Source organism: Myodes glareolus, chromosome 4 (genome assembly GCF_982192425.1).
Source record: "Myodes glareolus chromosome 4, mMyoGla1.1, whole genome shotgun sequence".
Classification (NCBI taxonomy): domain Eukaryota; kingdom Metazoa; phylum Chordata; class Mammalia; order Rodentia; family Cricetidae; genus Myodes; species Myodes glareolus.
In genome coordinates, this window is record NC_142029.1 from 77,319,274 (window position 1) to 77,390,437 (window position 71,164).

At 43.1% G+C, this 71,164-nt stretch overlaps 3 protein-coding genes, 1 long non-coding RNA gene and 1 other non-coding gene across 8 annotated transcripts; 3 read left to right on the forward strand and 2 right to left on the reverse strand.

Annotated features, from left to right (window-relative positions):
- Nucleotides 1-10,651: 10,651 nt before the first annotated feature.
- On the forward strand, nucleotides 10,652-10,758 carry LOC125389171 (U6 spliceosomal RNA). Its single transcript, XR_007228408.2, has one exon. It is a non-coding gene; the product is annotated as a U6 spliceosomal RNA (small nuclear RNA).
- Nucleotides 10,759-10,826: 68 nt separating this feature from the next.
- On the reverse strand, nucleotides 10,827-22,993 carry Rexo2 (RNA exonuclease 2). Its single transcript, XM_048416831.3, has 7 exons — nucleotides 22,794-22,993; nucleotides 21,792-21,875; nucleotides 18,067-18,144; nucleotides 17,211-17,322; nucleotides 15,785-15,893; nucleotides 14,087-14,140; nucleotides 10,827-11,272 (listed from the first exon to the last, which is right to left on the reverse strand). The coding sequence occupies exons 1-7, from the start codon at nucleotides 22,938-22,940 to the stop codon at nucleotides 11,143-11,145; spliced, it is 714 nt and encodes a 237-aa protein (XP_048272788.1). The 5' UTR covers nucleotides 22,941-22,993; the 3' UTR covers nucleotides 10,827-11,142.
- Nucleotides 22,994-23,191: 198 nt separating this feature from the next.
- On the forward strand, nucleotides 23,192-31,206 carry LOC125388627 (uncharacterized). Its single transcript, XR_007228296.3, has 3 exons — nucleotides 23,192-24,098; nucleotides 26,020-26,085; nucleotides 31,061-31,206. It is a non-coding gene; the product is annotated as an uncharacterized LOC125388627 (long non-coding RNA).
- A 3,061-nt stretch (nucleotides 31,207-34,267) lies between these two features.
- Nucleotides 34,268-41,163, reverse strand: Rbm7 (RNA binding motif protein 7). 4 transcript variants are annotated; one of them, XM_087905617.1, is made up of 6 exons: nucleotides 41,023-41,163; nucleotides 39,734-39,838; nucleotides 39,473-39,635; nucleotides 38,605-38,692; nucleotides 36,428-36,518; nucleotides 34,268-35,554 (listed from the first exon to the last, which is right to left on the reverse strand). In XM_087905617.1, exons 3-6 carry the CDS (start codon nucleotides 39,531-39,533, stop codon nucleotides 35,195-35,197), a joined length of 600 nt encoding a protein of 199 aa, XP_087761743.1. In that variant the 5' UTR covers nucleotides 39,534-39,635; nucleotides 39,734-39,838; nucleotides 41,023-41,163; the 3' UTR covers nucleotides 34,268-35,194. The 4 variants fall into 4 exon arrangements, with proteins under 4 accessions (XP_087761743.1, XP_087761742.1, XP_087761744.1 ...); XM_087905616.1 differs by lacking the exon at nucleotides 39,734-39,838 and having other exon boundaries at nucleotides 41,023-41,156; XM_087905618.1 differs by lacking the exons at nucleotides 39,734-39,838; nucleotides 41,023-41,163 and adding an exon at nucleotides 40,815-40,932.
- Nucleotides 41,164-41,354: 191 nt separating this feature from the next.
- Nucleotides 41,355-42,898, forward strand: C4H11orf71 (chromosome 4 C11orf71 homolog). The gene has a single exon (XM_085688704.2). The coding sequence runs from the start codon at nucleotides 41,436-41,438 to the stop codon at nucleotides 41,781-41,783; it is 348 nt and encodes a 115-aa protein (XP_085544830.1). The 5' UTR covers nucleotides 41,355-41,435; the 3' UTR covers nucleotides 41,784-42,898.
- Nucleotides 42,899-71,164: the final 28,266 nt, after the last annotated feature.

Genomic DNA, 71,164 nt, shown 5'->3' on the forward strand with positions numbered 1-71,164 from the left:
GATATTCAGAATTGAGACTTCATTCTGATGGATTTTTGCTGTGATGAATATGAAATGTCCTTCTCCATCTCTTTTTGATTGATTTTAGTCTATTTTGTTAGATATTAGGATAGCTACACTATCTTATTTTTTAGGTCCATTTGATTGGAAAATCTTTTCCCTGCCCTTTATTCTGTCTGAGGCAATGTCTGTCTTTGAGGTCGAGGTGTGTTTCTTGTATGCAGCAGAAGGATGGATTCTGTTTTCATACCAATTCTGTTAGCCTGTGTCTTTTTAGAGGTGAATTGAGTCCATTGATATTAAGAGATATTAATGTTTGGATGGAAGTTACACTCTAGTTCCTGGCATCCATATACCCAAAAAGTCTGGAATGTTTGGGTTAAGGCTTCACCCAAGCCCCTGGCATCCATATATCCAAAGAGTCTGGAATGTTCTGGTGGAAGTTCTATCCCAAGCCCCCTCCCCTGGGTATTGCCTTAGTTCAGACTCCACCCCAGAGAAAACCCGCCAAATGATGACCCATTTCCAGAGATACTTAAGACCACTCCCAAACGGTTTTTAAATTGTACCCTAGAGAACAAACATGTGGTTTTCCAGTCTTCCTTCCCCATCTTCTCTCGGGGGTGGAGGGTGGGGGCTGGAAAACCATTCAGGAACATGGTATCCATTAAACCTGGACTTTTTCTAGTTCAGTTTGATTTGGTCTGATTTGAATTACTACGTCGGTGGAGGGGCTTATGGGGTGCAGAAATGCTTCACCAGTGATTGTTAATTCCTGTTATTTCTGGGTTTGGTGGTGGTGGTAGTGTTTGTGTGTTTTCCTTCTTTGGAGTTTGCTGCTGTGAGATTATCTATTGCCTGTGTTTTTGTGGGTGTAACTGACATCCTTGGATTGGAGTTTTCCTTCTAGTACTTTCTGTAGGGCTGGATTTGTGACTAGGTATTGTTTAAATCTGGTTCTGTCATGGGATATCTTGTTTTCTCCATCTATGATGATTGAAAGCTTTGCTGGGTATAGTAATCTGGGCTGGCATCTGTGGTCTCTTAGTACATCTGTCCAGGATCTTCTGGCTTTCATGTTTCCATTGAGAAGTTGGGCGTAATTCTGACAGTTATGCCTTTATATGTTACTTGGCCTTTTTCCTTTGCAGCTCTGAATAGTCTTTCTTTATTCTGTATGTTTAGTGTTTTGATTATTATATAGTGAAGGGCTTTTTTGGTCCAGTCTATTTGGTGTTCTGTAAGTTTTTTGTACCTTAATAGGCATATCCTCCGTTAGGTTGGGAAAGTTTTTTCTATGATTTTGTTGAATATATTTTCTATACCTTTGAGCTGGAAATCTTCTTCTATGCCTATTATTCTTAAGTTTTGTCTTTTCATGGGGTCCCAGATTTCCTGAATGTTTTAGGTTGAGAATTTGTTGGATTTAACATTTTGTTTGACCAATGAATCTATTTTCTCGATCATATCTTCAACACCTGAGATTCTCTCTTCCATCACTTGCATTCTGTTGGTTATGCTTGTATCTATAGTTCCTCTTCATTTATCCAAACTTTTCATTTCCAGAATTCCCTCAGTTCGTGTTTTCTTTATTGCCTCTATTTCAATTTTCAAATCTTGAACTTTTTCTTTCACTTGTTTGATTATTTTTTTTCTTGGTTTTCTTAAGGAGATTTATTGCTTTCTTCTGATTTTTTTTCCTTGTCTTTTTTTTAAGGAAATTTTTCATTTCCTCTTTAAGGACCTCTATCATCTTCATAAATTTATTTTTAAGGTTGTTTTCTTCTTCTTTTTTAATTTATTTATTTATTACGTATACAATATTCTGTCTGTGTGTATGCCTGCAGGCCAGAAGAGGGCACCAGACCTCATTACAGATGGTTGTGACCCACCATGTGGTTGCTGGGAATTGAACTCAGGACCTTTGGGAGAGCAGGCAATGCTCTTAACCTCTGAGCCATCTCTCCGGCCCCAGGTTGTTTTCCTCTGCTTTATCTGAGTTGGGATGTTCAGAACTTGCTGTTGTAGAATCAGTAGTTCCTGGTGCTGCCATATTGCTTTTTATGTTCTTGAAGGCATTCTCACACTGCCCTCTATCCATCTCCTCCTTCAATCGGTGCAGGTGGGGCCTGTGGTCCTGGTGGTAGCTGATGCAGTGGCGGAGGCTGTTTGGAGGGGCAGGGAGGATGCTGCTGCCTGGTCACTGGGGCTGTGGTAGGTGGGGGAAGCCCCCCCTCCAAGGGCTAGGGCCTAGAGAACAGGGCTCTCCAGCAGGGAGCTCAGACACTCAGCTTTTCCTCCAGGTACAGGTGGCATATTTTAAATTTTTAAATAATCTCTCCTCTATAACGAAGACCAAGTCTAAAAAATAACAATAGTAAAGCCCACGAATAGACGCTACATGCCTGATGATGTCAGAACCACACAATGGAAAGAAACTGCTGTAAATTGTCCTCAGATCTCCACACTCACACCATGACATGCGCACACACACGCACACGCGCACACACACACACACACGAATAAATGAGTATCCTCAGAATGGTAGCCTTCTGGGGTGTCCTTTTGCATGAATACTTTTAATTTTTAAAAATCAAGCCTTTTTTTTGCACTACAGAAAACCCAATCTCCCTGACATTTTCACTGTTAGCTGTGGCAGAGTTTCCTGCTGACTTGGTGCAAGTTAGCAGGCAACCCCCATTAGCCATAACTCCCCAAGGGCCATACCTGGCCTAGCACCCAGCTCTAATCCATCCTTTGTGTTACAAATACCTTTTGTTGCCCTGTGTGAATCTTGTCTAAGAGTTTCCCATGGATACAAAGCCTATGCAAAACTTGGTTAGGGAGCAACCCAGAGAACCATGGTGCCTCCTGAATCAAGTATTTGCACTTGGCCCTGTATTTTTGGAAGCTTCATTCACGCTGTTTTGAGATATGGAAATCTACTGGCTGAAGTGTAAATACAATGAAAATAAAAACGCAATGAGCTAAGGGAAGGTGCTTCAGTCCACCGAGGTTGGGACCCCTGCAGCTGCCAAGGCTGAGTTCATTCTTAAGGTGTCTCTGAGCGTTCATGTCACAGACCCGCGTGAACCCGCACACCCACACCGTGACATAAGCAAGAGTTAGAATCTTCCACCAATGACTGCTGGACTACAGCTGCTGAGAACCACTGTCCACCCTGTCACGACAGCTGTCCAGGCCCCACTTCAGCTTTTCTGCTAGCTAATGTAAGGCTAGGTAGCAAGCGTTTCATATTCGAAGTAAAGGCCATAAACGACAATGTACAAAAGAGCCAACTTAAACATTTCACTGCTCAGCCTCACCCTGGAACTCATTGGCCACTGTCCCCTGCCCCCACCCCGGCCCCGCCCTCTTTTCCTTTATGTTCTCCTGAAAACCCACTCAGATCTGAGTCTTCTCCATCTTCACTCTGTATTAGATCTGAGGAGATTGTTCCGTCAGGAAAGTGCCTGGTGTGCAAACGGAAGGATGTGAGAGAGAGTCCTGGAGAGCACAGGAGAGATGGCTCGATGCTGTGCACCTGTAATCCAGTACTGCGAAGACAGAGACAAATGGGTCTTTGTGGCTCCCTGGGCAGCCAGCCTAGACAAATCAGGAAGCTCCAGGTTCAAGGAGAGACCTTGTCAGCATATTAAATGGAGAGTAATTGAGGAAGACGGCTGATGTCAACCGCTGAAGTCTACGTTCCTGTGTACATATACACCCACCCACACTCTCACACACCCACCCACACCCACCCACACCTACCCACACCCACCCACACTCACACACCACACACACACACACACACGGAAATTTCCAATGTAAACTAGTAAGCATCCTAAATCACACATCAGGCTCCTGTGTGTTTGGCTAGAATAAGATCCCCCCTAAAGGAGAATTCTGGGCCTCTAACAGGGAACCTAAGGCCTGAACACCCACTGAGATATTTTAGGGCTTCAGTTGACCAGACAGCCCCTCATCCCCTTACTCATCATCATTTACCTCAACAGAACTGAAGTAGAACTCATTTGCTTCAACAGAATAGAAGGCAACGGAATTCTTCAGTAGAAGCTGAAGTCTCCTTTCCCTCATTTATTATGCTCTGCCAATTGACTTCCTGAGAGTCTCCAGAATACAACACATCCCTTGCTACCTTCAGACCACTTCACAGTTTTCTGAATCAGACTAACATGCCTCCTAGGGGAAACCCGCTGTCCCGAAGAGGCCGCTGATCGTCCTCAGCCCACTACCAGGCACATCACCTCTGCTCCTCTGTGTGCACACACTGCCCACTAGAATACAAAGTCGACGGATGCTCTGATTTGCCACACTCCTAGAAAGACCGATGTAAGGAAGACATGGACAAAGCATTTTAAGACACTTGCTTCCCAGGTCATTACCACACTCATCGTGCCTCAACTAGACTACCAAGCCTCCTTTCACTCTGTAGTGTGCAAAAATCATGTTACGCAATTAGCTGGTAAGATGACAGCAATGTGTGGACATGACGTAGCCATTGCACGAACTCACAGCAGCTGTAATGACCTGCAGAAGACCTACACACAATATACATTCAATATTCCAGCATAAACAGGGGAGGAGGAGCCATTTCTATTTAATTCTGTAGCCACTGGTATCTTGTTCATGCTACAGTAAATCCTCCACATACGCTCATGAGAGCAGTCAAATTAAATTTGGTGGGTCACAAAATAACAAACAAAAGAGATACGGAAGTAGAAGGGGGACTTATTGGGAAGAGGGGGTTCAGTGAGTATGGGAGAGTGATGAGCGAGAGTAATAGGGGGTAAAATTGACCAAAATGTATTATATACACACATGAAAATGTCAAAGAAGAAAATAATTTTTTAAATAGCTGGGTGTGGTGGTGTACACTTTTAATTCTAGCATTCAGGAGGTAAAGGTGTAGGAGCCAGCCATGATAAGCTAAACAGAAACAGACCACCCAAAGGAAGTGTTTTACTTCCAACCACTTTCACCTGCCAGAGTAGGACTCAGCCACTGATAAGTTTAATGGAGGCCCTAGTCTCAGTACTTTACCCTGAAGCAATACCTGGTCGCAGAAAGAACCACAAACTGAGATTACCCAAGCACCACCCAAGAACAGACCATCCAAAGGAAGTGCCTAATATTCCAACCATTGTAGATAGGATCACCTGCCAGCACACTCACCAGGACACCCCTAGACAATGTCAGCCAGTCAGGGGGTCTTGAGCCTCAGAAATCCCTCACCCCCACCTTTACTATAAAAACCCAACTCTGAGCTCAGATCTCTCCCTTTATCCCAACACGTTGGACATGCGGAGAAACTGAGTTTGCAAACTTGCATAAAATAAAGGTTCTTTGCTTTTTACATATGGGACTCAGTCTCCTTGTTGGTTTTTGGGAGACTCTGTGGATCTAGGCATAACAAAAAAGCAGTCTCTCTAAGTTCCAGGTCAGCCTGGTCTACATAGCAAGTTCCAGACCAGCCAGGGCTACACAGTTGAAATTCTGTCAATTATAATAATAAGTAATGATAATAGTAAAAATAAAATGGCGATGATACAGCATACTGCTACTTTTCTATGACAGGGTTTTAGACAGACATAAACACACTCTTAAGTCCCAAACTCCAACCTGGGGACTGACATTACATTCGCACTTTTTTAGTTAGTTTAAAGTATAATGAACAAAAGGGGCAAAATGGGAATTTTCACAAAATTACGTTCATCCCATTTAAAGTACCTGTTCTTCCTTTCCGAACTTCCATCCTCAGTCCGGGTTTTAAAATTCATCTATGAAATGGTGATGACAGCAGACGGTATTTGTAACATCCTTTTTTGGCAAAGTAGAGGCTGCAGAGATTATTCAAATGCACAGTTTTTACCTCCGAGAACATCCAAAGCTGCATACAAAGCAAATGCTGAAGAGGAAACGAGTTTTCTAGGAAGCAGTAACCCTGCAGCAATAACAGAAGGGCACCTACATCTCCGGAAACTTGCAGCTTCTTGGTCTACTCAGGTGCCCCTCAATGCCACTGCCTGTGCTTCCCAGCTCTTTCAGTGTCTGCTGGTTCTGAATTATGCACACCAAAAATGATTGACCATCACGTGACCTCATTTCACAGAGCTTAAAAACAGAAAAATATAGATGTAGACAATCAAGTATCTTTGAACCTCTAAGATAATAAAGAATGCATAGGAAAAAATGATTGAACGGAATACTACTAAAAGAGGGGAAAGTAAAAGACACAGAGATGGAAAAGGGCTGAGTGGGTCAGAGTGCGTACTGTGCATGCAAGAGTGTGGCAACTGCCCTCATCACTGGGAGAGGTACAAACAGGAAAAGCTCTGGGGCATGGCTAACTACCAGGTTTGGTGAGAGATCCTGTATCGGGAAGAAGCAGAGGGTGATTGATAAAGCAGGGCGGTGGCTGACTTCCACGGGCCTCTGCACACATTCATGGGGCACCATGAATGCCCCATGAATTCATGCAGTACATACACACAAACACATACACACACACACACACACATACACATTTTAAAAGATATCCCACATTATACATGTCTGTAACTAGATTATTCCACATAATTTGGTTTTTGTGGATTCTTTTTCTTTTGTTTTATTTTTGAGACAGGGTGTTTCTCTATGCACCAGTCCTAGCTGCCCTGGAACTTGCTCTGTAGATCAGGTTGGCCTCAAACTCACAGAGATTCAACTGCCTCTGCCTCCCAAGTGCTGGAGTTAAAGGCATGCGTCACCACTGTCCGGCCATTCCATATAATTTGTAAATTACGTAAATGGAATTCACCTAGACTCTCCAATACACACAACTCAGAGGCATCTCCTTTTTCACCTCACTGGGTGAAGAGGCTGGACCCTCTTGAAAAATGGGGTTTTGCTAACCATCCTTCATCTTGTTAACAAAACATCAATTCCTTAGACCACTTTGACAATGACAGAAAAGCGAGCACCTCCATCCCAACTTGCCTACTTCCTGCTTCTGATGAAGAACCAAGAGGATGCACTTTTCCTAAGCACACAGACCAGGCTACCCATGGTGAGTGCCCCCAAGCTGCTTCCGCTATATACTGATCCTAAGATAGGATCAGTCTGAAAACGACTCATAATTAATTATGCATGTTGGATGTGAACAAGTGTGATAAAATTGACCATTTCTGTCACTTTTAAGTGCGCTGATCCACAATGATAAAAACATACTCGGAGGGTTATACAACCCAAGTCATGTAATGTGTCCTGGATCCCTAAGAATTCTGGTGGGCTGCTCACGGGGAGTTTGTTCATTTGCACAAGGACACTGTTTCTGCTCCATGCTCAAGCAGAAACACGTGTTCCCCTAGAGACACCCTTGTTAATGTACCCTAAATTACCAACGCATATGCAAAACTAAGCTCACTAAATTACCCTGACAACTAACCATGTCTCATGTCCTCCATGTTCAACTTGCCATGCTGATCAACCTGTTTTCTAGTGGGATGCAGATAACCCTTACCTCTGCAGGGCTTTGGAAGCTGATCACCCTTTACTTGACAGCAGATGCTCAACCAGAGAGGATGTCTTCGCTTACATTTTTAGACTCTCTTTGTTTTTAAATGGACCACACACACACATACACACACACACACACACACACAGAGAGAGAGAGAGAGAGAGAGAGAGAGAGAGAGAGAGAGAGAAACACAAACAACAACAAATTTTTTTTAAAAAAGGGGATAGGTTTTGCTTAAATATCTGCAATTCAGTCTTCATAACAGATGCTCAGCACAGGGCAATAAATACATAGCCTAATTGCCTTTGCCCTCATCATCAGATACGAAACATAATGGCTTTTGCCATCATCAATCTGCTGCATATGGCTTATCGTAGCAGCAACCAATTTTCTACTGTCTCTATTGCTTTTTAATTTTCCAAAACGCAAAACTATGTGGGTGAGCCTGGGACACTCGTGCACCACCACAAGGCGATCGATCCGTGCATTTGGTTTGACTAGTTATTACTTTTGTCCTTTACAGCTCGCATGCATAAGTCCAGTTTTGTTGGGCCTGATGACTGACCTACACCTTTAATCCCAGCACTTGGCAGGTAGACAAAGGCAGATCTCTGTGAGTTCAAGTCCAGCCTGGTCTACATGGTAAGTTTCAAGACAGCCAAGGCCATACAGCAAGACCCTGTCTTAAAAAAGAAAAAAAAAAAAGCCAAAGATTAGTTTCTGTCTGCATTTGTCAGATTTTTGTCTGGTTGGTTTTATTTTCTGAACAGATGTACTATTTCGTAAATGAGAGCGCTCGGGCATCTTCTCTCTATGAAGACACTGTTGAAGGAAAAGGAGTCTTTCTTGCCACACAGTACAGTGGCTGGAATGCTAAAGAAGATTATCACTTGATGCTGTCACCTCCCGATTCTTCTGCAGGGGAAGTACACCTAGTCACCCTAGGAATATAGCTTGCAGGATAATCACCATTCAGAGAGAACTACTGGGGAAAGGCCCCAAGAGGAGCAGCCTTTGCGAGGCACACATGCTGATGGGTTTTTGAGCTGAAGCTATGTTTAAACCAATTTGTGCTGCAGTTCATGTTAGAGAAATCACTTCACAGCTTCAGGAATCCCCTAAGAGACCCAAAGTGCCAGCGCTATCCATAGAACTCCTTATTTTCTAAGCAGAGTGAAAGATAACGAAGTAGTCATGGGGCCGTCACGCCCCTACGCGGACTCGCCCCTACGCGGACTCGCCCCTCCGCGGACTCGCGCCAGGCCAGGATGTCAGCCATTCATTCCACTGGATGTCATACGGGCAGGCCTCATTTCAGGATGACAGTGAAGATACGGAACAGGGGACTAGGTCAGGAAGGCACCTATTTGTGTGACAAAGAACTAATGCTGGGAGGGTTTTATCTTTGCTTTTAACTTAATGTTATAGCTCAAACAGTTAAAACTGATGGGGATACCAGTCGGTCACTGCGGGTGGAGAAACCCCGCTTGCATCAGCAGTGTCTGGTTCCTGGCATCCTGGCACCTACTCTTGCATTAGAATCTGTGGCGTTTCTGAGGAATAACATGTGGCAACTTGAGGTGGAAACACGAAGCCTCCCTCAACAGTACCAGGGAGCTGTTGTTATGGGGACTTACAGTGTCATGGGCACAGAGTGTAGCTCTCCGGCCACAGCATTCAGCTTCAGGCTAACAACTCGTGAGTCACATGTCATTATCACGTGACACCATCCTCCCTCTACAGACACAGAAACTGAGGTTCGAGTCCCTGAACTTGCCTGTACAGCAGGCGCTTGAAGAGACAGAAGCCCTATTCCTAACCACACTACCTGTTCTGGCCTTCCAAAGAATGGATGTTGGCATATGCCACGTCAGAGAACAGAAATAACACAGGTCACATACAGCTGTGGACTTAAAAGTTTTCATCTAGTCCAGTGGTTCTCAACCTTCCTATCGCTGTGACCCTTTAATACAGTCCCTCATGCTGTGGTGACACCCCAACCATAAAATTATTTCCACTGCTATTTCGTAACTGTAATTTTGCTACTGTTATGAATCATAATGTACATATCTGATATGCAGGATATCTGATATGCCATCCTGTGAAAGGGTCCTTCAACCCCCAAAAGGGGTCACAACCCACAGGTTGAGAACTATTGATCTAGTCAAATTTTCACGTGTGTCTATGTACAGTGACCTCAGAATCCAGAAAAGAGCATTGGATCCCATGGAGCTGGATTTACTGGTGGTTGTGAGCTACCCAACAAGAGTGCTGGAAGCCAAACTCAGGTCCTCTACAAAGAAAGAGTGCATCGTTCATTGCTGAGCCACCTCTCAAGCCCCTTTACCTACTCAAACTTTTTTTTTAATTTATGTGTTTGCCTGAATGCGTATCTGTGCCTCATATGCATCCTGTACCCACAGGGGCCAAAAAAGGGTGTCAGATCCCTTGAGTCACCATTCGCATGCTGGGAATCAAGCCAGGTCCTCTAGAAGAGCAGCCAATGCTCTTAACCACTGATCCATCTCTCCAGCCCCTCAAACTTGTATTAGACGTGAGACCATCATAAAAGTCTCTCTTTCAAGTGGTTCTCAGTGAGAGGCAGGGCACTTGTAGGCCTTTCCGGCATCTAACAGCCTTGAGGAACTGTTTGTCAGACTGAAGTGCCCAAAGAAACTAGGCCACTTCTACAGGTGACCCTACTGTCCCCACTAGCAAGTCGTTTCAGTCCTGTGGCCCTGACAAGCTAAATTGGGAAGTTAACATATTTACACTGAAATCCCTCCTTGGCTGCTAACCTACGGCCACAGGCTAGCGTTGGTCTATAAACGTGACATGGTGACTACCTTATTCATATTTTCTAGCCCATAAAGTATCAGGACTGCTACAGAACCCTGTGTGCTTACCTGGATTTCTTAACTTAGTGGAGAGCAGTCCGTCCCACAGCTGTTAATTGAATAATGATGAGCCCAAATCGTCTCACAACCCAGCCCCTCATCCAACTCTTGATGTGTAAAGCATCAGAGAGTACGTTCACTTCCTGTCTGAAACACACAACTTAATCCAACCGCGTTTTGAGATTTACGCCTTAGCCATACTACTTAAAAAAAAAAAAAAAAAAAACCTTTCCCTGTGCTCGCTTCGGCAGCACATATACTAAAATTGGAACGATACAGAGAAGATTAGCATGGCCCCTGCGCAAGGATGACACGCAAATTTGTGAAGCGTTCCATATTTTTTATAAAAATAAAAAAAAAAATCTTTCCCCAACGACCAAATTACTAAAGAATACATGGTAGAGAAAGGGTTGCATTTCAATAGAACTAGCTTTATTTATTATTCATTTTTCAAACAAAAAGAATGGCCTATAAGCAAAGGCAGATGCGGACTGAGGGGGTGGGCGTGGCCTGAAGCTTACAAAGGAGTTGCTGTGTCGTAATGGAAACAGCAGGTTAGAAGAAACAAATCGTGCCGTCTTGTCTGGTTGAGGCTTCTGGAGATTCGAAGTTAACTGGAAAAGTGTGTTTTTCTTTAGAAAAGGTGCTCTGCCGAGTCATCAGCAGGAGAGAGACACGAAGGGGACTTCGGGAGAACTAGTGGGCCGTGCAGCTGGGGAGCTGGCATCAACTCACGGTCTTCTCATTTTCCCCATTTTCTATAATTTTCCTCTTCTTTTCGTCTGTCTTTTTCTTGAAGATGTTATTCCGGTAAAACTGAAGCTCTTTGATGCTTTCGCTAATGTCATCGAGTGCCCTACAAGCAAACACACCACACTGAAAAAAAAGAATGTCCCAAGCCATAGAGACGAAAACAGCGGCTTCTTGCGAGCAACCTCAGAACTGCTTAGTGTGAGTGCCACAGTGGGAACAGAAAGGAGCAGAAAGAAGCACCACCTCGGCGGTACTAAGCCCCCGGAGCTGGGGTTGGTTTTATTTTATGTTTTACATGTAGGAGATTAAATATCCCCACTATTTCAGAGGTCTAGGATGTGTCTGAGGTGGAGGGGATCTCAGCTTCAAATGACTTTAGGAAGAAGTTAACCATTTCCTTTCTGAGGTTCTCTCCAAAACATTTACTAATGTAATATGTACATGGATTCCTAGGAAGAACCTGTACTACACATATCCTATCTCTGCGACGTAACCAAGCGCATTCACAAAATACTTACCAGAAGCCACGAACCAGAGTCTGGGAAACACTATGGAAAACTTCGGGGTGTCCCTGAACAGAATATACCCTCATACTCTCGGCAGCTCATGACTCAGGCCGATTATCAGACTATCAGAGGGTACCTAGTCAGAAAGGTGGTTCTGCCTGCTTTCTATGCTAATATGTGCCATGACCCGTGGCAGCCTGCCTCCACCTAACAGCCTTGCTTCCCTGACGTGCTGTTTCTCCGCTGTTGAAGCCTGAGAAGTCAGGTGACCAAGATTATGAAAATGGTGCGCAAGTAAATCTATACACTGTGGTAGGCTCAGGGCCTCTTCCAGAGAATTCAGTGTGTGCCCATCAGTGCTGGGGTGGGTTTTAACGTATCCATTTCCATGACAAAGGCAATAATCCGCTTTCTTCCTAAGTCATATAGGTATGATAGAGGATTGAAACTCAAAAATATAGTCTTTCACCCCTAGCTGAGGAGCCATTGGCAAGTGATGGCTGCAGGGGTGGGGGTCATTTTTCCTCATGGCAGGGCCACTCATATTCTGGTGGATGACCCCACATCCATGCATGAGCAGGCAGCACTAACTGAACTCAGTGGGTTATTAAAAAAAAAAAAAAAGGGAAAATGGGTGTGGTGGTGTACACTCAGGAGGTTGAGGCTAGTAGCCTGGTCTAAATAGCAAATTCCTGGATATCAAGGGTTATACTGAGAGACCTTGTCTCAACCCCAAATGTGTACATGTACATACACACCACACACACACACACACACACAAAACCAAACTATAAGACTAGGAGGGGGACCTTTCAAAGGAGAAGGGAAGTGGGGAATGAAGTGACACTTGGAAGGGTGGGAATATGGGGTAGTTTGACGGAGATTGTAAATATGTATGGTACCGTCAAAAATAATTTTGAAATATCATTTCGAGATATACATACATACCTATATCCCCTCTAGTTAACAACACATTTTTCACACATTATGTGTATATGCATTTGTGGGTCAGAGGTCAACCAGGATGACGTCCTTAAGGATGCCAACCCACTCTTGAGACATGGTCCCCCATTGGCCTGCAGCTTACCAACTAGGCTAGAGTGGCCGGCCATGGGATGCTGGGGGTCCCTTCTTTGCCTCCTCAGTGCTGAGAGCAGTGTGCACCACCCAGCACGTCACTGTGGGTTCTGGGGATGGAATCTAGGTGTGCTATTTTTCTGGTGAACTATGTGCTTTACCACCTGAAGCATCTCCTCAGCCCCAACAATGCATAATCTCTTATCACAATACTGAACCCAGAAAAAGATCAGAATTCTCAAAGCATTTTCAGGACCTGCAGTGTGGCAAAGCTGGGCCCAGTCTTGGCGTAAGTTTACATATACTTATGAGCTATGCCATCTTGCATGAATAGCCACATTTCTTTGTAGGAAAGTCCAGTGTATCACGGAGGCAAGTCTTCATCAGATCTACTTAGGGGCATGATGATGAACAATGTAGGTGACCTCAGCTTCCTAAACTGAAGAGCTGGAGAGATGGGTCAGGAGGTAAGGACACTTTTGCCAAGCCTGATGACCCGAGTTCCACTCCCATGACCAACCATTAAAACTCGGCTCCATATCTTCACCCATGCACCATATCCACACACACACACACGTGTGCGCAAGTGTACACACACAAGTAATGGAAAAAGAAAATCAATAAGATCTGAAAAAAATTCCAAACCTCCATTGTTTCTGATAAAGTATCGGAGACCTGACGTAGTACACTATCATTTGGGGATGCCCCCTGTGAACACAATAGAAGGCCATTCTAGCTCAGGGACTGGTCTTTCTGGGATGCCTCAAACCGTACACTACAGAGGACCAGTTAAGTAGACCAGTATTCAATGTTATCGACTAAGTAAATCAGTAAACCAAATGCTTCCTTTGTCCTCACCAGTCAGCTTTTCTTTCTAAATGGCTCCAAAATGTAAAAGAAACAGTGTGGGCCTGAGGTTGCAAGCATAGACACACCCAAAAAGCAATGTGTCTAGGTAGGACAATGGCCTGATACAAAAGTTTACAGTGTCTTGACTTCAGATGGCCAGGCACCTGCATCCTCTGGAAGAAGGGAGCTAACAGTGCTAGCTTCTACAAAGGTCACAAATTGCTTGTCTTACTTCCAAACCAAGCTTTAATATTATAACAGATTATATGGCTCAAAACAACCCCCTCCCCTGGCAAAACAAAACCCTGCCAAAGAACAACCATGCTGAGAACACAATCTAGAAGCCTAGCCAGATCCTTGGGACCCTTACTGTCGGAAAGCTATCTTTCCACGACTTTATTTTGCCCAATAAAGAATAGAAGAGAGGTTATTATTTAAGTCAGGACTTGGGTTAAGTGTGTGCCAGCCCTCAGTCCCAATCTTACCTGTGCGAAGCTGCCTTCTTCGGTGCAAACTCATAATCCTCTGGATACCAGCGTCTATACACAGTAAAAATCATAAACTCTCAAAGGAAGCTGTCTCCAGCACACTGAGCAATCACCTTCAAGTCATCTGGCTACTGGCTTTTGTTTGTCTGATACAGGGTCTCAGGTACGCCAGGCTGCCTTCCTGGTCCTCCTGCCTCCACCTCCAGAGGACCACAATCACAGGCACCTCGCTTGGCTTGAGGTGCTGGGGATTCGAACCCAGGGCTTCCCACGGACTAAGGAGGACTTCACCAACTGAGCTATATCCCAAACCTCTTCAATGATTTCTCCTCTCTTCACATTAGAAACTCTTTTGAAACAAGTCTGTCAATGTAGGGGATTCCTAAGTCTCTAACATCAACCCAGGCCTCGCCACAACTTCTGTCCTACATATCTAACTGTCTGCTGAGCATCTCCACCTGACCCACCCGACACTTCTAATTAAATATACAGAAGACCACACATCCTTCCTTCCCACCCTCAAATGCAGCCCTTACTCTCAATTGCTCCTCCTAGGAGCAGGTCCACCATCCACCTGCTTCAGCCAGAAATGTCAACCCCTTTCTCTGGCTTCTCTTTCCTCGCTCCCTCATCCACTCACGAAGCATCACATCTGCTGCCCTTGGCAAATGTTTAATCCCTTCCCAGGACCCAACGGCCATTTCCCTCACTTGTTTTTCAGTCCCTGAGATGATATCCGGCCCCTTTCTTCCCACCACTTTCCTTGCCACTTTCTGAGCGGCACAATCTGATTTTTCTCACCCTTCCGTAACGCTTTCTCAAAGGAACTGCATTCCTTATTAGATGAAATCAAACATCTTGAGCAGGCCTTTTCTGGTCCAGCCTTGTTCTCACTGCACCTTTGCCAATCTCAAGCCTTCCACTTCAACATTAACAAATAATCTGTAATTTTTTGAACATACATCTTTTTTTCTTTTCTTTTCTTTTCTTTCTTTTTTTTTTTTTTTTTAAACAGGATCTCACGTAGCCAGGCTGGCTTCCTGATTTTCTGATCCTCCTGCCTCCATTTTCACCAGGGCTGGAATTACAGGTGTGCACTAAAACATTCCTGTGTATGCAGTGCTGGGGGCTTCAAGTTAGAACTCCCTGCATGCTAGGCAAACACTCTAACTGTGCTACATCCCAGCATCCCTGTGCCTTCAACTCCCTAGCATCCTCCTATCTCTGCTTGCATTCAGGAATCTCTCCTCATTCAAACCTCTTTCAGTCTCACTGAAAGGCTGTGTGCTGGATAAAACTTTCTGATTCCCCCTTTTCTTCCAACACGCTGAGCTCCCCCCAGCCCCCATATTCTGCATGCACATTCCCATCACACAAATCACCAGGCAGTTTATTTTTAGGGTGTTTTTTTACACCTCTGTCAACTCACTAGATCGAGCTACTGAAGGGCTTTTCATCTCTATGTTCCCAGTGGGTAGGCCAATGACAAAGGTTTAATGACATCTGTGTGGAAGACTTCTGACATCTCTCCCACGCCTCACCACTCCGAATAAATAAGAGCCCGTACAAATGAGACTGGGGCGAGGAAGACACACACCCACTCAGCACCCTCCAGTCTACTCAACTATTTTGTACAAATTCTCCATTAAAACATGCTAAGGAGGCGATAGAACAGATCCTAAGCAGAGCCCTTACCTGCACAGCTCTTTCACAGTGCTCACATCAATTATCCTATAATGCAGATGTTTCATGAACTGGGGCATGTATTTGTCAAGAAACTTCTTATCTGCATGAACTGAATTCCCTAGAAAGACACGAAGCATACCGCGTCTGCGCGTTTCTAACAGTGTACAGCATGACATAAACATTCACAGGTCATATTGAAGACGGAAGTTAATTTTTTTTTTTAAAAACAGTTCCTAAAAACTGATGTCGCCATCAAATCTGAGTACTTCCGATTAGTTTACAAATATATGGATTCCCGGCAGGTCACCAGTCTAGCTCGCAAAAAACTCAGAAGCGGCCTCTCCTGGGCAGAATGATCTTCTACCATTCCATGAACTTAAAGCGTTTAAATCTGTCACTTTTCAAGTTCATACCGGACATGCAAACTTGTTCCCAGTGTCACGAAATCCACACTACTAACACTAAAAATTTAACTGAATCATTTAGTAGACAAACCTTTATTTTACATTCCAATAGTTTTGACAAACCATAGCCATATTCAGGTTTTCATACAATGATTTATATTATAAACACTGGATTTTAAACGAGAACTTTAAAATGACATCAGCCGCATCGGCTAAGGGAGAAAAAAAAGATACAATATATGATCTCATATATAATGCCCAAACTTTTCTTTGTATTTCGAGTGTTAAGTTACCGTCTCAGTCTACATACACAAGTGCAAACACGCCCTCCCAGAATATTCCCTTTCTTCTGACAACCAACCCTTTAAAAATTCTCGCATAACAGACCTGGTCTCTTTAAAGTCAATGTCACAGGGGTGAGGCAGGGTGGGGGGGGACACAGGTCAATGACTTTAGACTAACCAACTGGAGACAAAATAGCCAAATAAAATATATACGAGCACTGACTAAATTTTGGTTCAAAAACAGACACTTTAGGGTGTTTCAAATGTAGGCTGGGTACCACGGATATCCTTAAAGGGTGCTAATAATTTCCAATGCAACAATAATACCGTGTTACATGAGAAAATGTCCTTACTCTTAGGAGCTGCTTGAGAGGGACTTTGGGAAGGAAGTATCACAAAGCCTGCAGTTTATTTTCAAATGTCCAAAAGCAGCAAAAAAAAAAAAAAGGAAAACCAACGTGACAAAGGTTAACGATGACAAAACCCAACTTTTCTGTGCATTTGGAAGTTTTTTCCAGAATAAAAATCTGGGGGGAGTTTTGGCTGAGTTCGTCTGTGTTTCTCACTGCTCAGATCGAGATCCAAGCCATTTCACCAATACACAAACGTGAGACGTGTACTCAAACCAGGGTGGGTGGAGGGCAAGGATGGCCTCAGCTGGGTTCTCTGGAACTCGGGAGCTCCCTGGCCTCTTTAACCACTATTATAGAGGACTATCTACAAGACAGACATAGGACTGGATTTTACCTGCAAGTGGACAGAGCCCCGGAGGAGTCTGCTGTCGTACAAAGGACAGAAACTCATATTCTGCCTGCTGCAATGTAATTGTACTCTCCTTCACTGCCTTGGTAAGACCAGACTGCAAGAGAGAATCCCCAGCCCCACCAGAAACACATGAAGTCAGTTTTCAAAAGCATCTAGAAATGAAACTTCACTTCTAAAAATGGGCAAATATAACCACAGCTGGACCAGTTTGGGGGGGAGGGCTCAAGATTGAACTGAAGCTGCCATATTTACACCAGTGCTGCTTCTAAAAGACTCCAAACCAAATGAAGGTATGTTCCTGGTTGTCAGGATCACTTCCACACAGTCAGAAAAGATGGCGCTCAGAGTCCAAGGCTGGAATCTCTGACAGCTAAGAGAGCGGCAAAGATGGCGCTCAGAGTCCAAGGCTGGAATCTCTGACAGCTAAGAGAGCGGCAAAGATGGCGCTCAGAGTCCAAGGCTGGAATCTCTGGCAGCTAAGAGGAGAGCGGCAAAGATGGCGCTCAGAGTCCAAGGCTGGAATCTCTGGCAGTCCCCTTCTCTGCGGATCGAGGTCTAACCTTATCCATAAGACTGACTTGAGTAACACTTGGAATTCCGCAATGCATTCGCGACAGACTGAGTGTAGAAGAGAGAAAAAGAGGACATTCGGGAGAAGGTGTTCTCGAGAGGTCCCAAAGATGAAAAGTGAACGAGCAAGCAGCTGCCCAGGCTTGCCAAGCCATCTTCCTCTAACCCTTTCATAACACCATCCACCAAGGGCACAGGATTCGGATGTGGGAGCAACAAGCTTGTGACTGATCCCCAAAGCAGCACTCTTGTTATTTGGTAATGTTACCTTCCCATGATGCTCCTTGCACCAATCTGACATGCTGTCCAGCAACTCATCCGGTTGTTTGATAATCAGGTTGGGACCCTGTGGGTGGGAAAAGCCATTAGTCACCAGGAAAATCAACAGAGGCTGGGCATGGTGATGCACACCTTTAATCACTGAGACAGAAACGGATCTCCTCGACTTTTGAGGCTGCTGGGTCTACAGGACAGGTTCTAAGCCAGCCAGAGCTACGTAAGAATCAACAGAAATAACCCTACTTTCAAATTGTATTTATTTATGGGTGTATTAGGGAGAGGGGTGTATATGCACAAGCATGTGGGGTCAGAGGGCAATCTTGGGTGTGGTTCCTCCAGGAGCCATCCACCGAGGGACCTACGGCTTGCCAATTAGGCTACCTAGCAAGCCCCCATAGAGACCCCTATTTCCACCTCCCTGGAACTGGAGTTACAGATGTGCACCACCAGGCTGGCTTCTTTCATCGGGGTGAGGATCTAACTCAGGGTACTCTGCTTTTACAGCAAGCACGTTACTGACTAAGCTGTTACCCCGACAACATCCTTTCTTTTTTAAATACATATTGATATCTGCATACAAAATATGAAGAAAATACAAACACTTTGGAGAAGATAGAACTGAGGAAGAGAATCAAATAGACAACGGATTGCTATACAAGTCCTGGGAATCAAGTTATAATCTGTAGTTCTAGTTTGATATTTAAGAAGCTAATATTTTTAAAGATATAACTAATATCTGAAGAAAAAACTGGCCCTCAACTTCTCAGTTCCATTTACAAATTTCTTTAAATTAAGAAAGTCTTTCAAGATTTCGTTTTAGTTATGTACATGTGTGTGCCTTTGCACATGTGTGCTGGTATCCTTAGAGGCCAGCGAGCACAGCGCCCCTGGAGCTGGAGTTATAAACTGTGAGCTGCCCATCAGAGATACTGGTAACTGAACTCAGGTCCTCTGTAAGAGCAGTACATTGCTTTAACTGCTCAGCTATCTCTCTGGCCCTTAAATTTTATCTGCACGCCACACACACACACACACACACACACACACACACACACACACTTGTAACAGAATCATCATGGAGGTCAAAGAACAACCTGTGGGAGACAGTTCTTTCCTTCTACCAGTTGAGTTCTGAGATCAAATTCAGGTCATCAGTCTTGGTCACAAGCGCCTTTACCCACTGAGTCAGTCTGCCAGTCCTCCAGTACACTCCAGAGTCTAACAGGAAGCCTGACCAGTAGAACTAAGCTAACCACTCCTCATAAGAAAAAGGTCATAAGAAGGTCTAGCTTTCCTCATCAGGGGCTAACAGAATGCAAGAAATTACAGGCAACTTATGTGAACTCTGCAGAAGACTGTTACTTAATGCAAGGAATTATGACTAGTAAGGTGGTAAAAATGGATTTCAATTGCTTTGAGGAATTCAAGTTTAATCAACACAGCTTATCTCCTTTTTTAAAATTTATATTGAGTTTTTATTTATTTCTATGCAAGAATGTAAGTGTAAAACACACACACGTGTGTGTGTATGTGTGTGTGTGTATATGTGTGTGTAAGACACAGGACAGGAATTGGTCCTCTCCTTCCACCATGTGGTTCCTAAGGATTGAACTCAGGTCACTAGGACTGGCAGCAAGCAAAGGCCCTGCTGAGCTCCTATAGCTGAAATTGAACAGCTAGTCTAAAACAGGCCTACTATCTGAAACTGAATTGTAGCCAAATACAAAAACAGATATTGATAATCTCGGTGGAGAAATAAAACAAACATTTAAAAAAACTAAAGTACAGAAAAGACATACTACAAATCTACTGACTTCTTCTAGACTGCCCTTTGGCAACCTAAGACATTCAATTAAGCTTGCAAAACAGGATGCTTCTAGCAGCAAAAACAACAAACAAAACAAAACAAAAAAGCCAAAAACCAAAAAACACATTCCTCAGACCCTCACATGAGAATAAAACACACTTTCCACACAATTGACATCTCTTAAGTATTTTCTTTAGCACCCTTATCCTCATCTGACTTAAGCCATTAAACAAATCCTCTATTCATGAGCAACTGTATGGACACACACCCGAAGTTCCCCCAGGGTACAGATCAACCAACTGATCCATTAAATCATACTTTGGGTCGTCAAAGAATCTAAAAGAAAAATACTTCTTTGGCCAAGGCTAAGCAGAGCTGGTAAAATAACAACACTTGACTGTTAATCATCGGTCAGCTGCAAGCCAGAAAGATAAGCAAGCCAACCTACAGTTCGGTGCTTGATTCAATTACTTCTAAGTTTTAAAGAAGTTGTTACAAGAAATATTCTCTGGTTCTCTTCCAGATGTTAGATAGGTCTGATGCCACTACAAGACAGGGATTCATCTCTAATGTCCCTTTTTCGTTCTTTTTTGAGTTTTGTTGTTGCCGCAGTCATTGTTTTGAGACAGTCTCACTGTGTGGTCCTGGCTGACCTGACACTCTGTAGACCAGCCAGACCACAAACTCAGAGAGATCTGCCTGCTTCTGCCTTGCAAAGCGTGTGACATCATGCCCAGCTAAGAATGCCTTATCTCCTCTGCCTAACCAGGGAATAAAAAGAAGTTCTAACTAGGTTTAGGAGATGTCTACCGCTCCAGCATCCATCCAGCCTACCCTCTGAGAACGTGTTATTAATAAGACTCCCCTTTCCACCGCATCCCTACTCTCTGCGGGTTTGGTTGTTGTTCTGTTTGTTGTGCAGTTTTATCCTATATATATATGTATGTGTCTGGTGCAGGTAACCATGGAGGCCAGAAAAGGGCCGCCAAGTTCTTTGGAGCTGGAGTTATGGGTGCTTGTGAGACACCTGATACAGGAAGGTACTGGGATACAAATTCAGAAGTGTCTAGAAGTGCATCAACAATGGTCTAGGACCCTAACACAGCCATGCAGGAAGCACACATCCAGCTGAAAAGGCAACCAGCCATCTGGAACAATGGATATTGTCTGTGAGGATTCAACCAACTCAGACCTAACATCATCTGTCTGTTAGGAACGTATATGGATTTTTTTTTCCTTATTCCTAGTGTAAAAACTACTTCCATGCACAGACATTGCACAGGCATGCTGCAGGAAGAATGACAACAGGCAATCTAGAGGTGATTCCAAGTACGCATTAGGTAAAGGATGTAGGCACATGAGACTTTGGTCCCTACAGAGGAATCCTGGAACCGAGCCCCTATGAGCAGTGAAGGGATGACTATATATGGAATTAAAGTCAAAGCTATGATATAAAGATGGAAAACTCTGGAAAAGGTCACCTGACAGGACCACAGCTGGCTGGACTACTGGTTAGGTGCACTTGAGACCATGGATTTGGAGAGTAGTTTAACCAGCTTCCCCAAAACCTAGCTAAGTCCCCCAGATTTCTGTAACCCAATGTCTTCAGGTATAAAAAGAGCATCATTAACAGAACCTACTGATGGCCATAAGAACCTTCATGGCTATTTAGCCCTCAGAAGAAAAAGATACCTTTGTTTCTATAAATTTCAATTGAAAAATCTTATAACTGGTTCTACTTCAATGTTGGTCCAAGTACCAATTCTAACATGTCCTAGCATGATATGGTGAACCTTAATCTACATAGACCTCAATCCACTAAATTTTTCAATCTGAGTGGAAGAAGCCATCTTTAGATTCCCAGTGCCCTTTAAGTGGTATGAATGTATTTACACGGCATCACCTACTTCAGCCAAAATGTTCAGATCAGAGTCGGTTATCAGACAGGCCATCTCAATAATCTGATCCTTCTCAATGTCCAATCCTGTCATCTGCAAAAAAAAAAAAAAAAAGCATATAACACGTGAAATCACTTTTTGTAAACCTCTTCTGCCCAAGTTTAATAGAGATACCTTTGTGCGTACCCCACTTGCATTCTAGGATCAGCAATGGCTGATTCCTGCGCAGAATGGAGGTAGTGAGTTCTGAGCGCTCGGAAGCTGCAGAAACTGCAACAGACACTATAACCAGGGAGCTAGAGCTATTGGCAAATGTGTTTGTCCTGGGAACAGTCACAAGGTAAACAAGATAGACACCACACTCAATTACAGAAAAGTGAGCTCACTAACATTACCTATCTGAAGTTTATGAAAGTTTCCTATTTGTTCCAACATCTGATCTTTTATCATAATCTAACATAAAAAGTTAACAACTAAACTCTTTTTGTAAGGAGAAAACTGGGGCTCGAGGCAGGCCCAGGTATGAATGTGTTAAAACTAAAAAGGGTTCTGTTCCCAGTGCCCTTTGAGTAACTTGAATCTTCAACTGGGGCCTCAATTTTCTCTTTTATGGAATGAGGGGTAGGGCTGAGTCATCTCCTGAGTACCAACTAGCTTAAGCAACCTAGTTTTTTAAGGCGTGGGGGGGGGGGGGAAGGATGAGGGGACGCTCAAGTCGCTGTCCTCACTCCCACCCTTGATCCTGAGCCAGAGACACTAGAGCGTTAGGCAAATTCACACCTGGGTGGAGGTCGAGGCTGCTGAGAGGGAAGACACACGGATGGCTCCACCCAGATGGAAAGAAACCCCATAGTTCAACACAGTCCCAGAACCGCGCAGAACTCCTAGCTCGGGCTCCCGGTGCTGTGCTCACCTGCCTCACCTGACACCCGGACCCCCGCCGCCTCCTGGAACAGGTGGGTCCTTCGGTCCCTTGCTCGTCTCCCCGCACCCCCAGCCGGACTCGCTCACCTCCAGGTCCACCCAGACCATCCGCTGAGCCATGCTCTCCCCTGCCGCCATGGCTGCGCCACCTTCGCTGACACCTCGAGCCTCGAACTGCCCGTGCCTGCCACCCACGCCCCGCAACAGCCTGGAGCCCAGGGATACGCCTAGCATCACCCGGCACGAGCCGCCACGGCCCTAGCCCCGCCGGCCCAACGCGCGCAGGCGCCACAGTCGCTAAACGTCGCAAACCCACGGGGAGGTGCCGGGAGAAGACTACAAGCTCCGAAATGCCGTGCGCCGACTGGCCCTCCACAGCTATACTTGGCTGCCGAAAGGGCTGGTGGGAGTGGGAGTCCTTGGTCCAGCCGCCAGCTCCCCTCCCCCGCCACGTGTTTTCGGATGTTACGGGACTCGCTTGTATTTCATTGCTAAAGTTTGTCTGTTTCCAGGAGTTATCACTCCTTAGTTTTTATTAGTTCTGAGCCGCGGAGATGAAAAGGTTTTACTTGAAAAAAGAATCTGATTATCTGTTTAAGAATTTTTAAAAATGCATCTTTCCCTTATTGCTACCTCCCCCCCTTTTTTAACCTGCCCCTCCCTTCCACGTATTGAGTATATTTCTTATTTACTTAGAATCCGAGAATGACGTGCTATTTTGAGCTACAAGGCCAAATCCGCCATCATCGTTTAGAAGTCCTTAAATGGGCTCTTGTCTGAGAGATGACTTTGCACATATCAGGTGTTCCATAAATGTTCCTTTTCCGTCATTGGCAGAAGCCTTGTCTCAGGTTGCCGAAACGTGTGGGCCGTGTTTCGGTTGTTAGATCCTATACTACTCTACTTTTAAACTTCTCAAATTATGCCCTTGTATGATTTCTGCAGCCGACTAAAGCCGACTGAAACAGCTCTGCCTGTTCTGTCCACTCTGATTCTGTCATCCATTCTGGTTTTGATCAAAAGGTTCTTAATCTCCCACTAAGGCTGCGGTTTTCACCAACTCCGCTGGAAGGGACCATGTCGGGATCGCTTACATTTTAGCTTAGTAGCAAACACCTCTGCAAAGGGCAGTTTTGTCACGAACGTGCTCAGTCTTGAATCACATACTTTTTCTGAAAGTTGGGTTGCCAATAATTACAGAGCTGTGGTTGGTGGCGTAGTAATTCCTACCTGGTGAGCTGGTTCTGTGAGAACCATTGTTGCCCAACCAGAGCTGCAGATGCTGCAACCTACTAGTGGATTTTTGTCTACTCAACCTGCCAAGCTTGGCCAGAGAAACGGAAAGATCTTGGAACCGTGTAGGAGATGGACAATTTCTCTGCAGATAGAGATGTAAGTTATATAACAGCATTGCCTAGTGAAGCATACTGTTATACTGCTTGTAGTTTATAATCATTTGTGACCCTATTCATATGAAGGAGAACTCCAGTAGCTTATAGAAATTTGTTTTGGGGTTTTGTTTTTTGGGTTTTTTTTTTGTTTTTTGTTTGTTTGGGTTTTTGTTTTGTTTTTGTTTTTGTTTTTGAGACAAAAACACTAGAGATTCTAGAGAATCTAGAGATTCACTAGAAAACCCTAGGTGGCCTGGGACTTTGCCTCCTAAGTCCATGCCTGACCATATAGAAACTTTTATCAGCTGGGCTTATTACCACTCTAAAGTACCTATTTCTTTACATTTTGAAAGAATACCTTCTGCTTGCCACATCTTTAGTCTGGAGAGATGGCTAAAAGGTTATGAGTACTTGACTGCTTTTGCAGAGAATGTAACCCCAATTCCATGGGATATGTTGTCCTCTTCAGGCTTCAATGGGCACCAGTAAAGACACACACACACACACACACACACACACACACACACACACACCACAAATAAAATCGATCTTTTTTAAAAAACTGAATTTTTGGTTTATCAGCCATGCCCATGATTTTTTCTTTGAACAATTAATGGTTGAAAGTACAGCTATGTAAATATATCACAGGAAACCCTGTCTCAAAAATCAACAGAAATGATGTGTGGACTTTTGTGAAGTGTCCATGTTTATTCAGCTATAGTAATATGCTCCTGATTCAATGGTAAGTACAGATTAATGTTGTTACCATAAATAAAACACTCATTTCCCCTAAATTCTAAAGAACTCATAAAACAGAAAATGGTAAAGGAAAGTGGATTTGGATTTATACATAGTTTCATCTAACTAGAGATACTGGATAGGTATGCTAATTTCTTCCCTTCCATGTCTATAACAATTTTTGGAATTTGTACAAATCCATGTGGCAAGGCTAGAATATTGTGAATTTAGCTGTGAGATAGGGTCTTTCCTGGAAGGAAGGAGACGTGACCTAGAAGTTGCATGCACTGTCCCTGTTTTCTGCTATAGAAACAGGGTTTTGTCTATTTGTTTCATTTTTGTTTGAAAAGGGGTCTCACTCATTATGTAGTCTAGACTGGCCTCAAACTTATGACAGCCTTCCTGCCTCCCAAGTTCAGGGATTACAATCATGAGGTAACATCTTTGGCTCCAGAAATTTTTTTTTATTCATATCTCCTCCACATTCATTATTAAAAATAAAATAAGCTGAGTGTACCTTGTATACAATGGCCACCCTGGTTTTTATTAGATGTGAAGTACATTTTATGTCAATTCAGTTTAACAAACACAAGCTAAGTACTTAACACATATGGCACACTGGACTACAAAGCTGTTGGAATTTGGATCTGGAAGTCTGTCAAAGGCCAGAGTGTTAAAGGCTTGATTCAGCATCGTGTGGAGAGCTTGTGAAAAACTTTGAAAGGTGGGACCTCATGATAGATCTTCCAGTCACTGGAAGTATGACCTTGACAGAAATAGTGAGATCTCCACTCCTTCCTCCTGCTCGGTTCCATCTCAGCTGTGTGTGGGGAGGCTTGATTCCACAGCATGTTCCCCGCTAACATGCACCACCCTACCACAGGCCCAAAAGCAGTGACTCCACCTGACCCTGAACTTAAACCTCTGAAACTGTGTGCCAAAGCAAATCATTCTTTTTCCTCAGCTGCTATCACAGGTACTTTGTTACTCTAATGGAAAGCCAACGCAAATGCCAAAGAATTCACTTCCGAAGTTAGTTGATGTTCATTACAACTGGTTAAAGTAGGGGTCTGTGTATTCATTTATTTATTTGTTGGTTGGTTTAGGATTGGGGGGGGATTGTGTTGGGGGAGAGTATGTCAGCTCACTGTATTACAGTTTGGTAATACAGTCTTTCATGGCAGGGAGGTCCTGGCATCAGGAGCTTAAGGAAGCTGCTCAAGTTGAATCCATACTCAGGAAACACAGAGGTAAATCTAAGAGTTTTAATTTCTAAAATTAGGGTACTTTATTTTTGATCTGGAGCTATTTCTTTGATAAGTAAGGAAGTGACTACTTTCCTATCTGTGAAATGTTCCGAGATAATGGAACAAATGGGAAAAAAGCCTCTGTCCTTGTCACCAGGAGCTAGCTCACCCTTTTGTTTCTCGGGCAAAGAAATATTAATAACATTTATAATATTATACTAATTGTTTGTTTTTCTAAAGAAAAGTATAATGTACACTGATGTCAAAATAAAGCAAGATAATAACGTTTGTAAAGATGTTTTAATTATGCAAATTTGCTGAAGGGCATTCTTTACCAGATACACAAAAATTGCATCCAAATAATCACAACTCAAGATATCTGAATTATACTGTTAAGCACAAAAACGACTAAGTGCAACGAGAGAGGTGAAATGAAAACAAACACTGGAATCACACTCAACTAACAAACTGATTACTTGCTGGCAAATGGGAAGGAGCAGTTAGAAGAAGCAAGAGTGGAGTGATAATTCTCAACATACAGGTTTTTTGTTTTGAGTCATGCAAGGATATCATTTATTCCAAGGGCTTAAAAACTTTAGAAAGAACACAAGTAGTCATACTTTAACATGGATTATCAATACATCTTTGTATATCAAAATCAGGATTAACAAAAATTTTACAATGGCGCCAATTTTGCCTTTCATTTATTGGGACACAAACTATGGTTGCACAAGTAGTTAGATCCCGGCCACCTTTTCTATTATCATGTAGAGAAAAAAGTACTGAAATTACAAAATCAAACAACCTGGAATTTTTTATTTGGTGTATTGGTTCTGTTGCTGCTGCTAGTGTTTATATGTATAGTGTTTATACATATGTGGGGAAAGGCGCACGTGTACACCACGTCAGGAATCAGTTCTCTCCTTCCACCTGTTTAAAGGCATGGTCCCTCTTACTGTTTCTGCCTTGCTCTATATTCCAGACAAGCTGACCTTTGATCCTTCAGGCAACTCTCCTGTCTCTGCCCCCCATTTCACTGAAGGAATGCTGGGATTACAGATGCATGCAATCACATACAGCTTGGGAGCGGGGGCATTTGAGACAGAGTTTCTCTGTGTATCCCTGGCTGTCCTGGAGCTCACTCTATAGACCAGGCTGGCCTGGAACTCAGAGATCCACCTACCTCTGCCCCTCTCTGCCTCCTCTGCCTCTCTGCTTTGAGAATGCTGGATTAAAGGTGTGTGCCCTACAAGGCATTCTGCTTTTTTAATGTGGATTCTAGGGAATTGGACTCAGCTAAGTAGGTATGAAGCAAGTGCTTTTACCCACTGAACCATCTTGCTGGCCCACAATTTTTTATTTTACAAAAGTAAACCATGAGTGGTGGCTCTCTCCTGGGAAACGGAGACAGGAGATTTGTGAGTTCAAGGCCATCCATGGCCATATAGGGAGTTCAAGACCTGCCTAGGTTATATGAGACCCTATGTCAAAGGAGAAAACAAGTTTCAAATATCAGGCCATCATATCAACTACTGTTGGGTGATATTTTTACACTGTTTGAAGATGTGTTGCTGTAATTGGTTTAATAAAGAGCTGAATGGCCAATAGCTAGGCAGAATTTCTGGGAAAGGAAAAGAAGGAGTAATCTAGGTGCACAAATTATGCCAGATAGAAGCCAGGGAGATGACAGGAGATGAACAAGTTGAAGTAGAGGATAAAAGAGATAATTTAAAAAAAGAAAAAGAGGTAATGTATTTGGGGGTTTCTCTGTTATGCCCCCAACCTGCAGCAGCTTCTAAAAACTCATCTAGAGGCTTAATATTAATTACAAAATGTTTGGCCAACTAGCTCAGGCTTATTACTAACTAGCTCTTACCTTTGACCTATTTCTATTAATCTATGTTTGCCACATATCTCATGGCATTACCTGCGCTCTAATACATCTTGCTCCTCTGGTGGCTGGCTGGTGTCTCTGCTGACTCCACCCCTCCTCATCTGAGGTCTCAGTTTGATTGTTCTGCCTAACCTTATCCTGCCTGGCTATTGGTCAAACAGCTTTTATTATTAACCAATGAGAGGAATACATATTCACAGCATACAGAAAGATCATTCCACAGCAAGCCATGCTCGTGGCAAGATGTAGATTAATAAAAATGGATTAATTTAAATTACAAGAACTAGTTAGGGGGAAGTAGAAAAAGACAAGATCTCCTGAGTAAATTGAGAGCATGGGGACCTTGGGAGAGAGTTGAAGGGGAGGGGAGAGGCAGGGAAGGGAGCAGAGAAAAATGTAGAGCTCAATAAAAATCAATAAAAAAGGAAACATACACACATATGTGTGCATACATATATGCACATATTTATATATGCAAAATGAATATAAAAAACTAGCTAGGAACAAGCCTAAGCTATAGGCTGAGTTTTCATAATAAATAATAAGTCTCTGTGTCATTATTTAGTCCTGCTAGCTGGCAGGACTGAGAAACACTCGCTACAAATACATATCCCCTTATGTTGTCACACCTAATTCAAGTAAGCAGGGAAGCAAAGAACCTGGTTTCTAGAATTAGACTGATTAGCTATGAATTTGGCTCCACTTAGTATATAATCTTTGGAATTTCTCTTCTATAAAACTGTTGAAAATGGTTTAGCATGCAGTAATAAAACTAGTTTCTAAGAAAAGAATTCACATTTACACATTAATGTACCAATACTCAAGCTAAATATGACAGCATAATTTTATATTTGCCAATCGTTTCTCCTTACTGATATCAAAATTCATAAAAATTAAATATATCTGTATAATGCTATTAAAAAGTGATATGATAAAGCTTGTTTTGGTCTTAATATTAAAAGTCCAAGGAAAAACTGACTATTATATAATTAAAGACACAGGATATAAAGAACATTGAACAGTGCAAACTGCAAAACATCATAATTAAACCTCAAAAAATGTATATATGTTCAGACGTTTATTAAGAAACAAAAGAGAAGAAATGACTTATTTTTTAAGTTTTGTTTTGCTTTTGACAAGTAGAAGCATTTATTGTAGGATGATCAATAGAGATAACTAGCAAATCCACTGCCTTCATCTCAAATACTATTTACTTGCAATGAAATACTTTTGAAATATACATTAATATTAATGATATTCATCATACTAGGCAAAAGATCAATAAGATTTATTCCTCTAATTGAAACTACCTTCCCTGTGATGGTTAAGATCTGGGGGATTTTGCTTTGAAGATTTATTTTTGTTTATATATGTATGTGTGTGCCTAATCTATGTGGGAACCCATAGAGGTCAGAAGAGGTTGTCAAATCCTCGTGCTGGAGTTACAGATGGTTGTCAGCTGCCCAGTACATGTGCAGAGAAGCAAACTGTGGTCCTCGGGAAGAGTCACACATACTCTTTAACAACTGAATCATCTCTCTGGCCCACGGTTTAGTTTTGTCAACTTGGCACAATCTAGAATCACTTCAGAAGGAAATCTCAATTAAGGATTGTCTAGATTAGGATAGGCCATGGACATGTTTTTAACAGATTATCTTGATTACATTAAGTGAGAAGACCTGCCCACTGTGGGTGGCACCATTCCCTCGGCAAGAAATTCTGGTCTGTGTAATTTAATTCATAGCCCCCTGCTCTTAACTGTGAATATAACTGTTTCAAAGTTCCTGCTGCCTTGACTTCCTCACAAAGATGAGCTGTAGCCTGGGATTGTAAAGTAAAATAAAACCTTTCTCCTTGAAGTGACTTTTGTTTAAGCATCTTATCACAGCCAAGAGGAACCAAATTACAGTCCATTCCTTAAGCGGTACCTCCCCTTTCCCGTAAACTCCCTACCCCAGGTTCTTTTGCCCACATCCTACTTCGATGGGTTCAACGTTTTGAAGGAAGAGTAGGGTAATCTATTTGTAGCACTTGAAAACTAAAGTTCAAGAGAAAGAAGTAACAGCACAGAAGGAGAGTCTGTATGCTAGTGGTGGGACAGGGAAGTAACAGCACAGAAGAGTCTGTATGCTAGTGGTGGGACAGGGAAGTAACAAGAAGCAGGAAAGCTGCCTAGTAGTATTTTTTCTTTTTGTTTTCGTTTTCCTTTCTTTTTTGGGGGGATGGGTGGGTGAGTGGTTCTTTTTCTTGGGGGAGGATGGTTTTTTGAGTCAGGATTTTTCTGTGTAACAGCCCTGGCTGTCCTGGAACTCACTCTGTATACCAGGCTGGCCTTGAACTCACAGAGACATCAACCTGACTCTCTGCCTCCTGAGTTCTGGAATTAAAGGCATTCTCCACCACCACCTGTCTCCAGTATTTTCTTGATAGAGTAAGGGAGAAATGATGGTACCACATAGCTTTGTGCTCTGTCACCTTAGCTAAGGTAGTATGATGGTTTCCAGAATGTCCCTTCTATTGCCGTTTCTACTTAGAGTTGGCGTTGAATGAATTTGGGGCTTTGTTGCTAACTCTGGGAGAAAGCCTAGATACTTGGAATTTCTCAAGTTGCAGCAGTATTTTCATTATGATTTTCAAATGGTGAGCCCTGAAAGTTTATGCTACTGAGGCAGATCAAGGTGGAGCATTCAGGCTGGGACCAGGGCAGCAGGCAAAGGTCAGCTATGTGATTACAGGGTTGGGGCTCTAAGCTGCATATTAGCTTGAACCTCCTGGGAGAGAAGCAAGATTGGGTTCAGTGACACAGTCAAAAACCCAGCTCTGATGACTACTTTATGGAACTTCAATCCAAACTGAAAAATGTACAGATTTTATTAGTGTATGCTTCAGTGTGTTTGCCTCAGGACACCGTAAGGAGGTGGGGAAAACGCCTTGTTGCGCATTATCGCCTTGGGAATAAGATCCTGGTTGTCAGCAGGTACCGTTATCTGCTGAGTCATCTTGTCCGCCTGCCCATAAAAATTCTGAGTGGACAATAAAGCTCAGACATGTTTCCTGGCTGACCGTGATGCTTTGCTTTGCTAGGAAGGTGATCCAACCCGAGGCCAAGGGAAGAAAACACAGAAGCGTCACTTCTGAGAACTTCCCTGTTTTCCTCCGCATCTCCTTTGGGAACTGCTTTTCATTTTGACCTTTTGCTATAATAAAATTGTGTGTAGTTTTTTCCTGAATTCTGAGTCTTTGTGGTAAACTCAACACTTAAGGTATAATGGAAACCCCTGAACTTTGTAGCAAATCGGTCCGACCTCTGGGTGGCCTGGGAGTTTCTGCTCTTCCAGCTCCTGTCTGAATTGAGGGTGGTCTCAAGAAGACTCTTCATCAGAACTTTGACCCAACTCTAGGAACTTACTCAGAATATTGATGCTGTTGACCAAACAGAAATATCTATGAGAACGGGAGACAGAAACTGGTCAGGTATGGTAGGGCCCCCAAAGCAGCACTTCTCGGAATGCCCTCCCTGAGGCCAAGAATGCCAGAAAAGAGATGTGACTCCTATATGTTTTCTCCTAAATGAGCACCTTTGCCTAAAGGCCAGAATGAGAATGAAACCCTGCACCCAGGTGGGCCACCTGCTACATTGTTCTCTCCAGGCTTGCCCAGCCCATTGTTGTCACATTCCTTTAAAAAAGGGCACTTTTTAAAGGACAGCTTGGTTGCTGTGGAATAATCCTTCTGTACAGTGTGAATATGTATTACTTTCATTGGTTAATAAAGAAGCTGATTGGCCGATAGCAAGGCAAGGCAGGATGGAACAATCAAACTGAGAATGATGGGATGAGAGAAGGGTGGAGTCAGAAGAGTCGCCAGCCAGAGAACGAGCTGGAGACAGAAAACGAGCTGGAGACAGAAAACGAGTTGGACACACAAAATAGGATTGAGGACATAAGCCACAGGACAGCACAGAGATTACTAAAAATGGGTTAAGTTTTAAGAGCTAGTTAGTAATAAGCCTGACCTATTGAGCAAGCATTTATATTAAACTGCAGAGTCAATTATTTGGGAAGCGACTGTTGGGTATTTGGGAACAAGCAATTGGGACAGGAAAACTCTGTCTACACTTTATATTCTTTTTTTCTGGGACATCCTTCTGCTATCCAGGAGCACTGCTTTATATCCCTGACTAAAGCTCCCACCTATCAATCTGTAATAAACTTGTAAACTTCACTCTCTTTGACCTCTGAGTTTCATCTTCTTAATTCCTGAGTCAAGAACCTGGAAGCTACTTAGGTGGCTACTGAGTTTCTGAGACTTCACCATTCTCAGAGACCTGATTTCTGTCATCAACAAGATGTTGCAGTTAAGATATATAACTTAGAGCCCCATAGGCTCTAGTGTTTGGACACTGATCTCTAGCCAGCAGCACTGTTGGGGTTATGATCCTTTAGAAGGTGGTCTAGCTGAAAGAAATAGACCACTGGGGAGCCGGGGGTCCTTGGAAGTTATGAAGCAAACAAGCAGCTGTCACATACTCCTGCTTGGACCTATCCTACCATGCCTCCTACTCTGTAACAGAAAAAAACAAAACAAAACAAAAAACAAAAAAAAACAACAAAAACAAAACCAAGTTGCCTGACTGGCTATATGCCTTCTCATCTATGGCAGTTGAAAATTCCCCTAGAAATGTACACGAAAATACAATTCCCTCCTTTATTTCCGCCAGGTATTTTGCCCACTGCTACACAAAATAAGGTAACGAAAATAAAACTGAAGTAGCAGGCCTGGCTCTTAGACTTTGGAAGACATTGCAGGCTAACAGGCACTGTGGCACTTTATGCATCATTTACTGGTTGGCTGGCTTAGCTCAGCACGGGCAGTCTTAAGACTGTGTAGTTCCTATCACATGGAGCACAGAACTGCACATCTAAGACTGAGACAGATGAAATTTCAATTTAGTTTCTAGCCTTTTCCAGTTTCTTCCTGTTCAGTTTTGCTCTTCAGTTGTCCCTGTCAACTGACAATCTCACCAACTCATGGTGACTTCAGACCCAACACCAGATATCGGCCAGCACATCAATTTATCAGCAACAAACCTGTGTAAGTTTGCATCGCTATAATAAATCTCTCCTTCTACATCAGTTTTGCTATGCTAATTTTATTGTGACAGATAGAGACCATCCATTGACTTAAGAATAAACAAAAACCCCGCTGGAAATTAAACAGGAATGCTATGGCTCTACAGTTTCCCTGACCCTGCTGCACATTATTTTTAATACTGACACTAACAGCCCCATCACTGAGAATTTAGGGTACACCCTAGACACTAAGTATATTCTTTTTTAAAGAGGTTTCTGAGTTATACTAACAGAGCTTTCAACTGTTGTCTATATTGAATCCTGAGGCTCTCTTGCCCTGTTTATAAAGTACAGATATTTAGTTTATTAGTTCAACTGAGTAAAACTGAAGGAAAATAATCACTGGATCTTCCAAGGCTAGTCCCCGCCCCATTAAGCCAAGATTATTCTGATCACCTATGGATCAACATGACTTAGTTCAAACTAGATAAATGCCAATAAAGTACTAAGTGTCCATGTAGATACCTAGAAATATCAGGGTTTTTTTTAGAAATAAAACTGCTTAAGCAAACTATTTTAACAAACAAAATCTTAACCTATGCTATAGTAATATTTCATTTGTATTCTAATATATAAAGCTTGCTTGAAGATCAGAGAGTAAAACAGCTGCCCTGGTTAGCCTTACAGAAACCATGCAGTGGTGACACACACCTTTAATCCCAATAGCCACACTAGCCTGTCATAGAAACCAGGTAGTATGGTAAATGCCTCTAATTCCAGTGATGCACACTTTTTGTAGGAATACAAAGCGGGAGGAAACAGTTGACAGACACGGTCTCATTCTGAGATTCCTAGAAGCAAGATGCCATTTCAGACTGAGGTAGAGGTAAAAGCCAGTGGCTGGCTGTTTTGCTTTTCTGACCTTCATGTTGAACCCCAATTTCTGTCTCTGGGTTTTATTAATCTGGCTACACTATGCCAGGTGGGGACACAGAGCCTGGAACTTAGAACATCTCTCTGTAGAGAGCAGATAAAGTAATGTTCATAGTGCTCTACACCATAATCTATGTTGATAAAGTCTAGCCATGCATCAAGGCAAATCTACAGAAAATGCCGTTAAGATCCACAATCTTTACCAACCAAAGTGTGAACTGACATGATTGAAAGTACACTGCTAACTTACTGGATACCTCTGATATCAGTAAAATAAAGAGACACATTCTCTTTTTATGTATTTAATATATTAAAAAGGAACATAGTATAAATGCTGTGGTATAAAGAGGATCCATATTTTTCACAGAATTCTTAAAAACGATTTTACAATGAACAAGCGTCAGCATCTTGAAACATGGAAGTATTGTTAAACAAAATTTCAAAACTATAATCCTTGCAGTGAAACATTTTGCCATTTTATCTATGTATCAACATTGCTGTTCCTCTAAAAAGAGTTTATCAACACTGTCTTCTTATGTAAAAATATACAAGTAGATATTTAACTTCCTGAGTGACTAGTCATACATCAAATATAATTTAATGAAAAGATTTTAAAGTTCTTAGAATGAACTAGTATAGATTTATAATGTATGTTTAATTGTGATAAAATTCAAGAGCATACCACAGAATTTGTACTTAAATTCTGAATTAGAAAATATGATTTATCCCCAAGCAAAACCAATAAACTGTTTTAAATAAGCTGTTAATAAAACGGATTACTGAGTTCCATTTTCTCATTTATTAACAAAATGGAGATAGCCATTTCAGACTACCAACTTGGATGTTTCCTACTATATACACCAAAATGATTTCATTACCAAGAAAATCCTTGCAACACAAAAGGGTGAGATAATTAAAAATATTTGCTTTATAATACAACCAATGTATACAGTTCATCTTCCCTAGACTGAAGTGACTGGAATGGTGGGACGTTCTTTTGTATAGAATCCTCCCTCTTCAGAAGCCCTGAGGTACAAACGTGGAGCGCAGTTCTGCCTTCTCTAGGAAACTGATGCTAGGCTGAAAAACTTCTCTTTTTCAAAGACAGGTGGAAAACTGTGGGGCTACTCTGTGCAGTTTTAGAAATATTTCCAGAACAACTTAATGAAGAGGGCCTAAAATGGCCCTGTAAACAATGTCCCTGGAATGCTTGCTAGTGTCGAGATGAGGACCATTTCCCACTTCTACTACTGTCCCTTCTGCTATCATAGTCGTGGCTCCAGCCATCATGGTTCCTGTCGTCATAGTAGAAATCCTCTCGGCCTCCTCTGTAATGATAGTCGGGCCCATGATCAGAGTAGCGCTGCTCACGACTATAGTGTCTATCTGACAGGTAGGGGTGAGAATTCTGTCTTTTACGCTGTAGTGACAATGCATCTTGGCGCCACTGGGAGCTGGAAGACTGGTTAAAGGGATGACCATGTGATTGACCTGATGGCGAAAATCCCGACTGATCTGCATGTGGAGAACCAAATTTCCCAGCATATGACATCTGTCTGAAAACATTGTTCATCTGAGAGGAAAAGAAGTAATTGAAACATTAATTGTAAGCACTTCTTAACAGCAAAGCCAATGGATTAGTCAATCAACAATACATAGAATAAAGAAAAATCAAAATCATCCTTGCCCAGATGTATCCCAAGCGAAATGTAATGACATGTGGTCTAATACCAAAGTTTCATACATACTATTATTTTCAAGACTGTTATAAGCCAACACTCAAAATGACTATACTATGAATCACTGTAACAAACACAGGAAAAACTAGACGCTCACCAGCACTAGGAAAATCTCTGTGAAGGTGGCATACAATCTGAGTGTTAAGAAAATAAACTGAACAAAAAGAAATCTTTATAAGGGAGAAGCACACAGCAGATTCAGAATGGATTCTGAGAAAGACAGCTACAGTAGCAGAAATAGGTCCTGCATCTTAGAAGCTGTTAAGGGTTGATGACAAAAGCTGGGCATAGTGGCGAACGCCTTTAAACCCAGCAGTCTGGAGGCAGCAACAGGCAGATCTCTGTGAGTTCAAGGGTAGCCTGGTCTACAGAGCTCTAGGACAGCAGTGCTACATAGTGAGACTGCCACAAAAAAGAAAAAAACATCAGAAGGCAGCTGATTTGAGTTTTAGGGTAGGTCTCATATTACAAAAACCACTTCAGGTAAGTTGGTCTAGAAGATACGTGTTAAATTATTAAAACTGTAATGATCATGGTAGCCTAAACAGCCAACAAAGTATTAAGAATTAAAATAAACAGTTACTTATGCTTAAAGGACATAAGTAATAAAACTGACTGAGAAGTGATAAGTTATCTGATGTAACAGGAATACTTTAGCCCAAGTACGACTTTGTCTTAGCAACTCAATTGGGAAAAAAACTGCCTACCACTGCTTGCCGCTGATAATCTTCTGGAGAAGAGAAGGACCTCTGAACCATCTGTGCTGATGGAGTCATGTTACCCACTGTCCTTTCATAGCTGCAAAGAGAAAGCAGGAATGATGAGTGGTCATCATTCAACAAACACTCAACACCAGTTAGTCATGAGCAAGACAGTTCTCAATGATGAAAGTGATTAAAACAAGGACAGTTCCTATGTGTTAGGGGATTGGAATAGCTGGAGCAAAGGGCACTGTACTTTAGGTCGGCTGATTAGGACAGCCTTTCTGAAAAAGACACATTTAAAGTTCTGTAACATGATGTTTTCTGGGAACACTGTTTTCCTCTTGTGTTACCTATCACCTTTACCAATACAATGGGAGACACAAAGACAACAGGGCTAGCACACAACTGAAGTATTAACTCCTTGACTCTACAGAACAAAAACGTATTGGTCCTCAAGCCAATGCCATCGTTCAGACTGAGATTTTTTTTGTCTAGCTATAAATGAAGGAAATAATAAAGAAACTAAATTTGACTTTAACTTGAGAAATTAGGGAGGTAGGTAATGATGAGACATTAAAGTGAAAAGGTTTGGATAACATTTGTTTCTCATTTTAGTGTTGCTTTAGACTCGGTGGAGGTAGGGGGAAAGGGAGAGGCTCTCAGAGCAGATCATGTGTCCAGATTCTAAGAGAGGCAAAAATTACAGTTTACTTTATGCCAGAGTATTAAAATAATCCACCCTAGCCTATGATTAAAGTTAAAAAAAGTGGCTAGCATACTTATTCAACCCTCTCAAGAAATTCTAAGGGGAAGAAGATCTTTGCTCCATTTAGGATACCTCTGACTGTTATATGAAAGTAGCTGAAGAGTGTCAACTGATGAGTGTTTAAACACCACTAACTGATTTCGGCTGGCAAAAAAGAACACAGGGAAAGCAATGTTTTTGTACTAATGCTTTTTATAATTCCTCCTTCCACCATTTCTCTTCACAGCAGCCATCCAATTCTCTCCGGCTTTGGCAATGCCTTAATTCAAACCAACTTTCATCCAACAGTCCCACAAGGTCACTTGCCAATAGCTTCCTAATTGGTATTTCTTTCACTAATATCTTTTCTAACACATTCTTCTCCCACTGCAATCAAGTAACTCGTTAAACTTCTAACTTCGTATCATCATTTGACTTAAAAATATTTTAATGCTTTTTTCCTGTTTAGAATAAATCCTCTAAAACTTGACTGTAGCTCTATGAGACACTTACTCAGTCTTTATGTACTTCATCAAAATTCCCTACTGCCTTCACTGCACTGGCTTCTTTCAGTTCCTCATCCATCTGCATCATCTCCTGCTGTTAAAACTCTCTCAAAGCATTTTCTACTTCTCAAGAGAACTAATTATAGTAATTAAACAGGTAGCCACGAAGTACATGTGCTCATCTAAATTCAAAGTTCCACCTGGCAGTGTATCATTCTATGGCTTGATCAGACCAACCAGGTTTGTCTCCACACACTGCTTAAAAACTGCTTAAATCTGGGCAAGTTAACCTCCATTCCATATTATCTGCACCAAAAGTAGAGAGAGAAATCCTATTTCATGGTAGATTCAAGAAGTAACTGAGGGGCTGGAGAGATGGCTCAATGGTTAAGAGCATTGCCCGCTCTTCCAAAAGTCCTGAGTTCAATTCCCAGCAACCACATGGTGGCTCACAACCATCTGTAACAAGGTCTGGTGCCCTCTTCTGGCCTTCAGGCATACACATGGACAGAATTATGCATACATAATAAATAAATAAATAAATATTTTAAAAAAAGAAGTAACTGAGATCATACACAGAAAGGATTTGGTGAGGCACTCAATAGGTAACAGGTATGTGCTCAATTCTTCAAAGAAAGCCCTTTATGAATGATCATTATGACAAACATTTTTTGTCTCAATTCCATCTGTTTATGTGGGTAGGACATATCTTTACAAACACACATGACTATAGTTGCATTTCATTTAGTGCAAAAGAACCACACAATCTATCTGCATCCAGCCTCCTTAGAAAACAGAGGCATGACATTGATCCAGCAGAGCCAGCGGCAAAACAGCTGGAGCATTATGAAGGAAATCATTCCCTCATGCATTGAGGTCATTCCTTCAGAAACTTTCTGACAAATGACTTAGTAAGTGAGAAACAGTACCTGTTAGGAGATGTGGAGGTAGGACTTAAATTTCCGACATGATGCTGGGGATATGACACACTGGTATCCTGAGAGGCGTGACTACTTCCTAAAACATAATTTAAAATTTCTAATTGAAAACCAAAAAGCCCAACAATTTGAAATGTCTCATCCAGTCTAAATTACCACAAAAGAGATAAACAGTTTAAAAGCAACACCAACTGCCCTCAACTAAAACAAAACAATGAAAACCATCACTCAAATTGCTATAGACTACCTCACAGGTTTTTAAGTAGGTAATACCAGAAAAAGAAAGCATTCCAAACAAGATACTACCTAATGCAGAAACAGCTGATCTGGCCATGATGTACTGTGGGACTGCATGGATGGAAAGCCTTAGCCTATCTTCACAAAACAGCGGCAAAGCCGGGCAGTGGTGGCACAATTGGGAGGCAGAAGCAGGCGGATCTCTGCAAGTTCAAGGCCAGCCTGGTCTACAAGAGCTAGTTCCAGGACAGGCTCCAAAGCTACAGAGAAACCCTGTCTCAAAAACCACAGAAGCAACAAAATCACTGTTTGTAAATCACAGAGTATTTTCATATTTAGCTCCCTAATCCAATCTTTAAAATATTAGTCTGGTATGACATCGACATGTACAATCCCAGCATTTGGGGATAAAAGCAGGAGGATCAAGAGTTCAAGGCCAGACTTGGCTACACAGTGAGTTTGAAGCTAGCCTAAAATACCTGTCTTAAAAACAAAAACAGAACAAAAAACAAACAAAAAAAAACCTGGAATAAAGCAAACAAACAAACAACCTGGAATGGTAGTAGTGAAAGAAAAAGAAACCAAAAGCCTCTCCTTATTACCACTATACCTGAGTCATTACCTGATCTAAACTGAATTTTGATGGGCTTCCCGAAAAGTTTGATTCCATTGAGAAGATTCATGGCATAAGGAACAGACACTTCGTGTTTGAAATTCACAAATGCAAATTGCTTCAACTTGCCATCTTTATCTTTTGGAATTTTCACCTTTATTACTGGCCCAGCCTACAAAAGAAAAGGATTCAGAACTTAAACAAGGCAATTTCAGGAAAACATTGAAAGTTCAGAAATAAACAAGAATGCAAGCACACAGTGGCACATGCCTGTATTGTCAGTAGTCAGGAGGTGCAGGCAGGAGGATTGGTTCAAAGTCAGCCTCGGAGTCCCAGGCTATCAAGGCTACAGAGACTGTGTTTCTGTCTCAAATACTACAAAGAGAACACAAAGTTTTAAACAATAGTATGTAATCAATGAAAAGTTTCTGCACCCTGATAAGCCTCTCCTCCAACGCAGCAATCCAAATCAGACCAAAACAAACCGAATAAGAAAAAGTCCAAGTTTAAGGGATAAACCGCTCCAGGATGATTTTCCAGCCCCCCCCCCCCCAAAGAGGAGACAGGTAAGAGATCAGAAAACCATATGTCTGTTTTCTGGGGGGCGGTTTAAATACCCTGTGGGAGTGGTCTTGAGCATCTCTCGGGAAGCCCTCATCATTTGGCAGGCCTAGATATGGCATGGTTTGAGAGAGATGGGGGAAGAGGCTTGGGGTGGAACTTCCACCAGAACATTTCAGACTCTTTGGGTACATGGATGCCAGGGGCTGGGGTGAAGCTTCCACCAGAACAACCAAGATCTCAATAAAAGCCGGGCGGTGGTGGCGCATGCCTTTAATCCCAGCACTCAGGAGGCAGAGGCAGGTGGATTTCCATAAATTTGTGGCCAGCCTGGCCTACAAGTGCTAGTTCCAGCGCTACAGAGAAATCCTGTCTCAAAAAAAAAGATATTATTAAAAACAGAAAGGAGTCAGGAGTCAGGGAAGTGGTGCACACCTTTAATCTCAGCACTCGGGAGGCAGAGGCAGGCAGATCTCTGTGAGTTCGAGGCCAGCTTGGCCTACAAGAGCTAGTTTCAGGGCAGGTTTCAAAGCTACAGAGAAACCCAGTCTCTCGAAAAGTTTAAAAAAAAAGACTTCCGCATCGATCAACTATAATCAGAGATTGAGCCATGAAGCAGGGCAGGATCGGTCTAACTTTTCGGACTTTTGGGATAAACATGCCAATGCTGTTTTCCTACGTTAAGTTTATTAGAGTTTTAGAAACACTTCAATGTCTGCAATTTCACGAGCAAGTTAAGCGAACGGAGAAGCGGAAACGTGTGAGACGAAGCAAAGCCCAATAAACTCACAAGAGAAGGCGAGGTACCCAGGAAAGGGAAAGTAATGCTGCGGTTCCGCCTCAGGTTCCTGGCCCTTCACAGGCACTAAGACGCCGACACCCACATCGTCAGACGTCACTTTTGACCCGAACGCCCCAGGGTTCCGGCCTGGCGCGCTCCGCTCCCGACGTGGGCCCCGGACTGCCCCAGCCGCCCTAGGACCGTGCCCGCACCTTACCTGGTGGAAGAGCTCGAAGAGGAGCTCCTCGGTCACCTTCGTCTCCAGGTTACCCACGAAGAGAGTGCGGTCGGCCTCTGCGGCCGCCGCCCCCATCTCCGCCGGGATTCCAGTCTCTGGCCTAGTCGGACTGCTCGCGGGTGGCCGGCCGACCTTACTGCGCACTCTCAGAGACACCCGCGTCCTCTCGTTCTGACGTCACGACGTAAACGCCCTTCTCGCGCGAGCGCAGGGCCGCTACGCATGCGCGTGGGAGCCCGTTTCCGGCGGCGGTACCTTCCGCCGTTGCGTTGAAAATGGCGGCTGTGGTCAGTAACGGTTGCCTCCGACGCGGGCTGGAGTGATCTGCGGCGCTGCCGAGAGCCCAGTTTGGTCGACGTACGTCAGGCAAACACTGCGGGCAGTGTTTGAAGATGGCTCAGAACTCGGCGTCTCTGTCGGCCGGCGATCAAGCCAACAGGGTGGCCTATCGGTCCTCTCAAGGAGATCTCAACCAACGTACCATGGCTTGGGCGATGGTCTCCGGAGACAGCTTCCTGGTGACCAGTCTTGAACCGAATCAGGCAGGACCTCGCCCGCCAGCGCGACCCAGCGTTCGGACCGACAGACGTCGAATGCCCGTCGGTGGCCGCAGCCGAAGCCGCCAAGGCAGATTCTCGCCTTACCCGATCCCTGGCGTCAAGCTCGACCTCTTAAGAAGTGTGCTGCAACAGCGTCTGGTTGCCATGGGAACTGCCCTGGCAGCCCGCATCTCGGCGTAGAACGAATGCCTCCTCTCCCTTAGCTTGCAAACAAGGCCTCTCTGAAATCATTTGTTGGTGTAACGGCAGTTTTATTTTTACTGGTGTATTTTCACCGAGGTTGGCAGATAATATAGCCTGTCAAAGTAGAGTTTGGCCGGGCTTAGTGACACTCGTTTTTAATCTCATGAGACGGGCTCTGAGTTCCAGGCCAACCTGTTTTAGCTAGTTTGGGGGCGTCTTAATAGCGATCCTTATGGGGCCAAGAAGGATGTAGGAGGGATTTTCCAAATGACTGAATGTAGTCTCTTGTCCAGACTGGTCGAGACTTGCCATGTATTAAGGATGGTCTTGAAATTGTCCTCCTGCCTGCCTGTGCCTTGTAGGTGCTGAGATTTACAGGCGTGAGCCACACACCCAGCTTGAGTGACAGTTACTCAATACAAAATCCAGCTGTATCTGATTTCCACAACCCTCCCTGAACTCAAGCTTTCTTAACTACCTTCCTCTTTACTTTAGACTACCCTTGAATTTGTGTTAGGGAAAACAAATTATCACACTGCTTTATCCTTAACATCTTTCCTCACTACCTCACAGAGTCCCCCAGCTCCCCCACATCCCCCCCACCCACGTGCTCCGTTTTTTACTAATGTCTACAGACTCCATTTTTTTTCCCCCTAAGGGTGTCACTCTGTAACCTTGGCCGTTCTGGGCCAACAAACTTGTTTCCCAAGTACTGGGATTAGAGGTGTGCCCCACCAGACCTGGACAGACACGCAAAACACAAGTACTGTTCCACTTTAAGCCAATGTGCATACTCTTCCAAAGACTTCAAATGGATTGTTATATGTGTCATGTCATTAACTCCAAGTTTTTGTTTGTTTTTTGTTGTTGGTTTTTGTTTGTTTGTTTGTTTGTTTGTTTGTTTTTCAAGACAGGCTTTCTCTGTGTAGCTTTGGAGCCTGTCCTGGCACTAGCTCTTGCATACCAGGCTGGCTTCAAACTCACAAAGATCCTCTTGCCTCTGCCTCCCAAGTGCTGGGATTAAAGGCGTGCGCCACCACCGCCCGGCATGTCATGTCATTAACTCCAAGTTTAGTGTGAATGCTGGTACAAAATAAACTGGTGGAGCCTAAGTTGTGTCACAGCCACTCCTTATTGTTCTGCTCACTATGATCACCTGAAGTCTTTTGTCTTTACTCTTGAGTCCTGGAACTTAGGGCCTTCCTGTACTGCCCAGGTTGGTCTAGAACTGGAAATCCTTCCTAAGCATCCCTAGTGATAGGTGTGTACCCAGCAGCAGGTCAACTTCACACATCCCTGCCCTCAAGAGCCATGAATGCATTCTGAATGGAGAAGCTAATCGGAAATGGCCACACTCAACTGTTCATTAAATGTAGTAATGCTGTTCGGTATTGGTTGTAATTGCTTCCCATGATAACTGTTACTATGGTTATCTTAGGTGGCTGATCGTTCCTATGCTGTTCCCCAGAGTAGTATTGGGAGAAAGTTTGTGGGATTTTTGTTTTGTCCTCAGACCCTTGTCTAGTCAGACTCGCTTAATTGAGATACAGCAAAATCACCACATACTACCATATCTTAAGATGAGAATTTCAGTAGAATGACTGGTACAGGGAGAAGATAGGAAATCGTGCTAAAGGAAGGATGCTGGCAGAATATTATTAGCTACTTTTCACTGAGTGTGTGGCATTGTGTTAGAGGCAGGTGCAGTAGGTTGAGCTGATTGAATTCTGTGCCTGCTGTTGTCTGCATCAGGCACTTAGAATTAAAAAGTGAACAAGATATATCTGTGGCTTTGCTCTAACAGAACTTTATGGTATGTTAGAAGGATATTTATGTTGCTGGGGTAGTTCAAGGTCATCCAGTTGAGGTAGAACTTAGCCTTTCAGCTAAGGTCCTTTATCAGAATATGCAACACAGACACAGCTTGGGGTAGTTACTTTGACAGTTTTTCTGAAGATTATCTGTTTATTTATTTGAAACAGATTCTCTGTGTAGTTTTGGAGCCTGTCCTGGAACTCTCTCTGTAGACCAGGCTGGCCTCAAACTCAGAGATCCTTCTGCCTCTGCCTCCTGAGTATTGAGATTAAAGACGTTCACCACTACTGCTTGGCTGAAGATAATTTATAACAAAACTGTCCCAGATACCTGTAAGGAAGTTAACTGAGCTTTAATTGGAAGTCATAGTTGAGAAAATTCCACTTATATGCTATGGGTTTTAGACTGGGGAGGGATAGTGAAATGAAGCTTGAAGAAATAGCGCAGTCCCAAAAGTTAGAGATGTCTCGTGTTAAACAATAGCACCTCCAAAGGCAGGAAGTTAGCTACCAGAGAATTCAGAAGAGGTTGAATCCTGAGTTTATCAAATGCTTTGTGTGCAAAGTAGGGCTAAAGACTTCATGTCTTGCCCATTTATCTAATTCTCTACTAAGAAGACATTCTGTTGAGGTTGAACATTGGAAGGTAGGTATTAAGAAATTTTATTATTAAAAATGGTAGTACCTCAGCAAATGAGGGTACTATATAGTATGAAAGATGGTGCTAATTGAAGATCATGGCAGGCTAAGTACTCATCACCTTGGAGGTGGCTTGGTATTAAATAGTTTATGGGACATACCCTACCTAAGATTTCTAAATGAAGAAACAAAACCTATCATGAATACCTAAAAGTGCACTTGGGCAAAGAAGGAGTTGGAGGGAGCTGTCTTCATTTCTGTTCTGATGTTTATATGGTCATCAGGAGTCTGGCTCTAGTTGGGTAATACTGTAACATGGTTTATTGTGTCTCCTTGGGAAGGAAGAGAACCTTCACATAAACGCTCTTATTTTATGTGAGAGTCAATGGATGCCAAATCCTTGTTCTTAGTATATGGAAAAGTGTGGAAGTTAGTGTGTCACAAAGACTATACCGTGGAAGCAGGAACCAGCATAAATCTTTGAAGTTACCTGAAATGGATAACTAAATGCTACCAAGAACAGATTGTGTCATTGGGCTCATGCACAGAGTGAGTGGCCTTGCAGTGCTGGCATTGCGCAGGCTAACCTATGACATGAGTTCTAAGAATAGTCTGGAAAGTTAGCATGTCTTTATAAGCACCTGGGGTAAGTAGTTGGATAGCTTTGTTGAAGTGGGCTCCTTTTATCATGCTTTCTGTACAGAATTAAAATCTTAAAAGAACATTCAGGATGTTAAAAGGAGACCAGTGGAGCCATTGAGAGAAGATAGAAGCTTGTGGAAAGCCTGAAGGACCTGAGTTCCATTCCTGGATCCCACAATGAAAGAAGAGCCTGCTCCCCAAAATTGTCCTCTGATCCTACACAACAGCTCATGTGCATGTGTGCATACACACATGCAGGTACAAAATAGTAAATGAATGCTAATTTTTTTTAAATGAGATCATTGAAGGGACTAGTAACAAAAGGAGACCAGTGAGCTTTCCCTTTAGTATTAGATGATATTTACAAGAGTGACTGTAGAAGGAAAGCCAGGGGAAGAAAGGAAGGAAATACAAGAAAGAAGAGTCATCATCTGAAGACCTCAGTGTCTTTCCAGTCAAGTCTCACACCGTTCATTTTTCCAGACCCCATTAAGATACATCTTTGGAACTGAGTTGTGGTGGCCCAGGTTAATCCCAGCAATCGGGAGGCAGAGACAGAAAGATCTCTGAGTTCAAAGCCAGCCTGGTCCACAGAGCGAATTCCAGGACAACCAGGACTACACACAGAAACCCTGTCTCAAAACACAAGATGTATCTTTGGTCTTTCCAGTTTCTGTAAAAACTGTTTTCTTTTTGTTTGCAAAAAAAAAAAAAATGCAGAACTTTGAATATGGCTCCAATGCCCCGACCTTTCTGCCTCTCCCTGTTTATTTACAAGGTCTTTCTTCCTCAGCTAATAGCCACGTCATTCCTCAACTGATCCAATGTTTTGTCCCTGTGATGGCTTCTACTCCCTGACCTGTCTGTAGGTGGACACACTCTCTTCTTCCCCTCACACTCTTCCTTTTCCCTCCCTCCCCTTGTCACAACCACTCAGTATTTCTCAGTCTATTCTCAAGTCCTTCACTAGCTATAAAAGCTACAACTTAAATGATGCAAGGACAGTGAATTTGGCAAATGATACGTGTTTTATGACCTTAGGTCGCCCAATGTGTGACAGCATGTTAAAAGTTCAAGTAGCTTCTTCAGAGGAAGGTACTACTTTGCTTTACTTGAAGCAGTGTTTGATAGCTTCTCTGTACATTTAATTTTTGCATATTTCATTCCCAGAAAGATACTCTTCTGCAAGAATAACTGGAGACACTGCTAATGTTTTAGTGGGATACATTTTCTCATATATTGAAAATTATAGAGTGGGGAAGATTTTAATAAGTTTCCAAAGTGTTCTTGGGCGAAGAGTTTGGTCATCAAGGTAGAGAAACCTAAGCTGTTCTGCACAGGATTGACTTTTTACCTGTCAATGTCCTGTTGGGCAGGTGGGAGGGAACAAACATGCAACTGAAGATCCCCTGACACAGGACGAAGACTGATGTTAATAATGACGATGTCTCTTTATGTAGACAGGTAAGCACAGTTATTTCTTGGGGATACTATGTTTTGTTTTGTTTTGTTTTTAAAATAATGGTTTAGTTGGACTTTTACCGTGGAATATCTGAGGGCAGCACTCCTTTAGTAAGCACATCTAAATCATATAAAAATATTTTGCTTTTGGATTTTCGATCATCTCAGAGTCCCTAGTACATAGTGACTAAGAACTTGCACCATCCAACATACATACGTGTGGTTTTCTGTGATCTCACAAATCTACATTGTCAGGTCTTATAGTCCTCTGGGTGGCTGTTCACTTCTGCCGCACACCTAACTTCTCTCATCCCCTAACTAGGTCACCATTTGTCTCCCTGTTAAACTTAATGATTGACTCTACAATGTAAAACCTAATTTTAACCAGATTAAACTTGAAGAAGTATGTTAAACTGCAGAGTTGGGCAAGTGTGATAAGTATTTGATACTGTGCCTTCCTAGCAACTCCTTACCCTCTATCTTTGGTTTTCCTTTGTCTTGGAGCCCACCCTTCATGTTATAATGCTTCACACCTAAATCCAGGGACAGATGCACTCTGTTCTGTTTCATCTAATGTAAGTTTTCTGGAGACGTTCAACATGCTTACTTTTTTTATGTCTATAAAGTCTTCCCTAGGAAATAGTGCTTCTTTAGTGACTGAATGAATAGACTTTATAGACAAGGTGGGTGGTGGCAGCGCACGCCTTTAATCCCAGTACTCTGAGGCAGAGGCAGGTGGCTTCTGAGTTCAAAGTCAGTCTGCTCTACTAGAGCTAGTTCCAGAATAGCTAAGACTATTACACAGAGAAACCCTGTCTCAAAAAAAAAAAAAAAAAAAAAAAAAAACATAGGCTATTTCTCCTTAGACTCAAAACTGAAGAAGGAACATTCCAAGAAGGCAAAGGCAGTATTTTTTCATTTTAATTTAGCATGTTTATGCAACATTCCATGGCAGCTGTGTGGAGGTCAGAGGCCATCAATCCAAGTCAATTCTGTCATACCCATGGGTTCCAGAAATGGAACTGGTACCAAATACCTCTTGGCTGTCAAACTATCTTGCTAGCCATGAGGACAGCATTTGTTAGCACTTTGGTGTAAGATGATCTTACTGGAGTAGACGTGTGTAACATTAAGGCAAATTATGCTTTAAAGTTTGCTTCAGTTTTCAATCAAACTGTCTCTGAGACTGTAATAAAAAGTTAGATCCTAACCCAAGATTTCAGCTGGCACTTATGCATGTGAATATTTACAACATCTAGCATTTTTCTTATTTATAAATAAGAAAAGTGGAGGCATGGAGAACATCCCAGAATAGATAATTGGTAAAGAATGTGGGTACTCCTCCATTCTGTATTGTTGCGAGCCATGTCACAGAGGTTGCTTAGCCGTTCATCACAATCATACTGTGATGGGTTAGTAATTTTTTTGTAAAGAGTCAGTTAGGAAATATTTCAGATATTGTGAGCCAAGAGACAAAGTTAAGACCTGTATAGGTGTAGAATCAAAATGGCTAAACATAGCAAGTATCACCAGTCTTTAACAATTAGACTATGGTGCTTAGAGTTATCCCCAGTGACTTGTAATGCCTTATACAAATACCCAGATCCTGACTTCCCATGATGGTGCTGTGGAGTTTTTTTGCTTAACAAGATAGTGATATGCCAACTTCTTACCTGTCCAGATAGTGTCCACACAACAAGGCCAAATAACTGTTACAAAAGGGTTCCCATTTTATTTTATTTCAAGGTGTTCCCCCTTAGGATTTTGCCTGTTGTTTCTGTCTCTCACAGTATATGTTCCTTATTAACACTTTTTTATTGTCTCTGATCTGATGAGTTTACACCCCACACTTTTAGTTCATTATTCCCAGTACAACAATGGGAACTTACATAATATATTCTGATGAAATTCAAAATATAAGAGTAATTGGTGGGCTGAAGAGATAGTGCAATGGCTTTATGAGGGCTTGCTATGCAAGCATGGGGACCTGAGTTCAAGTCCCTAGCACTGACATCAAACGGAGCAAAGATAGGCAGATCACAGGAGCATGCTAACCAGCCAACCTAGCTAAAATCCATCTTCAGGTTCAGTGAGAGGCTCTGTCATGCGGAAATCATGTAGCTAGCAATGAAGGAAGACACATGACATCGTCCTATGGCTCCCACGGCACACATATGAAGAATTGAATACAACTTATTGTAATTCTAAGGAGAAGATGAAATTCTGGGCTAAAGTAGGGGGTACCGAATAGCATTTCACTTACCTGGAGTTCAAAGTTGTGTTCCTTATCAAATCAGCAGCAACTACTCATCTGTTTAACACAGTTTTAATGAGGCTTTATGTATTGCGTCTTCGAAAATGTCTTTTTATACAGATAGATACTGCCAAATACTGATAAGAATCTCTGAGCATATGGTTTAATTGAGTATATTCATTGCTTGGAAGGCACTTACACAATACTATTAAACCCCTCTCTTGAGATTCGCCTTTCAGCCTGTAATGTAATGACATTGCAGATTAATTGCTTCCAATTGACATTTAGGTGGAAGCTCCTCAATTGCACAGTTAAATGACTTTTGAAATATGAAAAAAAAATTCACTTTCATCCGATTCCATCAGATGCTGTTAGATTGTAGTTAGAGCACAGACAATAAATCAACTGACTGTCGGTGTGACTACAGAGGCTGTGACTTGTTCTGACTGTCGGTGTGACTACAGAGGCTGTGACTTGTTCTGATGGCACAAGTATCTGGGACAGTTTGAGGTTGTCTGCTCGTTTAGATTGTAAGCTGGTGGTTTTGTTTGTTTTGGTTTTGATGTTAATGTATGTGTGCCTATATGCAGTTACACACACCATGTGCATGCAGAAGCCAGCAGCAACCAGAAGAGCGTGTCAGATACCCTGCACCTGGAATTAGACGCTGTTGTGAGCACCATTTGGGTGCTGGGAAGCAAACTATGAGCCTTCTCTCCAGCCCCTTAGACTATTAGTTGATGTTGAAATAACTAGACCGTCTTCACAGTTTGGTATGAAAATGCTTCACCACTCAGCTTTAGCAGAGACACATGGACTCCTGTAACAGAGACTGCTATCTAAAGCCGGTCACAGCTCCACGACAATGGTTGAGGGTAGTTTTCTTTACCACTTAAAACTGCAAACTATTCTTAGCTAGAGGGCTGTTCAAACTGGCAGAGGCATTTAACCTTTGGACCTTGGTTAGCAGAGAATGTTAGTAATTCTTTGCTAACCTGCCCCAAGGCACAAAACTATTTAGTGGTAGAGCAGGGGGTGAAATTTGATCAGGCAGCCTAACCCCTAACCTAATTCCCTTGGTCGTTGTGTTTATTGTCCCAGGGTAGCCAGTAGCCAAATCCTCATGGCTGTTTCTCTCCTAACACTCTCTTTTCTTAAAAAGATGAATTACGTAGTATTTGCTGCATGTAAAAGAGGATGCATGTACTGCCCAGCCTTGGGTCAACCTGACACTACCTAGAGTCATCAGAAAGGAAGAAGGCTCAGTTGAGGAAATTCCTTCATGAAATTTAGCTGTAAAGCATTTTTTCAATTAGTGATGGATAGGGAAGGAGCTAGCACACTGTGGGCGTGCCCATCCCTGGGCTGGTGGTCCTGGGTTCTATAAGAAGACAGGCTCAGCTTGTCAGGGAAAGTTAACCACCAGCAAATAGCACTCTTCCATGACTTCTGCATCAGCTCCTACCTCTAGGATTCTACTCTGTTTGAGTTCCTGTCCTGACTTCTTTCAATAGTGAATAGCAATATGGAAATGTAAGCCAAAAAAAAAAAAAAGCATTTTCTCCCCAACTTTTTTTTTTTTTTTGGTTTTTCAAGACAGGGTTTCTCTGTAGCTTTGGAGCCTGCCCTGGAACTCCCTCTGTAGACCAGGTCGGTCTTGAATTCAGAGAGATCTGCCTGTCTCTGCCTCCCAAGTGCTGGAATCAAAGACGTGCACCACCACCGCCCGGCTCCCCAACTTTCTTTTTGACCATTGTGTTTTGTTGCAGCAATAGAAACACTAAGACAGTGAGTAAAATGCAACCAGAGTCCATGCACTTACTTTATCCCTCAATTAAAAGAATGTTCTAAGTTCCCTCTTTAACTCCTTATGATGACCGGCTCACATCTCCTCCAGATACTGTGCATTTTTTTTGCATTCCCTTGCTTAATTATTTTAACTTACTTTTGCTCTATGCATATCTCTCATGTATAATATAAAGAATCTCACCTGCTTTATAACAACATATGTAATGTTATTCTGCATGTATTCTGTGAATACCTTATTTTCTTGTCGCTATTTTGCCAGCTCGTAGTTAAAACTAAGACTACATTTGAATGACTTTTGATAGGACAGGAACTTTCTTTCTTTTTTTTTCCTTTTCTTTCTTTTTTTTTTGGACAGGAATTTTCAATTACCATTCCCTACAACTATCACACATTTCAGTTACCCGCCTGACGAATCAAGTCATTTGAGTTTGCAACCCCTCATTTGCCGTTCCATGTAGACATTCACATGTTTCTGAACACTTCTTTGGTCATGGGCATTCCATCGGTGTTTTTGTTACACATGATTAATAACTGAATATGAAACTTTGTTAGTCATATAACCTTATCTACATATCTGTATTGGCAAAAGCCAGTCTGTGATTGCTTGGGGGTGGAGACTGAGTGGTAAAGGACACAAAATAATTTTATAAAGAATGATGAGACTGTCCTACATTGGGTTGTGACGATAATTACATGAGCATATGTCACAGTTAAAACACCATCAAACCATAACTTTTGAATAAATGCATCTGTTATAAATAAGTTACATTTAAATAAAGTAAAAAGGTAGACATCATTTAACTTGTGGATATGGAGTCTTAGCCACATAAACCTGACCAATGAGATTCCTTGACTTTTCAAGCCCTGGTGCCAGGCTGATGAAGCAAACATCTAAATAGCATGTTTGCACTTCAGCGCTCCCCTGGGCATTTCAAATGGCCAGAATTCTGCCTTTTGCACCAGATTCTTGTTTGGCATGAAAGTGTTCCAAAGAATCTGATCACATTTGCAAGTTCTTGAACAGTTCCTTAACATAGGAAGCCTAAGGATTACATCCTGGAGCATAGTGTGGAGAATGATGACCTATGCCGTACATTCTTATTAGGTTATCCCCTAATTAAGCATCTCTTAGGACATGCTCCCTTCACATCTGCTGCTTTTTCAACTCATTAACAGGCCTGCTGTGGCCAAAGTCAAGAGTTGGCAATCATAGGCAACAATTTAAATATTTTCTAATAAACTCCTTTCTTCCTCTCTGGTAGTTGTATAACTAAGCCAATAATTTAAATATTTTTTAATAAATTCCTTTCATCCTCTCTGGTAACTGTATAACTAAGCATAGTGAAACCCTTCTTGTGAGTTATCTGGTCAGATCTGGTCTCTAACAATATTTCACATATCAATTATTACCCACAGTCCACTCTACTTTAGACAAAGTGGAAGATGCTGCCGCCTCACAGAGGCTTTCAAGATTGTTTTTGTGTAGTTTGTTCTGGAAAATCTGCCAAATTAGAACATACTAGCAATTTTGAAAAGAATCCAGTATGTTGATGTGGGAAGACTGTGCATATAAATTCTTTAATTATCTCTCCTTTGGCTTAATTTTAGCTTTGTGGAGTGAGAACAGATCTGCACTTGCTCCGTTGCCATCAAATATTATGGCAGCTCCAACTTGGCTCTTTTCTCGGACTGAGCTCAGAGCACTACAACAGTACTGTGATGTGGACACAGTTTCTCTGCTAAAGCCGTCCATTTTAATAAAGTAAAGGTCTAACCCATTGCGCCTGGTTGAATACAGCTGTTGCATTGATCTCTTCTGGCGCTACAGCTTCTGAGTTCATTTCCTTAATCACATTTTCCATACGGGTAAAAGCATGAAGCTGCTATCTTCCAGCGTGCATGCATTCTAATTTCAGAATTTAATCAAATGGAACTGGCTTCCTGACAGAGTAAACAGAGCAAAATACTGTATCCAGACCAGCTGCCAAGCTAGCAGCCTGAATTCATTTTCCCTTGCTTTGCAAAATGCATCTTGAATTTTTGAAAACGTAGTCCAGGTTTAAAAAAATTTTTAGCATTTCTGGATCAAGACAAGTCACCTCTAATATTCCACCATAAATACATCCATTAAATTGCAAAAGTCAGGTAGCCAAGCTAATCCTTTCTCACATACCCATGGCTGCAGAAGAAATCATACTCCTTTCCCCCCTGCTGATCACAGTAGTTGTATACATAGGCCCTTGCCATTTGGACTAATCTAATTCCCAGAAGGGCAATAGTAACAAACCAAGAGGGAAAAGATAAAAATTTCTGGGGAAAATGTACATAATCCCATGAACACAAAACTTAGTGAGTAATTTCAGGGAGTTTGGGCATGTCAAAGACTTCCTCCTCAACACTGAAGCCCCTCCTTCCCTCAGCTTCAAATTCAAACATTTGTTTGAATGAACTGTAGGTCTTATGACCATTTGTTTTTGCTTTATAGGACATTTGATAAAACTTGGTCTTTCCACAAGTATGCATTTTAATGATACAGATTTGTTGTTACTATTTTGTTGCTTTTTATGTTTTTGAGATCAGGATCTATGGTGGTTTGAATAGAAAATGGCTCTCCAATCTTACCAAAAGTAATCTACAGCTTCAATGCAATCCCCATCAAAATCCCAACAGACTTCAAAAGAACAATACTCAACTTCATATTAAAAAACAAAAAACTTAGGATATCTAAAACAATCCTATACAATAAAGGAATTTCCAGAGGTATCAACATCCCTGACTTCAAACTGTACTTTATAGAATTATAGTAGTAAAAACAACTTGGTATTGGCATAAAACAGACATGTGGATCAATGGAATCTAATTAAAGACCCTGACATAAATTCACACACCTATGAACACATGATTTTTTGACAAAGAAGCAAAAAATATACAATGGAAAAAAGAAAGCATCTTTAACAAATGGTGCTCGCATAGCTGGATGGTGGCATGAAGAGGAATGCATATAGATCTATCACCCTGTATAAAACTCAAGTCCAAGTGAGTCAAAGACCTCAACATAAATCCAGTTACACTGAACCTGATAGAAGAGAAAGTGGGAAGTAACCTTGAACACATTGGTACAGGAGACAACTTCCTGAATATAACACCAGTAACACAGACACTAAGATCAACACTTAATAAATGGGACCCTCTGAAACTAGAAAGCTTCTGTAAGGCAAAGGACATTTTCAATAAGACAAAATGACAGCCTATATACAGAACGGGAAAAGATCTTTACCAACCCCACATCTGGCAGAGGGCTTATCTCCAAAATATATAAAGAACTCAAGAAACGACATCAAAAAGTCAAATAATTCAATTAAAAAAATGGGGTACAGAGTTAAACTGAGAATTTTCAACAGAAGACTCTCAAATGGCCGAGACACATTAAAGGAACTGTTCAGCATCCTTAGCTATAAGGGAAATGCAAATCAAGACACACTGAAATACCATATTACATATGTCAGAATAGTAAGATAAAAAAATGCTAATGACAGCTTATGTTGGAGAGGATGTGGAGTAAGGGGAACACACCTCCACTGCTGGCAGAGTGCAAACTTGTACAGCTACTTTGGAAATCAGTAAGGCAGGTTCTCAGAAAATTGGGCATCAATATACCTCAAGACCCAGCAATACCACTCTTGAGCATATATCCAAAGAATGCTCAATCATACCACAAAGAAACTTGCTCAACTATGTTCATAACAGCATTATTTGTAATAACCAGAACCTGGAGACAATCTAGATGCCCCTCTATTGAGGAATGGATAAAGAAAATGTTGTACATTTATACAATGGAGTATTAGCAGTAAAAATCACATACGAAATTTACAGGCAAATGGATGTAAGTAGAAAAAAAATTATCCTGAGTGAGGTAACTCAGACCCAGAAAGACAAATAACAAACATGGTATGTACTCACTCATAAGTGGATATCAGATGTAAAGCAAAGGATAACCAGGCTACACTCCATAGTCCCAGAGAAGCTAGGTAACAAGGAGGACCCTCAGAGTGATACATGGATCACCCTGGGAAGGGGAAATAGATGAGATCCTTTGGGTAAACTGGAGGTCTGGAGGTAGAGGGGAGAGGATGGGGGATGGAAGCATGTGGGATGGGGATGGTCAAGTTGGGGGAAGGGATGGAGAGGGAGAGCAATGAAAGAGATACCTTGATAGAGGGGGGCCATTGTGGGGCTAGGGAGAAACATGGTGCCAGGGAAACTCCCAGGAATCCAATAAGGATGATCCCAGCTAAGACTCTTAGCAATAGTGGAGAGGGTGCCTGAACTGGCCTTCTTCTGTAATCAGATTGGTGACTATCCTAATTGTCATTATAGATCCTTCAGTCAGTAACTGATGGAAGCAGATGTAGTGATCCACAGCCAAGCACTGGGCCTAGCTACAGGAGTTCAGCTGAAGAGAGGGAGGAGGGATTCTATGAACAAGATCATGATTGGGAAACCCACAGAGACAGCTGACCCCAATTACTCCCGGGACTCATGGGAGCTCACGGACTCTAGGTGAACAGTTAGGGAGCAAGCATGTGGACGACAGTTATGTACTTTGATCAGTTTGTGGGACCCCCTAGCAGTGGCACCAGGACCTGTCCCTGGTGCATGAGTTGGCTTTTTAGAACATCTTCCCTATGGTGGGATGCCTTGATACAGAGGGGAGGAACTTGGTACTGCCTTAACTTGATATGCCATGCTTTATTGACTCCCATGGGAGGCTTTACCCTTTCTGAATGGAGATGGAAGAAGAGTGGATGGAGGTGTTGAAGGGAGGTGGGGGGAGGGAGTGGGAGAAGAGGAAGGAGAAACTGTGGTTAATATATAAAATAAATTTAAAATTTTAATAAGAAGATTAAACAAGCAAAGAAGGAAATGGTCTTCATAGGCTTGGGTATTTGAACACTTGGTTCCAAGCTGTCAGCTCTGTTTGGGGAGGTCTATTAGGAGGTATGGACTTGCCAGAGGAAATATGTCACTGGAAGTGGGCTTTGTGATTCTGTAGCCCTACTCCTAGTTCCAGTTGTCTCTCTCCTCTTCAAGCCTGGGACTAAAGATTTGATCTCCCAGCTTGCTGTTCCTCCTGCTTACTGCCATGCCTCCCCACCACAATGGACTCTTGTCACCCTGGAACCGTAGCCCAAATAAACTCTTTCTTCCATAAATTGCTTTTGGTCATGGTGTTTTATCACAGAAATAGGAAAATAACTGATAAAATCTCATCAAACTTGGTATATAGCCAAGAATGACACTGAACTTCTAATCCTGCTGGTTCCCCCTCCAAAGTGTTGGTCTTCCAGGTATGTACCACAACACCCTGTATGGTGTAGCCCTGGGGATCAAGCGCATGACTTTGTGCATGCTAGACAAGCTCTACACATCTGCAGCTACTGAAGGTGTAGTTCAAAGGCTGACTCATAGTAGCTCTCTTTCCATATGATTCCCTTCTTTTGACTTTGATATCTTACTTAGTCAAATGAAACACTCAAATTAGTGTCAAAGATTGAGTTGTCTGAAAACACATAGTTTATCTTAAAGATAAGACCTGAATAAAAATCCAAGAACATTCTGATTTAAGAGTCCAAACTGGTTACTCAGACCTTTTATTCTATGCTTTTATTTTACATGAAGTAGTAAAATCTGCATTCAAATAACCTAAACAATCAGGGGCCTTGAGCACCAACCTCAGTACCCCCTCAGGGCTCAGAACTGGATGTCTGGCAGGAGGGGATCTGAGGATAAAAAATTAACTTAAGTACGTTAACTCTGCATGTTCTTTATTTTTCGTGCAGGGGGAAAAAATGAAGTGAAGGGGCACGGAGAAGAAAAAAAATAAGGAAAAAAAGAAGGAGAGTAAGGGGAAGGAGTAAAAGAAGAAGCAAGGAGAAGAAGAGTAAGTTCTAATCACCATGAGGCTTCTAGTTTACACAGACATAGTTGAAAAATTCCATAGGCAAGGACAATGATAATATGCATATCAAAATCACAAAAAAAGGGGGGCAGATACAATCTCACAAAGCAGTACTCTGAAACAGGTAGCCTGACCCAAGGAAGAGCCAGCATTCAACGGGAAGTACCTGACATTCCAAACTATTAGATAAAGTTACTAAACATCCCTGAATCCTGGATTCACCCAGTCCTCATCTGATCTCTATTGTGATAACCAGCTTTGGGAATGCTCAGATTTGTTTATTAGCGAAGGTGGGGCATGCTGCCTTCCTGCTCAGTACCTGTCTTCTACAGGAATTTCTATGTGGTCTGTTAACAGATAATTCTGTGGGATTAACTTTGCGTAAGTTTGACAAAGGGTGAAACGCTCCAAACGTTTGGAATGTCAAACGTGGGGGAATGGAGCAAGGTGACTCCGTTGCCTTTGCGGAAGTCACACTGCTGAGGTGTTTTACTGTATAGTCTTGTGGGCTCCAACACTAAACTCGATTTTTTTAAATTTCATTTATGCATGTGTGTGCACATGTGCATGTGCATGAATATGCATACACATGCAAGAGCACAGGTGTGAAGGTCAGAGGCCTATGTTCAGGAGTACTTTATCTTCTTCCACTGTGGGTTCTGAGTACTGAACTCAAGTTATTAGGTTTGTGTGGTAAACGCCTTGTTTTTAAATTTAAAAAGGAAACCAGTAAGTCTTTCCATTCTATTCTTCACCACGACCTTTCAATTTTTTCAGTTTTTCCCCCCACACAGCCACAGGAGTAATGTGTGAGCACTTCAGTTGTAATGAATTGAAAACCGGCTGTCACCATCTTCATTTGAAGAGATCCCTCCAAGAGTTCGGACTCTCACCACGAGAGACAAGAGCTGGAGAACAGCACCAATCTCCTATGTGATGCTCTTTTTAAAAGACTAATTTTATTTATGTGTGCCGGTGAGTGGATGCACACGTATTCACAGAAGTCACTTGACTGTCAGATTTCTGGATGTGTTGCTGGATGCCTGGTTTGCTACACAGGCGCTGGGATCCAAGCTATGGCCTTTGTGATTGCTAGCCAGCATCCTGAGCTGCAAAACATTGCCCTCTAGCCGAATGATGCTTCCTGCCCTGCCACGGAAGCTCTGAGACCACAGCTCAGACAGCAAAAACACAGTATAGTTTGTTTCACCGCCACTACCTTTTCCAAGTTCTTTATCCACAGGATGTAGGAAATTAATTGGCATATTTTATAACATTTTTATTGATTATTTGAGAATGTCACACCATGCACCCCAATTCTGCTCATTTCCCAGTCCCTTCATTTCCACTCTTTACCCTTGCAGCAATTCTCCCCCCCCAATTTTTTAAAATTAAAACAAAACTAAATAAAAAAATCAAAACAAAATCCTCTTCTCTCTTCTCTCTTCACCACCTCTCTAAGACCGCTTCATTCGTCTTAGTGGCACTGGGAGCTGAGGCGTGTCACACAGTGTACGCTTGTCCAAACAGCTTTACTTGCAAATGTTCATTTCAATGAGTCACTGGTCTAGTTCAAGGCATCTGGATTCTGGTATAGCATTATTTCATCTCTGACAAAACTCTCTTGGATATTCCACAGCCTCTCTTCATTCTGGAGATCCTGTGGGTATAGTTCCAGAGGACCAGTTCTTTCACATGTTCCCAGATGGAGTAGATGTCAGGGTAGGCCAACAATAGACCCTAGATGTGGGCCTGGGTAGTAGCTAAACTGGTCAGTCCAGGCTGCTGGGGCTGCCCACCTCAGGTGAGAGTCAGAGCCAGCTCTCCTACATCCATGTCATCAGGATAGTTCTCCCACACCTGTGGTGTTTGGTGGGCCCATCTCACCTGAATGTGGGAGGCCAGTTCTCCCATGCCCAGGACATTGGGGCCAGCTCTTCTGTGAGGGTTGGAGTCAGTTTTCTTGAGGCAGTGTCCAAGGAGGGGGCCAGGCCAGCTTTCCCAGGGCCATCAAAGGGTGAAACCAGCTTAGCGTGGTCCTTGGATTTCATCACGCATGGTTTCTGTGGCCCCCTGTGGTCACACTGATTAGCATTTGTTATATCTTTTAATTTTTATGGATAGACTGTGAGAAAGAAGTTTGCCTTACTTTATTTTCCACTACTATAACAGAATACCCAAGACCAGGCAACCATAATTGATGGAGAATTATACACGTATTTATTTATTTGTTTATCACAGTTGTGAAGGCTGGTAAGTCCAGCATCAAGTTCCTGCAGCTGGTGAGTGTTTCCCTGCTATGTCATGACACAGAGGGAGGTATCACGTGGCTATAGGGCAAGTGTGTAAGCTCAGGTTTGTCTTCCTATATGGAGTCACAGACGACACATTCATGACTTCATCTACAAGTCTCCAAACAGCAGCAGCATATAAATGTGGTACATTAGTTCCCAACACTTAAACTTTTGGGGCGCATGTACACTGTCTGTATCTCCATCTGATATAGCAGAAACTGAGTCCTGAAGTATTTAGCCTATATTGAGCAGTTACGGAGGTGCCATGCTGGATCCATCTCCGTATCCCCCTCTTGCAGGGCTCCACTCCATCCCTGCCTCTTTCAGGACACCTACCTGCACCAAGCAACAGCCTTTGCGATACTGTGGCCCTTAGTGTGTTTTCCTCTTGATCTAGAACAAGAGGACAGCATGACTCTGAAATTCATCTCCTGGGGCCATCAAGATGGCTCAGATAGTGAAGCATTTGCAAGCCTGGGTACCTTAGTTTGATTTCAGGGACCCACATAGTAATAAAGAACCAACAACTCTATAGATGTGCTATGGTGCGTGTATACCCACATAAATACATGCATACACTAAACAAACAAACAAACAAACAAACACAATTTTTTTGTGTGGGGTGGGGATTGAGACAGGGTTTCCCAGACAGTACTGGCTGTACTGGAATTCACTCTGTGGACCAGGTCGGCCTTGAACTCACAAAGATTCACCTGCCTCTGCCTCTCAAGTGTTAGGATTAAAGGAGTGAGCTACCATTGTCCAGCACATAAAAAAAATTTGTTTTAAAAATCTTCCTTTCCCTTTCAAAGAAGTGAAAGTCACTCCAAAGAAAGGTTAAACAGTCATAAATTAGTAGTACTTATTTATGTAGTAGTTACTTTTCCGTGATAAAATGATATGATCAAGGCAACTTAAAGATGTTTGTTTTTGAAGAACCAAAGTTCTTGTGTCTTGTGTAAGTTATTTCCAATAAAACATTCCAGTCCTCAGAAATGGCTAGGGACAGAAGTAACTGGAGAGTATAGATAACCGCAGAATGCCCCCACCCAAAGGTCAGCCAATAAGAAAACTCAACAAGCAACAGGTAAAGTTTGAAAATAAAATTTCTGAAGAGCCCCTAGACACAAGCCAATCAGAATTGAACCTGTCAACTCACATCCTGCTAATGTAACTTTTCTGGTTTTTGCCTTTCAATAATGCCCTCTGGAAGGGCAGGGTACCTCCTCTAGCTGCTGTTGTATCAGTTGCTTTGATGAGGTCCATGCCGGTTTGTAATTGTACACACAATAAACATTGCTTCTTGCATTTTGGTGAATTGGTCTCCCTGGTGGTATTTTGGGTTCCCATGGACTGGGCATAACAGTTTTGATTTACAGTTCCTGAGGAATGGCACTCCAACACGACAAGGAGGGATGGCAAGCTACAGTCATGGCAGCAGGAAAAGAAAGCTGAGGGAAGACACTAGAAGCACAAAGTGAAGAGGCAATCAGACATGAGGCGAGATTTTAAGTCTTCCAGCTGGCCCCCTCATAATACGTTTCCTCCATCAAGTGTGCATCTCCCTATAACATCTTCAAAACAATACCACTAACTGGGGACCAAGTGTTCAAATGCCTGAGCCTATGGGGGACATTCTCATTCAAACCACCCCAGAAGAAGAGCTGGACTCTAGAGAATCAGGGCCTATTGCAGGGGGACGACTTCAATAAAGACCAGAAGCTGGTACAAGAACAACATGCACAAAGGGGAGGAGCCACAGGAAGGTACAGTTGCACATGTGTGTAGCTTCAGCTACTTGGGAGTTGGGGCCAGGAAGAACACTTGAGCTCAAAGTCAACCTGAACAACAGGACAAGACCTGCCTCGGGAGAAAAAGAAAAGCAGAGATTAGAGACAAGGAAAAGGACTCTACTTCTAAAACTACTCAGAGACTGGCCTTGCTTTGTCTGACACAGAGGAGGGGCTGAGGTGCCTGGTTTGGGGCTTGCCCCAATCTTATGCAGGTAACCTGACAAAGTTCCTATGTCTCTTACTCCCTAGGTTGCCACATGACTCTACCCTGGTGTTGTGTAACTGTAATTATTGCTAAAGTTTTACCATGTTAAAGCCTTCCTTTTGTTTAAACAGAAAAGGGGAAATGGTATAAGAGGTCCTTTTGTCTGTGGGTTGCTTTTCTTGGTTAATGAATAACAAAACTTCCGTGGCCTGTTGATAGGGCAGAATTTAGGTAGGCGGGGAAGACAGAACTGAATGCTGGGAGAAAGAAATGTGGAGTTGGGGAGAGACGCTATGGAGCTGCCACCAGAGTCAGACATGCTGGAACTTTGCTGGTAGACAATGACCTGTGGTGACACACAGATTAATAAAGATGGGTTAAATTAAGATGTAAGAGTTAGCCAATAAGAAGCTAGAGCTAATGGACTAGCAGTGTTTTAATTAATATAGTTTCCTTGTTGTTATTTTGTGGTTAAGCAGCTGAGAACAAACAAGCGGCCTTTCTGTTATAACACAGGCTATGTCCTGTTTCCAGTCTGTGCCGCTTTCTGGTGCGTTGTCAAATTCTGGCTTTCATAACTAAAGCCTCAGTTTTCCTGAGTCTCAGCCAGCCAGGAGTTCAGTCAGTGTGTACCCCTCCCAAAAACATCAGACTGGAGCTGACCAGAAAATCTACATGGCACCCCAGGGGCACTGTCTCCTTTCCACTATAGGAAACTAAGGAGCTTGAGGATTCTCATGTTTTGGACTAAGGAACTGACTACATCTACAGTCCCTGTCTTAGATAAGGTTTCTATTGCTGCAGTGAAACACTATGGCCAAAAAGCAAGTTGAAAGGAAAAAGTTCATTTGGCTTACTTGTCCACATTTTATTACATAACCGAAGGAAACCATGACAGGAACTTGCAGGGGGCAGAAACCTGGAGGCAGAATTGATGCAGAGGCCATAGAGGAGGGCTGCCTACTGTCTTGCTCTGTCTGCTTCTTTATAGAACCCGGGAGCACCAACCCAGAGGTAGTGCCATTCACAATGGGCAGGCCTTCCCCATCAGTCACTAATTAAGAAAATGATTTACAGGCTTGCCTACAGCCCAATCCGATTGTATGGAGGCATTTTCTCAATTGAGGCTCCCTTCTCTCAAGTTACTCCAGCTTGTCTCAAGTTGAGATAGAGCTACTGAGCACACTTCCCTTGTGGGTTTTTCTAGAGGATTGTGGGAAGAAATATCCTAAAAGGAAGATTTGGTGTACCATGATTTAGGGGTGAAAAGGGGTCACTGTCTTCGTTAGGTTTCTATTGCTTTAAAGAGACACCATGATCACAGCAACTCTTATAAAGGAAGACATTTAATTGAGGCTGGTTTACAGTTCAGAGGTTCAGTCCCTTATCATCATGGTGGGGAGTATGGCCACATGCAGGCAGGCAGAGTATTGGCTACATCTTGATCAGAAGGCAACAGGAAGCAGTCTGTGATACTGAGGGAAACTTAAGAAAAAGAGACCTCAAAGCCTGCCCCTACAGTGACACACTTCCTCCAACAAGGCTACATCTACTCCACTAGCGCCACTCTCTATGAGATTATGAGGGCCAATTACATCCAAACTACCACAATCATCTTACTTCATGAATATCCCATTCACCTATGGATAGTCATAAAATAGTATCAAAATCTACAACACCAAACCCACTGCTTTCCCCTCCCCTTTGGGACAGTTCACTCCAATCTCTCTTTGGGTGTGTGTTATGGTAAAAGTAAAACACTACAGTTCCCTAAGTGGTGGCCGTGGGCAGAGGGCAGAGGGCCATGAGACCATGGTGGGTCACAAAGGCAGCCAGTCCCAGGCAGGGAGCCGCATGGTGGGTGAGAGACAGTGATGGATAGGCACATCATGAAGAGTGAGGTTAGTTATTTATTTAGTGGGTTATGGAAGGGAAGAGGAAAGGGGAGAGGGAGTGAGAAGGGGGACAAGGACAGAGAGGCAGACACACACACACACACACACACACACACACACACACATACACACACACACGGGGTGTGAAGACGAGAGGAGCCATGGCAGCAGCTACCTCTTCAGGAGAGAGACAGAAAGGAAGGAGCTCAGGCTGGCAGAGGAAGGAAGATCTGCTTGCCTCAGTGGATGGGGGAGGGAGTGGGCGGGGCTTGTCTCTTGAAGGGGCAGGAGAGACCATCACAGTGTGTGCTTTGCTTTGCTAAATAAACTGCTTAAATTATATTCTCAACTCAATCTTTTCTTCAAGAAAACAAAAATCCAGAGACTCCAACAGTAATGGCTGCATCCTGGGGTCATTCCTTCTCACACCCTTTTGCAGCCTTATAACACAGAAGAAGTTGGGGAAGGTACTCTTTTGCTCTGCTCAATGATAAACAGGAGATCTTGATGACACAATACAATGAGAACATCAGAGAAGCTCCTGAGGGAAGAATCTGATTCTTAGGTGAGGCTGCAGCCCATGCAGGGAAAGGGGCACCAGATGCTCTAGTGACAAAGTGCAGTAAAATGAAAAGAAGATGTTTAGACTCAACAGTGGGACCTGAATTCTAATCCTATTCTATCTCTTTAGGGGAGTGCTCTGTGTGAACCCACCAGGGTTTCAAAGCACTCATCTGAACCATCAGCTTAGGCAATAATGGAAACAGAGTGAGACTTCTTGCCCAGGACTCTCTGCATCCTGAAAAAGAGTGTTCTTGGGTCTGCAGAGATGGCTCAGTGGTTAAGGGCATTTGTTGCTCTTGAAGACCACTGGAAATCAGTTTCTAATACCCATGTCAGGCATCTCACAACAGCCTGTAACTCCAGCTCTGGGGAATCTTAGTCTTTATTCTTCTGTCCTCCATGGCCACATGGGCATGTATGTTTACACACATACACACATGGTAATACACAGCTTGAATTCCAGAACTTGGGAGATGTTGGATCGCATGAGGTCCAGGCATGAGGCCCAGTGTAATTTCCTGAGCCTAACTTGAGTTGGCATGAGGCCTAGTGTAACTTCCTGAGCCTAGCTAGAGTTTGAAGGCCTGTCTCTGGCTACCTGACCTAGACCAGCCTCTGCCCAGCCACCACTAACGTGGCAGAATATTATTGGCCCTTGTTCCTTGCTCTGCCTTGACCCATCCCAGGCTTCTCCACCCGCATCATAACCCTATATAAGTCCCTGCTTGCTAGCATTAAATGAGTTCCTGCTTTGACAGACTCCCAACTCAGTGGGTGTGTTCTCCCCAGTGATGGGGGATGTAGGGGGGTGGCTTAGTCAGGACACTCACCATCCCATTCTGCCCCAGGGAGAGTCCAGTGGTCTGGCTCTGCTCTCACTTTCTGTCAGAGTACTCAGCAGGGAGGCAGAAGTAGGAGGAACTCTGTGAGCTCAAGGTCAGGCCAATCAGGGCTACAGAGTGATATGCTATCTCAAAAAAAAAAACTTTTAAAATAAATCTTAGGGAGCCTATTATTCGTGATCCTAGAGAAGTTAAATAAGAAGATGAACCTGATGAAGATTATTTAGCTATCCGCCAGGAGGTAGGAAATAGTCAAGAGTCCCAGGTAACCTCAGGTGTATGGGGGTGGGGTGGGAGGGTTGTTGGAAGGGGAGAGGGTTAGAGAGAAGGGAGTAGGGGAGGAATGGGGAAAGCTCGGTTGACCGGGATGGGGGGATGGAGGAAGGATGAATATGGGATCAGGGAAGAATATATTTCAACTAAGGGAGTCATTTTAGGGTTTACAGGAGACCTGATTATATATGGGATCCCAGGTCCAAGGAGAGATTCCCAGATTGTTCTCTGGACAGAGGAGAGGGTGCCTGAACCGGCCTTGGCCCATAACCATACTGATGAATATTTTGCTTACCACCATAGATCCTTCATATGGCGATGGATGGCGATACAGACGGAGACCCACATTGGAGCACCGGACTGAGCCCCCGAAGGTCCAAATGAGGAGCAGAAAGAGGAAGAAAATGAAAAAGGAAATAAGGACTGCGAGGGATGCTATCACCCACTGATACAAGGGGACGGATCTAATGAGAGTTTACCAAGGCCAGTTGGACTGCGACTGAACGAGGAAGTGATCCAACCAGATTCTCTGAATGTGGCCCGATTCTCTGAATGTGGCTGGCCCGGAGTCTTTCTGAAAAGCCATTGACAATGACACTGGGACTTGTTTCCTCTGCATAAACTGGATTTTGGGGATCCAGTCTGTTTGGATACTCACCTTCCTGGACCTGGAGGGAGGGGGGAGGAACTTGAACTTCCCACAGGGCAGGAAACCCTGACTGCCCTAAGGGACGAAGAGGGAGGAGGAGAGGGAGTGGGGGGAGTGGGAGGGTGTTGGGAAGAGGGGCGTAAATGGAAACTTTTATAATTTAATAAAAATACTTTCAAAAAAAATAAATCTTAGAAATAAAGAACAGAATTCTAAGAAATACAAAGGAATGTTTTAAAACTTTGAGAGTTAAATGCTAAGGTCTTGGTAGTCCAGGCAAAAAGTAGACTTTATTGAGAAAGGCTTTAGCAGTCCTGGGGTCAGCAGCAGGTGCCTGGGGCAGAACCCACACACTGCTCATTTCTGTCTCCGTGTGCCCTGTGAGCTGGTTAATCCCGTCTCAAACATCTGCTGGCTGTCAAGTTAGGAGCTACACCTGCCTTTCACTTTCTTGGTTATTGAGGGGATTCTGGACAGGTTGTAATGAGGAACTGGGAGATTCTCAAGACTGCTACTGTTTAATTGCTTGGGTTGTGGTCTGAGTCAGCTCAGGTGTGGGGACTGACGACTGCCTGGGGCATTGTCAAGGTTCCTGCTGTGAAGCAAAGGGCAGGCTCCAGGCTTGGTCCAGAGAGCCTCTGCGGCTCCGCTGTGCACCCCACAGAAGTGCTTCCACCCTCTCATTAGTCTGCTTACAGCCTGAGCCACATAGGCTTTGTAGCCATAGGTGTAGCCACACAGGTTTTGTGGTCATTACCTCCCAAGACTCCCCAAAGAGGAGAGCTGTTAGGAAGACAGCGTTGATAGCAAACACCCAGGGGGCAATGTGTGTTTGCTATGCTTACTGAGTTTACTCACAGTGGTAAATTGAACCGACTACCCGAGTTGGATAGCAGGCTGTTTTATTTTATCACAGCTGTTGCTTCCATTGGTGACTCTCAATTATGTAGCAGCCATGACATATTTGTAAAACACTTTAAAAGTTCTAAGGAAGTGGCACATACTCAGCTTTCCTTAGCTTCTGACATTTCTGTGAGATACCCTGAAGTAGGAAGAGGTGAACATCCTAAGACTCCAAAACATAACAGCTCAGGCAAAATATTTTATTTTAGCAAGCTTCTCTTCTTCCGTCAATTATCCCATGACTTTTGAGTTCCTGTCCATAGTTGTTGTTCTCCTCTTCCTCCTCCTCCTCCCTATTTCTCTTCTTTATTGTCACCCCATTCATTCATCTATCCCATAAAAAGATCTCGTGTATCCAGGCTGGTCTGAAACTTTCTCTTGTAGTCCAAGATGACCTTAACCTTCTGATTCAAAGGCTCTGTATTGGGTTACAGATTACCATGTGTTGGGATTACAGATCACCATGTGCTGGTTTACAGATCACCGTGTGTTGGGTTGCAGATCACATGTGTTGGGATTACAGATTACTATGGCCTACTTTGAGGTGCTTGAGAACAAATCCAGGACTTTGTGCAGGCAGTTTACCAACTGAGCTACGTACCCAGCAACTCTGTGTAATTTCAAGTGAGTCTCTCATGTGAATTGTAATTGGCATGTTGTGGCTGGGATCTTAAATGTCCTCGCAGAGCACATGTGTTGAAGACTCTGTTAGTAGCAGGTGGTGCTTTCAGGAGATGGTAGGGAGGGTCAGGAGGTGAGGCCCCATGGATGGAGTAGGTCACAGAGAACACCTCCTTGGAGGGTATATTGGGACACCAATCTCCTCTTTTCTCTATTTCCTGGCAGCCATAAGGTTGGTGGTTTTGTTCTGCCATATACTCCCTGCCACGAATTTCTGTCTCATATTCAGCCTGATGACAAAGGAGTCAAGTAACCACGAAACTGAATCCCTAAAAACAAGAGCAAGATAAGACCAAACAAAATCTCTATTCTTTATAAGTTACCTACCTTCGGTATTTTGTCAAGCAAGAAAAAGCTGACTATCACACATTAGAAAGGGAAGGGCATGTGACTTCCTTTGGTCTGGTCTTAAGCTAGAATGGTTATAGAACACATTGCCACTACCATACTGTGTGAGGAAGATAAATAGAATCGGGTTGAGATAGGGACAAAGGCTTCCCTGATGTTCTCTTTCCTGTCTTCTCTGCCACATTCTGTGACCATCCTACTGCCTCCACGGCTTCTATTATTTTGGAATTCTTCATGTTCTTCACCTCTCCACTATGAACAGTCATCTATGGAGAATAAGCATTCAATGAACTAAGAAGGAGACCCAGATTGAAACAATTGTATTTGAGTCTCTTCTGCAATGGCACACACAACAGCCACCTCCCTCCCACTGGGACGCCTTCAAGAGATCAGGGATTTCATACGATGCGACTCAGATGTTTCCAAGCCACCCCAGACTGGGGACTCAAGCCCAGGGGAATCCTTAAGATTCCAGTTTAAATCTACTCACTATTGGCTAAGATTTCCTGAGAGTATCTGCAGACTTCCTGGGAGACTGGAGGGTGGGTGTCTGATGTGGGCTTGTGTTTCAGGGCAGCTGTTGCTCTGCCTGAACTCCCCCTGCGCAGTTCTTCTCCCTACAGTTACTCTAGGACCCGAGTCTCTTCCATCAAATGCCTTCCCCTAACTTTGAGTAAGTGCCTCACTGGTGGGTTATAGTCGCTATGTTAGGGTTTGGATCTTAAATACTTCCCCCACAATACACGTGTTGGTCATTCTTGCCCCCCCCATAGGCCATATGTACCTATGCCAAAGAAAATCAACTCGACTACCAGTGTTTTGTGTATTCTGAGCTCTGCCCTGCAACAGGTTAGCTAACAGAAATCCCTTCCCTGTTACTTCGCTCATTATTGGGGGATGCTCCCAATAGGGGTGATTGAGCCTCAAGGTGACATTAAACTCAGTGAGGTGTCTTTTAGCTCTAAACATTTCTCAGACTATGTGCACAGCCTTAAGTTGACTGAGCCTCTGACTGGACAGACACGTACTTGTGAGGATCCAAGGTGCAAGCACCACTCCCCGTGACCACCCACCTTATGTTGAAATTTCCAGGCCCTTCCTTGTCTATAGATTGACTCTCTTCAAGCGTTCTTCCCCTCTCAGTCTGTCTCAATTCAGAGTGCATTGATCCCTAAACACAAGGTTGATTTAAATCCTTTCTTTCAGAAAGAACCTTGGCTAATAGAGCATAAGGCAAGGGATGAGGTTACAAACCTCTCCTCAAACCTGTATCTGTAGCTCAGCCACGGTCTGCCACCTCACCCATGATCAGGACCTCTGGGTGCTTCTCAGCTGATGTGCCCTTTCACTATTAAATGTTGTAGATACACAGTCTCAGCATTTTATTTGGGAGCTCTGACTTCACACTAATAAAGGAATTGTCCACAACCTGTGTGGCCGCAGGAGAGCACAAACACCTGTCTTTATGGAAACTATGGGTTGCTCTTCCCTCAGAAGGCCACCCAAAAGAAACCTTTCATTCAAGTCACCCTCACTAGACTCACTACAAGTCAGAGAGCAACTGCCCCAGCAGTTCCAGCATTCTAGCAGAGGGGTAAACTACAGAGCATCGTCTTAGGATATGAGGGTCACAGCTAGGTGGTCAAGGCAAATCCTGCAAGACATAGCAGAACTTGTGGCATAAAAGGTACAGAGAGATGATTACCCCAAGCAGGGTGCTCAATGTGAGTACTGACCAACACACTACACTTGGTAATTTACTAAGTCAGTGAAGCTGGGCAACAAAATTGCTTTCAGAAATGAGCCTCTTTGAGAACAAGTGGTCTAGCTCCTCTCTCCTTGTTCTAAGATGGTCAATGCACTCACATCACAAATGTAACTCCAGGTCGTCCTGTAGACTTTATATATCATGTGTGTTTATCTCATCTTCTTGGGTAATTTCAAAGCTTCTTCAGGTCAGGGCATGTGTCTTAAACCTTCTGTCTAGACCGTAGCCAGCCCTATAATATGGACAAGCACTTTCCATCAATAAACCATCTCTTCTTCTCTGAGTCTTTCGTGACACATGATGTTCAGGCCAGTGAAATGGTTCTGTGGGCAATGGCACCTGCTGCTGAGCCCAATGATCTGAAGCCACTCACCCATATGGTAGAAGGAGAAAACAGATTCCTGAAAGCAGACTCCAAACATAGTCTCTCTCTCTCTCTCTCTCTCTCTCTCTCTCTCTCTCTCTCTCGGCATTCTATTGCTATGAAGAGACACCATGACCACAGCAACTGTTATAAAGGAAAGCATTTAGACTTGCTTATGGGTTCAGAGGTCTAGTCCATTATCAACATGGCAAGAAACATGCAGCACGCAGGCACACACGGTGCTGGAGAGTAGCTGAGAGTTCTACATCTTCTACATCTGGACCTGCAGGCAGCAGAAGAGATAATCAGTGAGCCTGGTTTAGACTTCGGAAACCCCAAAGCCCATCCCTAGCGACACATTTCCTCCAACAAGGTCACACCCACTCCAATGAGGCCACACGTCCTAATCCTTTCAAATAGAACCACTCCCTATTAGTCTATGGAGGTCATCTTTATTGAGATCATCTCCCCTCCCCTCTCCGTTTCTCTCTGTGTCTGTCTTTCTCTCTCTCACACACAGTGTAAGAAAAAATAGACAAATGAAAGCCCAACTTTCACGATGTAGTTCATGTGGCAAGGTGGTGGTTCCTTTCTCCGTTTCCCTACATTTCTCAGAAGGGAAAGCACCCCTTGCTAAAACAAACAAAATGAATTTTTGTAAAAGTTTCTGGAAGCACCTTTTGTACTTTGAAAAAGATGGGGGGGGAGGGCTGGAGAAATGGCTCAGCGGTTAAGAGCTTTGCCGGCTCTTCCAAAGGTCCTGAGTTCAATTCCAGCAACCACGTGGTGGCTCATAACCATCTGTAATGAGATTTGGTGTTCTCTTCTGGCCTGCACGCACACATGTAGGCAGAACACTGACTACATAAATAAACCCTGAATAAATAAATAAATCTTAAAAAAAGAGATTTGGTTAATGCAATAATTTGTTGAATTTAATTTATCCCTTGAGTAGCCATTGATACTACCAACAGCAAAAATAGGTTTTATTCCTGAGGTTATCCTTGCAGGTGGAGCTGGGTCTTGGGGGTGGATCCTGAGGGATCCTATAGGGATGGGAATTGAGGAAGTTTGGAGAAAGAAAGGACTCCATTATGCTGGCTACCCTAGAGGGCCAGTGGGGAGTGTCCTGCTTCACCCTCTGAGCTTCAGCCAATCAACTTGTGGATCTGACTATTCCTTGAGTAGGATGGGAGCTCCAGGCGCCTGGGCCAGGGCTAGGACTTGCTTATACCCGCCATGGTGATGTCACTTCCCAAGGAGAAGATTTGAACAGGACTGATTATGGGGTCGGCTTCCTCCATTTACAGGGAGGGAATCGACTCTCTCAACAACTACAGCACAACTGGACACATTTGTTGTTTAGCTGCCCAAAACTTTGCAGAAGTGCCTGTCCCCCACTGTGCCTGTCTCCGTGGTCTGACTTTGGCAGGTGCAGACGCTAACCGCCCTGTCATCCCCTCTGGTCTCCTTCATTAGGTGTCCCCTCCGAACGTCTTTTCCAGCTCCGCTTTCATTCTCTCACTTTTAACAGATCCCAGTCTCAGGCCCAGCCTTCCCTCAGGCAGTTGCCTTAATTGGTGATTTGGCAGCCTTGGGTTTTGTCTTCTAACCTGCCAGTTTCCTTCATTTGGAGCAAATTCCGTCAAATGAATGAGTGCCCACAGCACAATTACCAAGCACAAAACGAAAGTGCAAATATGCATTATCTTACCAGAGTCGTGCCTGGTATATTAAGGGGGGAAAAAAAACCCAGAAAGAAAGAGACAAGGATATGAGATTGACAAGAGGCCAGAATGTTTCATTTTTTCATTTGGTTTTATTGCTACAATATCCCATTGATGGCCTCCAGCTCTCACGGCATCGGCTCCCCGCAATGACACTAATGAAGAAACGTTGCCTTTTGTTCAGACTTTAACCAACTGAGCTTCTCTGTAATGGAAATAGGGCGCTTTCCCTCCTCTTCGTGCCTTTCTGAACGGGCGGGCGAGTCTCTAGGGCACCTCTGATACATTCAGCACTCACTTCCCTTTGGGAGCGCTCTGATTAGATGGTAAATACACGTCCTGTCAATAAATTCAGCAGCCCAGATATTTCAAATTATGAGCAGAAACAAGGATTAGTCTTCCAGCTGGAGGAAAGGAAAACCCAAGGGGTGGACCGATCGCTTTATCGTTTGTTGTGTCTCCCCGCTCTCTGGACTCCGCTCATTCCTTTTTAA

Bases quoted from the DNA above. Each gene is read 5' to 3' on its own strand.
- Rexo2 (XM_048416831.3), bottom strand. From the start codon at position 22,940: ATGCTAGGCGTATCCCTGGGCTCCAGGCTGTTGCGGGGCGTGGGTGGC. The intron at 14,141-15,784 runs GTAAGGGCTCTG...TACTGTGTATAG, and splicing joins ACTGTGAAAGAGCTGTGCAG to ACGCTGGTATCCAGAGGATT. The intron at 11,273-14,086 runs GTAAGATTGGGA...GTTTGCTTGTAG, and splicing joins AAGAAGGCAGCTTCGCACAG to GGCACTCGATGACATTAGCG.
- C4H11orf71 (XM_085688704.2), top strand. From the start codon at position 41,436: ATGGCTCAGAACTCGGCGTCTCTGTCGGCCGGCGATCAAGCCAACAGG.
- Rbm7 (XM_087905616.1), bottom strand. From the start codon at position 41,118: ATGGGGGCGGCGGCCGCAGAGGCCGACCGCACTCTCTTCGTGGGTAAC. The intron at 39,636-41,022 runs GTAAGGTGCGGG...TTTCTTTTGTAG, and splicing joins TCTTCGAGCTCTTCCACCAG to GCTGGGCCAGTAATAAAGGT. The intron at 35,555-36,427 runs GTAGGCAGTTTT...TTTTCCTCTCAG, and splicing joins ATTATCAGCGGCAAGCAGTG to ATGAACAATGTTTTCAGACA.